The sequence below is a fragment of the Cajanus cajan genome, chromosome 10 (assembly GCF_000230855.2).
Source record: "Cajanus cajan strain Asha chromosome 10, NIPB_CcT2T_4, whole genome shotgun sequence".
Classification (NCBI taxonomy): domain Eukaryota; kingdom Viridiplantae; phylum Streptophyta; class Magnoliopsida; order Fabales; family Fabaceae; genus Cajanus; species Cajanus cajan.
In genome coordinates this window covers 29,989,500-30,055,186 of record NC_138526.1, presented here as the reverse complement: position 1 = coordinate 30,055,186, position 65,687 = coordinate 29,989,500, and the positions used below count along the sequence as shown (strand labels likewise).

The window sequence follows — 65,687 nt, the reverse complement described above, 5'->3', positions numbered from 1 at the left end:
GATCAGGAATTGGTAGAACAAAGTCTAGAATTAGTTAAACATTCAGCTGTTCATATCTCTATACATGCATTACAAGGTGTAGCGGGTGATAACACTTTACAATTGAAAAGACTTATAAAAAAATAAGAGGTTCCCTTCTTGATGGATACAGGAAGTACACACAATTTCATTGGTGAAAAATGGATGAAGCTGTTATGATTAAAAACCACATTCATGAGGGACTTTCCTGTAATAGTAGCATCAGATAAACAACTAATGATTACAATACAATGTCCTCAAGTGACTTGGAAATTCAACAACCATTTGTTCATGGATAATTTCTTGGTTTTGCCTAGCAGCCATTTTGGAGTAATTTTGGGCATGTAATGATTTAAGACACTAGGTGAAATTTCTTGGAATTGTGCTCAATTAACCATGAAGTTTCAGCATCAAGGAGAGGTAGTCACATTACAAGGCGAGCAACATAATAGTGACACCATACAAGTCTTGGGAAATCTGAAAACAACACAGGTTCATACCATGTTACTTGCTATATAGGCGGCAGTTTGTTTCCAAGCTATAAATAGTCCGAAAGCTCCAAACTTAACAGAAACAAAGTAGTCTGAATTGGACACTTTACTACAACAATTTCTGAAATTATTCCAAGAACTAACTAGATTGCCTCCAAAAAGAAGGTATGATCATAAAATCACACTAACAAGCAATATACCTGTTTGTTTACGATCATACAGGTACCCCCCTCATTACCAAAAGGTAGAAATTGAGAGGCAAGTCAAAACATTGCTGTCCATTGGCTTTATTAGAGAAAGTTCAAGTTGTTATGCATCACCTATAGTCTTGGTCAAGAAGAAAGATGGTTCCTGGAGATGCTGCACAAATTTTAGAAAACTTAATGCTCTCACGGTCAAAAATAAATTTCCAAATCTCTTAATTGAAGACCTTTTGGATGAATTACATGGTGCCAATTACTTTTCTAAGTTGGATTTAAGGAGTGGCTACAATCAAGTGAGGATGGCTGAGGAGGATATCTACAAAACAGCCTTCAGAACACATAATGGACTTTATGAATGGGTGGTTCTACCCTTTGGCCTCAACAATGCCCCTACAACTTTCCAAAACTTAATGAATGATATCTTTAGGAAGCATTTACGAAAATTCATTCTAGTGTTTTTTTGATGATATTCTAGTTTACACTAAGACATGGGAGGATCATCTCAAATTCTTGCAAATAACTCTACAAATACTACAATACAACTCTCTAGCCTTAAACTTGAAGAAATGCAGTTTTGGCAAGTCACAAGTGGGTTATTTGGGACATCAAATATCAGCAACTGGCGTGCAACCAGATCTTGCAAAAATTGCAGTTGTATAGCAATGGCCACAGCCTAAAAATCTAAAAGAAATCAGAGGCTTCTTAGGATTATCAAGATATTACAGAAGGTTCATAAAAGGATATGAAAAAATACTAGCACCTTTAACTAGTCTTTTATAGAAGAATGCAGGATACAAATGGAATGAAGTAGCTAATGAAGCATTCAACAAGTTAAAACAAGGATTAACTTCATCACCTGTTTTGGTTTTACCAGACTTCACACAACCTTTCACAATAGAGACGGATGCTTCGGGCATGGGGATAGGAGCAACACTCATGCAATCAAACCACCCAATTATGTACATAAGTAAAGCTATGGGTCCAAGGTATCAGCTCCTATCAGCATATGAAAAATAGTTTTTTGCTATTCTATTTGTAGTAAAAAAGTGGCAACATTACTTCTTAGGTCAACATTTTATTATCAAAACAGACCAAAAGGCTCTTAAGCATCTCCTTGAACAACCACCTATGACACTCATGCAAAATTGGGGACTAGAGAAATTAATGGGATTGGATTTCAGTATTGAGTACAAGAAGGGAAAAGAAAATATTGCAACAGATGCTTTATCCAGAAATGAAGGTAAAGGTACCTTAGCCACACTTTTGATTTTGACATCTCAATTGATAGAAGAGGCCAAAGACTCTTGGAAGGCAGATCATAAATTACAGCTACTCGACTTCTTATATTAAAAGTGATTGGTGTATCTACTTCAAAGATACTATTGTTCCATACTATTATGAAAGAATATTCTGGTAAAGTATGCACTTCCTCGAGAATGAAAAAAAGCGATCTACTTTGATTTGGTATTTTGGCTTAAATTCTTTAACTCCTTTATACTCAATTAAAAAATCCTTTTTTTAAAAGGTAGTGGATATAATCAGATTGACACAACAACCTTGTAAGCATTACACTTATGATGGAGAATTTCTTAGGAGGAAAGGTAGCTTGTGGTAGGAAATGATTTAAATTTGAAGACTAAAATCCTACAATAATTTCATAACCCAGCCACTGGTGGACATTTCGATTTTGAGCTAACTTACAGGAGAATCAAAGAAAAATTTCATTGGAAAGGAATGCAAAAGGAGGTAAAACAATGGGTACAAGAATGTGACACTTGTCAACAGAATAAACCTATATTGCAATTACCTGTTGACCTGTTAAAACCTTTGTCAATCCCTAATAGAGCATAGAAATCTATATCTATGAATTTCATAGTTGGTCTTCCTAAATCCAATTATATGACTTTTATTTTTGTGATAATAGACAGATTAACAAAGTATGCTCATTTTTTACCATTGGCTCATCCATTCGGAGTGGAAAAAGTGGCACAAGTCTTTATGGACAATGTGGTAAAATTACATGGATGGCCAACAGAGATCATCTCAGATAGGGACTCCATATTTATGAGTGAATTATGGTAAGAACTTATGCAAAAAACATGGGGTAAAGCTACTAAGGTCTACTACATTTCATCTGCAAAATGATGGCCAAACTGAGGCCTTGAATAAGTCTATAGAAGCTTATCTGCCATGTATTTTTGGGGAAATGTCGAAGAAATGGACTGACTATTTGTCTTTGGCAGAATTATGGTATAATACCAAGTTTCATACAACCACCAAGTTAACCCCATTTGAAGCTTTATATGGGTACCCACCTTTACATCCAACCATGGTCATGATTGTAGCTTCAATGGTGGAAGTATTGAACTATACAATACGTCCCCGGGAAGAAATATCTCAACTATTGCAAGCAAATTTAATTAGAGCTCAAACACGAATGAAGTGCTATACTGATCAAAAGAGAGTGGATAAAGAGTATCACTGTGGAAATATGGTGTATTTAAAAATACAACCTTACAAGGAACACACATTAGCCAATACTTCTTTCTACAAGTTAGCAACAAGGTATTATGGTCCTTATAAAGTGTTACAGAGAATTGGCAATGTTGCCTACAGATTAGAACTACTAGTAGGAACAAAGATCCACAATGTTTTCCACGTATCATTGTTGAAGAAATACCATGGCAATAAACCAGATCAATTACCCTTATTAAATGAAGATGGAGAATTTCTGCCACGACTTGTGGCAATATTAGACAAAAGAATTAAAAAGAAAAATAACAAAGCTGTGACTGAGGTTCTAATTCAATGGAGGGAGACCAATCCAGGGGGTGCTGTATGGAGAGAGCTATGTGACAGTAAGTTCAATTTCCAGATTTTGATTGGAATTGTTAAAAAAATGGCCTTGAGGTCAAGTCCAATTTAGAAGGGAGGGACACTTGTAATAGATAAAAATTAGGAAACTGTTATAATGGTAAATTTGTAATCTGGATTATATAAAAACCCCTTTGTATGTGTCAGAAGGACTACGCAAATAAAATTTGTAATTTTTCTTGTTCCTCTTAAACTTTCATTTTTGAGAGTGAGTGTTGTTAATGTTGAAATGTAATTCAGATTCTGTATAAATAAACCCATTCATATAATAAAGAGACACAGGCAAACGAAAATATTCTCTCTCTACACATTTATGTATTCTCTCTTTGCATGTTTACGTATTCTCTCTCTGCACGTTTACGTAATTCTCTCGCTCTCTTGTTTCTCTCACGTTCCAACATTTGGTATCTAGAGCGCAGGTTCGAAGGGTCAACCGCCATAGAAATTTATGGCTACATCACTCACTTCAATCCCCACCAATCTTCCAATTCTCACGACGAAGAATTATTATAATTGGAAAATTCATATAAGAGTGATCTTGAGGTTTCAAGGGGTATGGAACCTTGTTGAAGAAGGTTGCAAGTTGGCTGGTGCAGAAGGAACATAAGCCCAAAAATCCACAGATAAAGAGATCGAAAGGAAAGATTGCAAGGCCCTGTACATATTGCATCAAAGCGTTGATGTAACAAATTTTGAAAAAATCTCGAAAGAAGAGACATCCAAGGAGGCCTGGGAGATTCTTGAAAGGGTCCATGGTGGTGCAACGAAGACCAAGAAGGTGAGGCTTCAAACGCTGTGACGTTAATACGAGCTTTTATCAATGGAGAGCAACAAGATGGTGGCTGACTACATCACCGGTGTTCAAACGATGGTGAACACAATGAAGGGCCCTGGATAAATTAAAGATGGTTGAGCTATAAGTGATTGAGAAGGTGCTTCGTACACTACCCATGAAGTTTGATTACATAGTAGTGGCGATAGAAGATTCAAAGTGTTAGTTTATGAATTATCAAATAGTAAAAACTTATTTGATTGGTAGAAAGAATGAGGAGGCAAATTTATAATGATAGGCTTAGTTGAGAGGAAACTAGCTTAGAGGAATAGTTGGAATAGATTTGAGTAGTGAAAATGACTTACTAGTTGCTTGGGATACAAATGTTGGGTACATGGCCTATTTATAGGCCTCAACATCACCGTTCATGTTTTATGTAGAAGATTCTAGAGATATCTATTCTAGAGCTTTCTATCTATATGTAATTGTCTACATAATTCTAGAATTTGTATCATCTAGTAGTTACTAGCATACATCTATGTATTTTCTATAATGATCTAGCTTATTTGTATCACATTTTAACTCCTCCTTGATACAAATTTCTCTAACTCCTATCATAGTGCGAAACTATTCGAATCTACCTCTCGGTAGTGCCTTTGTGAATATGTCAGCAACTTGCTCTTCGGTCTTACAATACTCCATCTTGATTTCTTTAGTTGTTTCTACTTCTCTAATGAAGTGGTATTTAATTGCAATGTGTTTTGTCCTACTATGATGTACTAGATTTTTTGTGATTGCTATTGCTGATTTATTATCACAGTAGATTGTAGTAGGCCCATCTTGTTGTTCTCTCATTTTTGCAAGTATTCTGTGTAGCTAAATTGCTTGACTTGTAGCTTCAGCTACTGTAACATATTCTACCTCTGCAGTTGATTGTGCAACTGTTGCTTGCTTTTTTGATGCCCAAGAAAATATCCCTGATCTAAGTGAGAAGGCATAACCAGAGGTGCTCTTCATGTCATCTATCGATCCTGCCCAATCACTTTCAGTGTGTCCAAGCAAACTTGAGTTGGTCATTATTTTGTACCAAATACCAAACTCCTTCGTGCCTTGTAGATATCTAAGAATTCTTTTAGTTGCTTCAAAGTGAATTTGGCTTGGGTTTTGCATAAACCTTGATAAAAGACTTACAGCATACATTATGTCTGGTCGTGTGGCTGTTAAATATAGTAAGCATCCAATCAAACTCCTGTAGCGAGATGCATCAACATCTAGTGCTCCATCATCTTTTTGTAGCTTCTCATTTATCACAAGTGGAGTAGTGATAGTCTTGCAACCACTCATCTTGAACTTCTTCAAGAGAGCTTCAGTGTATTTCTTTTAACAAATGAATATCCCTTTCTTCTTTTGACTTACCTCAATACCAAGGAAGTAGTTCATCAAGCCAAGGTTTGTCATTTCAAATGTCTTCAGCATGTCTTCTTTGAATTCTATCATCATCTTCATATTGTTCCCTGTGTAGATAAGATCATCTACATACAAGGAAACAATGAGAGTGTCATATTGACCTTGGGTATTGATGTATAGTGTTGTCTCACTCTTACTCTTCCTAAATCCATGATCGGTGAAGTATTGATCTATTCTACTGTACCATGCTCGAGGAGCTTGCTTCAAACCATATAAAGCTTTTCTAAGCCTCAGTACTATGTCTTCATTTCCCTTGCTTATGAAACCTTGTGGTTTCTCTACATAGATCTCTTCTTGTAGTACTCCATTGAGAAAAGCAGACTTGACATCCAGTTGGTAGATATTCTAGCCTTTTTGTGCCGCAAGAGCTATTAGAGCTTTAATTGTATCTAGGCGTGCTATTGGGGCAAATGTCTCATTGTAGTCGACTCCAGGTTGTTGTGAATGACCCTTAGCTACCAACCTTGCCTTGTGCTTTTGTATGATGTCGTCCGGATTGAGCTTTGTCTTATAAACCCATTTTACCCCGATGATATCTTTGTCTTTTGGATAGTCTACTAGGTCCCATGTGTTATTTTTTCAACCATTTTTTACCTCTTCTTCCATAGCCTTGACCCATACTTGTTGCTTTGACGCTGCTTCAAAGCTTTCAGGTTCAAGTATGGCCAAGTTGCAGGTTTCATATATATCCACCAAAGATCTAACTCGTCTTGGAGTAGACTCTGGTGATGGAGTTTGTTGTTGTGGAGGAGAATGAGGCTAACCTGGGACTTCTGTAGTTACTTCTTCTGGTTGCTGAATTTAGATAGGAATGCTTTTCTTTACTTTCTCATCATTCCAATTCCAAGTCGCATTTTCATCAACTTCAATATCTCGACTAATAATCAACTTCTTGGTTTGCAAGTTGTAGACTCGGTAGCCTTTTGACTATGTGTTATATCCAAGGAAGATACCTCGTACTGTCTTGTCTTCTAACTTGTGCCATTTCTCTTCTGGAATGTGTATGTAGCAAATAGATCCAAATACCCTTAGGTGCTTTGCTGGTGGTTTTTTTCCGCTCTAAGCTTCAAGCGGAGTTTTATCTTGGACTACCTTAGCTGGGCATTTATTAAGTATGTAGACAGTAGTATAAATTGCTTCATCCCAAAATGTGTTTGGTAATCCTTTCTCCTTGAGCATCGGTCTGGCCATCTCCATTACTGTGCAATTTTTTCTTTCAGATACTCCATTTTGTTGTGGAGAATATGCAACTGTAAGTTGTTTCTCAATGCCTTCATCTTCGCAGAATTTATTAAACTCACGGGAAGTGTATTCTTTGCCACGATCACTTCTAAGTACTTTTATTTGTTTGCCACTTTGCTTTTCGACAAGGGTCTTAAACTTCTTGAAAATACCAAAGACTTCTGATTTTGCTTTTATGAAGTAGACCCAAATCATTCTAGAAAAATCATCTATGAAGAGAATGAAATACCTGTTGTTATGGAGTGACGACATCTGCATTGGTCCACATATATCTGTATGGATCAACTCCAACAAGTCCTTTGCTCTCCATGCTTTGCCTGTTGAAAACGGCAGTCGGTGTTGCTTGCCAAGGAGACATCCTTCACAAGCTTTAATATTCTCCTTTAGGCATAGGAGATCTCTCATCATATTTTTTTGATATAATAACTTTAAGGCATGCGTATTAAAGTGGCCAAATATTCGATGCCAAAGCCATGAGTTGTCTACTTCTGCTTTCATGGCAAATTTAGGGCCTTGTCTCAGGCTTATAGGGAAACTTATAGTCCTCTTCTCCATTTTTACTCGTCCAATCTCTAGCCTTTTATTGTCATATATTTTACATGTGTCTCCTTCGAAATGGAGAGTATAACCTTTCTCTATCATTTGGCCAATGCTCAAGAGATTTTCTTTGAGATTGGGAACTAGTAGAACATCAGCAATAAGTCTTGTACCTTTCTTCGTCTCCACCATAACTGTGCCTTTGCCTTCTGATTCAACGATAGTGTCATTCCCCATTCGGACTTTCACTTTGACGGATTCGTCAATATCCTTGAAGATGCATGCATCTTTGGCCATATGATTACTGCAACCGCTATCCAAGTACCAACTTCCACTTGTTTCACTATTGGAATCTTGGCTAGCATAGAAAAGATGTTGCTCACCATCTTTCTCTTCAGCAAAGTTTGCTTGATGCTTATTTTTTTTGCGGCAATACTTCTCAACATGTCCAATTTTTTTGCAATGGAAGCATTGTGACTTTCCACGATATCGATAGTCTTTCTCGGCATGATTTATCCTCTTGCAAATGCTGCATGGAGGATATTCATTCTGATAATTTCTAGAGAAATTTCTAGAATCCTCTTTATTTCTAGAAGTTTCTCCATTATTCATGTTTTCTTTATTTTGAGACCGTAATTTGAGCTTTGATTGAAAGGCATTTTCGGTTGAGTCCTCATCATGCCTATTCAACCTTTGCTCATAAGCTTCAAGTGACCCCATCAACTTTGCTACTGATAAGGTAGATAGATCTTTTGTTTGCGCAATCATTGTCATGATTGGATCATATTTATGGGAAACACTAATTAGAATTTTCTCCACTATTTTCTTGTCAAGAATATTTTTCCCGTACGCTCTCATTTGGTTAACTATTTCTTTTATCTTAGAATAGTAGTCCTTTACGGTCTCAGATTCCTTCATATTTAACAATTCAAAGTCACGCTGTAGAGTTTGTAATTTTATGGCACGTACCTTTTCACTTCCTTCGAACTCCTCTTGAAGAGTAGTCCATGCTTCTTTTGCTGTTGTTGCACCCATTATTCTCAGAAAAATTGTGTCGGTCACAACTTGTTGCAAAATGAATAACGCCTTTGAATTCTTTTGTTTGTTCTCTTTCAACTCCTTTTTTTGAGCCGTAGTAAGGGATGAGGTGTCTTCTAGAGTAGAAAATCCTTCTTCTATCATGTCCCATAAATCTTGGAAGGTGAAATATGTCTTTATTTTGTTACTCCAAAAATCATAATTTTCACCATTAAAAATGGGAATAGGGATAAATAATGGTTGAATGGTGTTGTCCATGGATTAGAGTTTTGTTTTGAAAATGGGTAGAATATTAGAATTTTTTTTGGAAGTAGTGAGGTAATACTTCTAAGCCCAGTAGATGACCGAGCGTAGCTCTGGTAACACTATTAGTTTATGAATTATCAAATAGTAAAACCTTATTTGATTGGTAGAAGGCAAATTTATAATGATAGGCTTAGTTGAGAGGAAACTAGCTTAAATGAATAGTTGGAAAAGATTTGAGTAGTGGAAATGACTTACTAGTTGCTTGAGATACAAATGTCGGGTACATGGCCTATTTATAGGCCTCAACATCACTATTCGTGTTTTATGTAGAAGATTCTAGAGATATCTATTCTAGAGATTTCTATTCTAGAGATTTCTATTTATATGTAATTGTCTACATAATTCTAGAATTTGTATCATCTAGTAGTTACTAGCATACATCTATGTATTTTCTATAATGATCTAGCTTATTCTAGAAGTGAAGTGAATAGTGAGGACGTGAACGAGATTCAAGACAACAAACATAAAGTTGTACCTCAGAAAGGGAAGGGACGCAATCCTAACATAAAAAAGGTAAAGTGTTACAATTGTAATAAGATGGGTCATATTGCCAAGTATTGCAGGCACTATAATCTAAGGAGAGATGAAGCCCAAATGGCTCAAGAGGAAGACAACGACTCAGAACAAGTTCTGTTAATGGCAACCACTATCCAAGCAGAAGGACTAGAAGATAATAATTGGTATCTTGACACAGGATGCTCAACACACATGACAGGAAGGAAGGACTAGTTCGCAAGCCTTGACAAATCAATTAAAAGCAAGGTGAAGTTTGCAGATGCTCGCGTTCTAATGGCAGAAGGGGTTGGAAAGATCACGGTAAAGAAGAAGAATGGCGGCCAAGTTCTCATTATAGATGTCTTATTCGTCCCTGGAATGAAGAGCAACCTATTAAGCCTAGGCCAGCTACTAGAGAAACGATACACCTCTAGATTGGAAAATAAGATGCTCAAGGTGTACGATAAGAAAAATCACTTAATACTGAAGTCACCCCTTACGAAGAACCAAACCTTCAAAGTAAAAATTGATGTAGTAGAACAAAAATGTCTTGCGGTTGCGTTAAAGAATGAGGAATGGCTTTGGCATTACCATCTTGAACACCTCAACTTCAAAGATTTGCAGAACCTGAAATCCAAAGACATAGTGCAGGGCTTACCCCAAATATCTCCACCTAATGAAGTGTGTAGTGACTGCATGGAATCTAAAAAGCCGAGGAACTCCTTTCAACAACATATTTCATCCAAAACTAAAGAAAGGCTACAGGTCGTCTACTCTAATGTTTGTGGTCCTATTCAAACTGAGTCCCTTGGAGGTAATAGATACTTTATCTTTTTCATAGACGACTTCTCCAGAAAGCTATGGGTATATTTGATCAAAAGAAAGAGTGAAGTGTTAAAAGTGTTTCAAAAATTCAAAGCCATGGTGGAACTAAGTAGTGGCCAGTTGATCAAAGTATTGAGGACCGACGGTGGAGGTGAATATACCTCCAGAGAATTTGAGAGGTTTTGTGAAAAGGAAGGAATTGAGCATCAAGTTACGCCTCCATACACACTGCAACATAATGAAACTACTAAAAGGAAGAACCGAACAATAATTAGTGGGAAAAACCCAAGTCCCACATCGACTAGAGATTAGGCAATTAAATAATATATAAGTGAAAAACAACCCTCACCTTACAAGCCGGTTTTGTAGGGTTGAGTTAGGCTTAAATCCACTATTCTAAGATGGTATCAGAGCTATCCTAAATTCTTAAAAATGGGTCACCCACCATTCATTGATACATGCATCATGGGCATGAGGGGGTGTATTCAAGTCCCGCCAATCCTAGATCATTAAAAAAGAGCCACCTACCATTTATCCACGTACCAAGCCCAAGAGTGCTGGACGTGAGGGGTGTGTGTTGGGAAAAACCCAAGTCCCACATCGAATAGAGATTAGGAAATTAAATAATATATAAGTGGAAAGCAACCTTCACTTTACAAGCCGGTTTTGTAGGTTGAGTTAGGCTTAAATCCACTATTTTAAGAATAATGAACATGGTACGTAGCATGTTAAAAGCAAAACAATTGCCTAAGTATCTGTGGGGGGAGGTTGCGTCAACCGCTGCTTACATCCTAAAAAAATGCCCTTCGAAGAGGCTGGAGGGAGTTGCTCCAGAAGAGGTTTGGTCAAACAACAAGCCAGACGTGAGCCACCTAAGAGTGTTTGGATCAATAGGTTTCAAAAACATACCTGAACAATTGAGAAGAAAGCTAGACGACAAAGGTGAGAAGATGATACTGCTGGGGTATCATCCAACAGGTGGATAAAAGTTGTCCAATCCTATCAGCAAACAAATTGTGGTGAGTAGGGACGTAATGTTTGATGAGTCGAAGGGATGGAACTCGGAGTCAAACAAGGATAAACGATACAGTCAAGTAATCATTGAGTCCGTGGACGCTAAAACTGACGAAGATCAAAATGAAGAACCAAGAGGAGCATGTACGTCCAATACTCTAAGAAGATCTCAAAGAGATACTCGTATTCTAGGAAGACTCAAAGGTTTTGAAATGATATTTGATACTGATGTAAATGAAGACGGAGATATTGTTCACTTCACTCTATTCTTTGAAACTAAACCATTCACCTTTGAAGAAGCCATTTTGAACAGCAAATGGGTTGGTGCAATGAAGGATGAGCTTAGATCCATAGAGAAGAACCAAATGTGGAAACTAGTGACTCTTCCAAAGGCCAAGAGACCAATCAGTCTAAGGTGGGTCTTTAAGACCAAAACCGATCCCACAGGAAAGGTAGTGAAGCATAAAGCAAGGTTAGTGGTACGTGGCTTTCTTCAAAAGCCTGACATCGACTATAAGGAAGTTTTTGCACCAATGGCTCAGATTGAAACGATAAGAACCGTGGTCGCCATTGCCAATTCAAAAGAAGTTTACGTATCACAGCCTCTTGGGTTCGAAATTAAAGAACAAGAAGCTAAGGTGTACAGACTCAAGAGAGCTCTCTATGGACTCAAGCAAGTGTCTAGAGCATGGAATCGAAGGATTGATGCATACATGTTACAACTTGGATTCATCAAATGCATCTCTGAGTTTGGAGTATACGTTTGCCAAAAAAAAACACTTGGTCATAGTGTGTTTGTACGTGGATGATCTTCTAATTACAGGCAATCATATTGGAGATGTTGAGGTCATTAAGAGGGAATTGATGCATGAGTTTGAAACGACAGACTTAGGAAAGTTGTTGTACATCCTAGGATTTGAATTCGTAAAGGTAAAAGAAGGGTTGATGATGCATTAGAAGTGGTATGCGATGGAAGTGTTGAAAAGTTTCAACATGCTAAACTGCAATTCAGCATCTACTCCATCTGAGACCGGTTTGATTTTGGAGAAGGAAGGGATCGAAGAACCTGTTGATGAAACTGTGTATAAGATAATTGTGGGATCTTTACGGTACCTTTGTCACACACGTTCAAACATACAATTCTCTGTCGGAGTTGTGTCAGGATTCATGCAGAATCCCAGGGCACCTCATCTTCTTGCTGCTAAATGGATCCTCGTCAAAGGAACCATGTCAAGTGGTATCTTGTTCTAACAGAACAACATCACGACTGATGAAATTGAGGTTGTTGGGTTCACGGATACGGACTGAGGGGCGGACAAGGATGATCGTAGGAGTACAGCTGATTTTGTATTCTTTGTTGAAGGAGCTCCTATCTCGTGGAGCTCGAAGAAGGAACTTATGGTGGCTTTGTCCACATGTGAAGCAGAGTATATAGCTGCTGCCATGTGTGCATGTCAGGCTGCATGGTTAGACAAACTGCTAGTTGAGTTGAAACAGAAACATGATGAAGGAGTGAAGTTGTTCATCGACAACAAGTCAGCAATAAGCTTGTCAAAGAACCCAGTAACTCACGGAAGAAGTAAGCATATTGAAACCAATTTCCATTACTTGAGAGACAAAGTGAATGAAGGGAAGTTGGAGCTTGTGTACTGCAAAACTCAGGATCAAGTGGCAGACGTGTTCACTAAAGCTACAAAGGGAGAGAGGTTTCGAGTCTTAAGAAATAAGTTAAAAGTTCGTGATGTTGAGAAAATTTGAATTAAGAGAGAATGTTGAAATGTATTTTAGATGTATAAATAAACCCATTCATATAACAAAGAGACACAGACAAACAAAAATATTCTCTCTCTGTACATTTAGATAATTCTCTTGCTCTCTTGTTTCTCTCACGTTCTAACAGTTACGGCATATCAACTCAACCTTAACAGTAATATACATTACTTCTTAGGAGTTGAAGTTTTTAGAGATGCTAATGGTACATGTATCATAAACAGATCAAGTAGATCTCTGACTTGAAGAAATTTAACATGGTGAATGCTTTCTCTTGTCTCACACTTTTAGTGAAAGGAAGAATTATATAAGCAGAAGAAAAATTGATGAAAAGTCTCACCGGAGTTTTAGGTGCATATAATATTAAACAAATACAAAGTCTGACATTTCTTTTTTTTCAATATACTTAGTCAGTCACTCCCCAACTACACTTAACTGTGTAAAAAAATTTATTTTAATATTCTTAAGAATATTTTTTAAAATAAAATTTTTAAAAAAATAAAAATGAAAGCTACAAATATTATATAAAAAAAAAATAACTTCTGTTTCCATAGAAAATAGACATATCAAATATCCACTCTTTCATTATAGTAATAAAACTCCCTTAATCTTATAAATATAATTTTTCAAAGAATAAAAGATATTTGAAAATCTTATTATATGACTTTCAGAAATAGAAATGACCAAATTGCAGACAAATCAAATTGTGTACTTGTCTTACAAAAGCATTTGCTGAGTAATCTATTTTGGATCAGTTAAAGAAAAATATTAGAGAAGGAATTTTTTGAGCAAATGAGCAAACTTAATAGTGAATGGACTTTTAAATGTCAATATATGTTTATAAATAAATCATATATATCAGAACTATTAGAGTTAACCAAATGGTTGGGTGGAGAGTGGTTGGAGTAGTTAGAAGTATGAGACCTAAATTCAATCTTCATTACAACCATAATGAAGTAACAAAATAAGAAATATTAAAATTATTAAAAGAAAAAATAAACAGAAATCATGTTCTATTGTTAGAACTAACTGTCCAATATCCTAGGTTTTAATACTTTATTATGAAATAGTTGTTCACGTTCCTCCCCACATGAGCAACAATTAGATGATACTATTGGTACAGTAAGCTCTCACACTTCTTGTTTAAAAGTATTTCCATTTTGGCTTTAGAAGAAAATTCTGTATTTTATTTTTGAAAGTTATTTTACGATTATAACTAAACAAAACACAAATTCATTTATTTTTATTAAAAACACTACACTAGATATAAGTTAACACTTGCAACCATTCATTTATATATAAATCAGAGAATTGATGGCAATTTTTTTTAGTTGAAAACTAGTTATTATTAATAATTCATATTTTTTTTTGAAAATATTTAAACAAATTATTCCTAATTTAAAAATAAAATACACAAATAAATAAATAATGACAAGACATAAATAAGATTAGTTAACTAATATGGTAAAAAAATGAAATAACATTAAAAGTTGTCAAGTTATATCAGAAGAAAAATACTTATCGAAGATTCTGTCGGTATAAACATATATGAATTAATAATTTATTATGGATATAATTATTTTGTTCTTTTTTTTTTTACTGGAATAAGTGTTCTACATGTTATATATAATTTTTTTTTAAAATGTTTCATCTTATAGGGATGTAGAAATTTATACCGATTAATCTGGATTTTATTGCTTAGAGTTGTATAACCGGTTATCCGTAAATTGCAACAGAAAACTAAATAAACAAGTCTTCTAAATAAGCAATTAAAATAAAACAGTAATATAGTTGATAGAAGGTATAGTATAACAATCAATAGTTATTCTATGCAATACACCCGGTTTGTCGATAAAATTATATTTGTATTTTTTTCTTCTCATTATTTTTCGACTTTATATAAAAAAGTAAAATATAATTATAGCTTGAATAAATTAAATGTTTTTAATATGTTAATAATTAAATCACAAGTATAGATAATTTTAATTTTTAAAGTTACAAAAAAACATTAATTTTTAAAATTATTGAATGTTGATTATTTTGAAAACTAAATGATTCCATTATGTTAAAAATTCAAATGTATTTATTCATTTATTTTGAGAAATAATAATAATTTTAATTTTAAAAATTAAATTGATTGACACCCTTAATTCTAGAGATTAAATGTGTTGCAAAAAAATTTTATCTGTAGTCAAACCTTAGTATGAATAAGACTCTACTTTATTACTATAACATATTCAATGAGACTCATAGTTATTGTAACTAAATGACTGTGCATGCTAATATTTTGATGCATTGGGCGAGACAAGGTTGAAGTGCTCTAAATTTTATAGACGGGACACATGCATTCTAAAACACATAGAAAAATGTTGATATATGGAAATGCTAAATTGCTGATTTATATAATATAATGAGCATGAGGTGTTGTCATACAATTTTAAAATGAGGGTCTCACAATCACAATATACACTTTTGTATTGGTTTTCATTTATAAATATTCTTTTTTATTTTTTAATATTATAAACTATAAAATTACAATGACTAAGGTATGTTACATAACAAAATTCATGAGTGACAATACAAAATCACGAATGTTGTCAAATAAAATGTAGAAACTAATTTTATAACTAGCTAAAATAAAATGAAAGGAAGTAAAAAAGAAAGAATATTGAAAGAAAAAAATGTAAATATAATTGCTTTGTTACTTAAAAGATTCTGTTAGATAAACAGATTAGTTGTTACTGTAGTTACTTAAAAATATTAACAGAAAACTAATGGTTGGATAGTGTTTCAAAGTAACTGAAGTTGTTGACTAGAGTTGGGAATTATGTCTATAAATTTCATTGACCAAGAACAAAAGCTACGTAAATTTGTGAAGTTTCTTTTTCACTGCTTTTCAGTGACAATGAATACGAAAGTGACCTTTTGTTGTGTTCTCTTTTCATTATTTTGCTTATCTTTAGCTGAACACGTGAACCTTAGAGTAGAAACAGTGACAACCATTGCTACCACAGATGAAGATTTTGTTTGTGCAACTTTAGATTGGTGGCCTTCTACTAAGTGTAACTACAATCAATGTCCCTGGGGGAACGCAGGTGTTCTCACTCTGGTATTTAGTTTTTTCATTTGAGATCTCAATATAATATTTGGTTTTTATCATTAAATAAGCATTGTGCATATTTTCATCTAACTTTTTTTTTTTTTTTTTTTTTTTTTACTTTTGCAGGATTTTGGTAACAAAATTATAACAAATGCCATTAAGGGTACGTTTCTTATAATGTTCCATTGAAAATTTTCATACACAGAAAAATGTTACTATTTATTAGTATTTGAGATGATTGGAGTTGGAATATAAGATTTTGCTTTTTCAAAAGCATTTGTATTTAGTTTAATTTGTTATGCGCATGTACTCATTTGTATACTATGATTTATATCATTTAAAGATCTAATTCCTGGCAAAAAAATTTGCAGCATTTAGTCCCTTGAGAATCAGATTAGGAGGTTCACTAGAAGATCAAATTATTTACCAATTTGGAAGACAAAAGGAATACCCAGTTATGAAAAAGAAACATGATGGTCTCTTTGGTTTCAGTGAAGGATGTCTTCCCAAAAAGAAATGGGATGAAATGAATCATTTTTTCAATAAAACTGGGTATTGCTTTACATCCTTTTCTCAATGTGATTATGCATGTCACTTGTCAGCATCTATAATCTCACTTTTTTTTTTTTTTTCTCTCTTTTGTAGAGTGAAATTCACTTTTGGGTTGAATGCTCTTATTGGAAAGAAAAATTCTAAGATCCACAAGGGTAACTGGGAGGGAGATTGGAATCCAACAAATGCCATAAGTCTCATGGAGTACACAATGTCAAAAGGATACAAAATAGATTCATATGAATTAGGTATTTAAAATCTTTGAAATTGAAGCTTTGAATTACATATCTATACATTTTTATTTTGTTTGATGATGCATTTTGACTTATGGAGTTTTTAAACTGCATATTAGGAAATGAATTATGCTCTGGTGGGGTATCTGCTAGAGTAGACGGTGTTCAATATGCTAAAGACATTACTTGACTGAAACGTATAATTAATCTACTATATCCAAATGAGAATACAAGGCCAAAGGTGCTAGGCCCCGGTGGTTTCTATGGTAAGGATTGGTTTGATAGCTTCTTACAGAATGTTGAACCTGGTGTGGTTGATGGAGTTACCCATCACATTTACAATCTTGGTGCTGGTATGTATATATAGATTCTCCATATAATAATATGCACTTCACTACATTGCTTGTGTATTTATCATAGTGATTGTTTTCTAAATAGATTATTGTTAATGAAGGTGATGATAAAAATCTTATTCACAAGGTTCAAGACCCATTTTATTTGAGCAAAATTGCTCAAACATTCAAAGATGTCTCCGTAGCAGTCAATGAATACTCACCATCAGCAGGAGCATGGGTTGGAGAATCTGGTGGATCCTATAATAGTGGTGGCAAAGATGTTTCAAATACTTTTGTTAATGGCTTTTGGTATCTCTAATCTTCAATTCAATTAAGTTCTTTTCTTACCCCGGCCCTTTTCTTTCCATTACAAAACCGCCACTAACATGTACCTAATTTTAATGAATTACTAGGTATCTTGACCAGTTGGGAATGACATCAACCTTCAACCATAAGGTTTATTGTAGACAAGCATTAGTTGGTGGAAACTATGCTTTGTTAAACACCACAACATTCATTCCTAAACCAGATTATTATGGGTAAGTCACATATTTCTAAGTGATTATAAATGTCTTTTTTTCTTCTTCTAATTTTATTATCTCCCTTTTGATTAGAGCGCTTTTATGGCATCGACTCATGGGAAATAAAGTCCTTTCAGTTTTTCATGAAGGCTCTTCGTATTTACGTGTATATGCTCATTGTTCCAAGAAAGAGGTAAGTTCATTTATTTTTAAATTTCTTTTTCTTTGCTCTTTGCTAAACTATTCCACATGTCATTCCAACAATTATTTTTTTTTGTTTTAACTTATTTTGATTCTCTTACTTTAAAACTACGCATAACCTTGTTTGTTTTAAGAATGCTGCTTTTATTGATCTTTGTGATTTGTTATCTAAGATGATGTAGTGAGAAAACTTTACCATGTATTATACCATACTATATATGAATTAGTTGAATGAAAATCATGTATCATTTGAGAATTATGAAGTATTTGCCAGGTAAAGAAACGGTCTTATTGACAAAGAATATTAAGAAATCTAACACATAATATATATAGAATTAATCACTAGATGTTTTAATAGTACCTTTTTTTATTTTAATTTAATTAAAAAAACAAATGACATGATAGTATTAGAAGATCTAATTAGTTGTCAGTGTAAAAAAAATTTATTTTAATTGTAAATCACATCTTATTTTTTATTTTTTTATTTTTTCTCAGCCTGGTATTACTGTGCTCCTCATAAACATGTCCAATTCCACTTCCTTCCAAGTATCTCTTGAGAATGACATGAACTTGTACCCTTCTTTGGAAGCTGTAAAAAGAAAGACATCAAAGCCTATGAGGGAAGAGTACCATTTGACTCCTAAAGATGGAAACCTTCAAAGTGATGTAGTGCTATTGAATGGAACTCCCCTAAAGCTGACCAAGTCAAAGGACATCCCAGCAATGAAGCCAAAGCTAGTTGATGAATTTTCTCCAATAAATGTGAAATCTGATTCAATTGTGTTTGTGCATAGCAATGAAGCCAAAGCAATGAAGCCAAAGTGATGATGGAATCATGCCTAGGAAGGCAAGAGGTGACATATTGAAGGAGCCAAGAGGAGTTGGCTAGACATGAAGGTTTGGGCCAGTCAGGGCTCAATGGGCCTGATGGGCCTAGGAAGGCCCAAGTTGAACTTTTCATGGGCCATATTTTGTTATAGCTATTTTCATATGTTTTGTATACATCATGTTAGTATAGGTATCATATATTTTGGTCTTGTATTTTGGACCACATAGAGTAGCATTTTAGGTTTTAGGCTTGTTGGGCCTAGTTTTGGGCTTCATGGGCTTTTGGTACCCAATATTGGGCTCATTTTCATTCTTGTAATTTTTCCTTTCCATTGTAATTGTTTGACCAATGTAATTAGGTCATTAGAATAGGAAAATACAAGGAATACTAAAGTATGCTAATTAGGTTAAACTAGGTTTAATTTGGAAGCCATTTAAGTTACATTTGAGTCACATGTTTTGCACCATTGGTGGCTGAACATGTGACACTCAAATTAACCCTAAATGACTCTCAAATCAGACCTAAATGCACCTTGGTACCTAAATTTTCGGACTTACACATGTGCACCAAAGTTTGAATTCAAATTTCAAATTTGAATTCAAACTTTAGGCGCCAATTTGTGTAGCTTTGGTTTAGGTGCCTATGTGCTTCATTTTCGTGCATACTTAAGTCCTCCCTTCACATTTTTGTATTCACTTTTGAGAATAATGAAATTTGAGAGCTTATTCAGCCAAATTTCTTCAAGAGTCACCGAATTTAGAGAGCTACACTTTTAGGAACCCTTTTAGGTTTCCTCCTCTTTGAAGTGAGCTTTCCCTTGAACCTTAAGCTTGGATGCTTCCATCCAAGGCTTAAGCCTTCTTCCAATCCGTGAATCATCCTCCATCTAGTGTTCATCATTGTGGTTTCCATCTCCTTGAAGAAGATCCGAGCAAAGGAGAAGCTAAGGAGAAATCATCTACCACTCCTCCTAACCTTTTCCATCATTTTTGGTATCAAGAGCAAGGTTCTTCAAGGAGATAAGTGCTTCATCTTTTTGTGTCCGAATTTGTGTTCAATATGTTCTTCTTGTCTTGTTTAAGTTTCGTTGTGGATCTATATGTTTTGAATCCTCTTGTGTTCCATAGATCCATTGGTTGATTGTTTTTGAGTTTCTTTCACAATCAACATGAATTAGGACCTTTTTGCTTGTGCTTATATTTTGTTTTCTTTGAGTCTCTCCATTCTTGTATGTGTCCGTGATTGGACCTCATGCATTGCATTTAGATTTTTGGTTTTTAATCTTGTTTTGTCTTAGAGTTTGTGTGTAGTCCTTATATGTCATAAAATTCCTTGAATAGCATGTTGATCTAATTTTTGTTTTGAGTTCATTGTTCATTAATTTTGCTCTCGGTCATTGTTCATATGTGCCTACCTATATGTGCTTTTTCTTTTACCTTATTGTGTTCATGATTTGCTATTAGTCCTAGCAAGTTTCCTTAGAGTTAGGTTTCCATTGTGTTCTTAAAGTTTTCAAATCACTTTCCATTGAAAAAAATCTTACAAAAACATTTATGATTCAAAATTTCAAGTGCTTCTAGTGCATTATCTTTGGATTCAAGTTTTTAAAAAAAATATATATACATTAAGTCTGGAAAAACAGAGTTAAAACAGAGCCTAAAGTGTTCAAAAGATCAAAAGAAAAGAGTTCATAAAGAAGCCAAATCAAAACCTAAAGATTAGTGCACTAGTTTCTCAAGTTTACTTGAATTTTGACCTAATTTTTGGCTAACTTGTAGTCTCGGTTTCTATAGCTTGGAATCATAGAAAAATTTGAAACAAAAGGCAAATATACTCTCTGGACTCTTAACTTGAAACTGGAAAAAGAAAGAATAAAAAAAAAATAGAGAAAGAAAATTAAAAGGAAAAAGCCGAGAGGTGTACATTGGTGAAAAACCTACTTGATTCCTTGTTATTGTTTTGACTACTATTTTTGCTATACTTATCCAATTGCTTTCAAATTTTTTTTGTTTTGTTCATCTACTCTAGTACCTATATAGGAACATTCCTAACTGAGTGCTAGCTTTATTTGGAGTCTTATTTTCCAGTTTTACTTGTTGAACCTCTTTGAGTCTTGTCATATATACATATTACTCTTAACTTTTGGTATAAGCTTTTCAAATTGTGCTTCTATTGCTTGTCTAGTTTTCTTTCAATAATTTCCCTGTGCTGGAAGTGGCCTCAAATCCTTGCTCAAGGATCAAGCATTGCTCAACAAAGAGTAGGAAAAGTTTGGACACTAAGACCTAAAAATTTGACCTAAATTAGTGACCAAAACTTCTCCTAAACTTCCTTCACTTGAGTGACCATTCCTTTCACCTTGTGAGGCAGCCACCATTAACCTCTTTTGTTGTGATTCTTTGCAGGTCCAGGAGCATCAAATTTGAAGGATTAGTGGCGGATTAAGACACTTAAACAAGTGTTAGAAAAGTTGAACACAAAAACCGTCACTAATTGGTCACCAAAACCGCCATTTATTGCTTTCTAGGCTAGTTTAAATTTTGCAATCTCACTTGTATTTTAAAATCAATTTGTAAAGCTTGGAGGGAGTATTAAGAAGCTGGTCAGGTATATCTAACTCCTTGTTAGCATTCTCACGTGTAGTACTAGTGGAAGTGGCTTGAAAATTTCATATGTTTCAAGCTTCCACCTAGGGCAAACCGACTAGTTGATTTATCCTTGCTTCCTTCAAGTGTTTGAACTTTAATTGTGTTTACTTAGTTGCTTAAATTCGTCTAGACTTGTGTAGATTTACTTGCTCACGTTTAGTTTAGTCTCAAAAAACAAACAAATTGTGAAAAAGCATTCAAAATTTTTGTGAAAAGTTTTGGGGAATTGGAGATACCACAAAGGAGTTTAGTGATTTCCACTTGAAAAGGCTTGGTTATTAAGTGGCTCTTTGTAGCTCACCTCCCTTGATAGTGCAACTTGTACACTTAGACTTCCAAGTGTTATTTTCATTCCTAGAAAATACCAAAAACATTTTATAACTTTTTTGCATAGCATATACAAAAAAATTCTTTTGTTTAATCATGAGAAAATATTTCTCAAGTGGTAATGAATTAAGCTCTCCAAAAGGTTTTTCACATTCTACTCAAAGGCTTAAATCACTAACACCTTGGACAAAGCAAGAAGCTTTAAAAAAAGAAAAAGAAAAACTTGAAAAAAAAGCACAAATTGCAATTTTAGAGGAAGAAATTCACATTATTAAACAAAAGAGAGAAAAACTTTTAGCAAAAGAAAAATTGAGAAAAACAAGAGAAAAAGAAAGAAAAAAGGCATTGCTCTTAGGGAAGAGTAAGGAGGAAAATAATTCCTCTAAAGGACTTGTGAGTGAAGAGAGTTGTTCTACCACTAAAAATCATTTACAAAATACTCTCTTCATAAATAAAGACCTTAACTCTTACCCTAATCTTACCACTAGTCATGAAGTAGAGATTCAAGAACAAATCATTCTAAAGAAAAATGAATCTCAACTTCAAGATGTAGTGAAGAAGGAGTGGACTACATTTAGTTCCACTTCTTGTGCTACTTCCTTGGAGGTGCCCAAGGAAGATAGCCTTCCTCTCTTTAGGAATCCTTCTACCATAGTTGTTCTAATAAAGCACCCAAATTTTGGAATCTATTGTTTGATAGATACATCTTGTCATATTTCATATTCTATTTTTGATCTTATGGGAAGTTCATCCTTATTTGAACTTAATTTGCACCCTTCCCTACAAGACAAAAATAGTTTATATGAGTTTTCAAGATTTTTCAAGACATTTTATCTACCAAACAATATGATTCAAAATTGTTTAGGACGTTTTCTAGTATTCTTTTCTTTATATTTTAGGAAAAGCCTAGGCTACCATTTAGGGTATTTTAGGCAAGATATTGTAGTGTTTAAAAATCATTCTTTTCATTGTCTTAGTCATAGTGTTATTACATTCTTAGGTTTTACTTCTAGGTTATGCTTAGGAGAGGAGCCTATTTCTACTTTTAGGGAGTCTAATTTTGATAGTTTATTTTTTCTTAGGCTAGATATAAGGACTCCTCTTAGGATCCATAATCCATTTTCTCATCATAAACATGTCACCTCTTATACATGGTTTGTTGTGTATGTAGGTGATGTTTCTTATTCCATGCATCCTCGTGATTTGAGGACAAATCCTTTTCAAGAGGGAGGGGATGATGGAATCATGCCTAGGAAGGCAAGAGGTGACATATTGAAGGAGCCAAGAGGAGTTGGCTAGACATGAAGGTTTGGGCCAGTCAGGGCCCAATGGGCCTGATGGGCCTAGGAAGGCCCAAGTTGAACTTTTCATGGGCCATATTTTGTTATAGCTATTTTCATATGTTTTGTATACATCATGTTAGTATAGGTATCATATATTTTGGTCTTGTATTTTGGACCACATAGAGTAGCATTTTAGGTTTTAGGCTTGTTGGGCCTAGTTTTGGGCTTCATGGGCTTTTGGGCTTTTGGTACCCAATATTGGGCTCATTTTCATTCTTGTAATTTTTCCTTTCCATTGTAATTGTTTGACCAATGTAATTAGGTCATTAGAATAGGAAAATACAAGGAATACTAAAGTATGCTAATTAGGTTAAACTAGGTTTAATTTGGAAGCCATTTAAGTTACATTTGAGTCACATGTTTTGCACCATTGGTGGCTGAACATGTGACACTCAAATTAACCCTAAATGACTCTCAAATCAGACCTAAATGCACCTTGGTACCTAAATTTTCGGACTTACACATGTGCACCAAAGTTTGAATTCAAATTTCAAATTTGAATTCAAACTTTAGGCGCCAATTTGTGTAGCTTTGGTTTAGGTGCCTATGTGCTTCATTTCCGTGCATACTTAAGTCCTCCCTTCACATTTTTTATTCACTTTTGAGAATAATGAAATTTGAGAGCTTATTCAGCCAAATTTCTTCAAGAGTCACCGAATTTAGAGAGCTACACTTTTAGGAACCCTTTTAGGTTTCCTCCTCTTTGAAGTGAGCTTTCCCTTGAACCTTAAGCTTGGATGCTTCCATCCAAGGCTTAAGCCTTCTTCCAATCCGTGAATCATCCTCCATCTAGTGTTCATCATTGTGGTTTCCATCTCCTTGAAGAAGATCCGAGCAAAGGAGAAGCTAAGGAGAAATCATCTACCACTCCTCCTAACCTTTTCCATCAGTTTTGATGCACCAGCGTGTGCTTAATCAGCCAACTGCAAAACATTTATTTCTTTGTGCTTTTCTAGGTCATTAGCCCTTCTAAATTTCTGTTATATAATTTCATTTCCTAGGTTTATAATAAATTTCTTTAGGTTTTGTTTAGGCCATTTGTTTATAATGAACTCTTTTTGCCTTATTTTGTCACATCCCACCTTATATTTTTTAAGCTTTCTACATTAATATTTATGCCATTCGTGAGAAGATAATTTTTTTTATTGCTAATAAATAGCAGTACTATTGGAGAAAAACAATTAAAAAAAACTTTTTTTGTGTGTTATTTAGCTGATGACCTAATAATTAATTCAGTTAGGAATTGAATAAATTAGATGTAACATCAGTGTTGTACTAATTTAATATGAAAAATATGATTTAAATATGTAAAATATATATGGAAATATTTTTTTATTCATTTATAATTTATTATATAAATGATTCATCACAAATAATATTTTTAAAATAATTTGTAATGTTTTTTTTTGTTAAGAATGATATGAATTGTTAACTTTTTTAATTGAAAATATAATAAAAAATCAAAGATATTAATTAAATATATCAAACAATTTATTATTGACTATATTCGTAACGTAATTTCTATATTTCTCATTTTATTGAAAAAAAACTACAACCATTTTAATGTGGGGTTTATTTTTATAGCAGAAAATTAATTCATTTTTATTGCAATAGAATCATCAATATAATGACATGTTTTTTTCAATAGCATTAAATATTTAGAGTTAAATTATTATATATGTTGAATTTAATGGGTATGCATTCAGTGCGGAAATCTTTTTTTGTTGTCAATCATAATATAGGCGTTTCTAACAGTATTATGCAATCATTTTATATATGATAAAACTATTACATATTGTGATAATCATTTTCAAATTATTACGATGATTTTCAATAGTTGACAGTTTAGAAATTAAAAATATTATTGATTATTTTAACTTAAATTATTGGTTAAGTTATAAACTTTTCTACTTTAGAAATGCACACTTTTGTGAAGAGAAAAAAAGTAGCTTATCAAATTTTAATGTAGAAATTTGTTGAAGAGATTTATCTCCATTTCATTGCTGCTTAGAGTTATATAGCGCATGTTTAAGTGTAAATTGTAATCGAAAACTAGTATAACTTTCAATATTTGTTCTATGCAATTTACTGAGTATGTCAAGAAAATTAGATTGTATTTTTTCTCTCATTATTTTGAGACTTTATGTTAAAAAAGTAAAATAAATTTTAGTTTGAATGAATTAAATATTTTTAATATGTTAGTAATTAAACTAAGTATAGATAACTTTAATTAAAATTACAAAAAATATTATTCAACTTTTAATATTATTAAATATTAATTATTTTGAAAACTAAATGCTTGTCGATCAATTATGTTAAGAATTCAAATAGTTATTTATTTTAGGAATAATAATAATTTTAATTTTAAAAATTAAACCGTAAATGCTAATCTTTGATGCATTAGGTGAGATAAGGTTTGAAGTGCTCTAAAATTTGTAATGGGGACTTGCATTCTAAAATACATGGGAAAATGTTGATATGTTGAAATGCTAAATTGCTGATTTATAATATGATGAGCATGAGGTGTTGTCATATAATAATTTTGTAACGAGGATCTCATAATTATAATATACACTTCTTTATTGATTTTCGTTTTTAAATATATATTTTTTAATTTTTATTTATTATGAACTATAAAATTACGATGACTAAGGTATATTAGATAACAAATTCACGAGTGACATGTATACAAAATCACAAATATTGTCCAATAAAATGTAGAAACTAATTTTATAACTAGCTAAAATAAAATGAAAGGAAGTGAAAACAAGGAATATTGAAAAAAAAAATTAATTTGAATATAATTGCTTTGTTACTTAAAAGATTCTGTTAGATAAACACTTTATTAAGTTTTTAATTAAAAAATTCCGGAAAGATTTGACATAAACAAAAGTTGTTACTGTAGTTACTTAAAAGGATTAACATAGATTCTTGGAAGATTTACAATATGTAATTTACCCTAAAAGTTGTTAATTTAGAAAAATATCAACAGAAAGCTAATGGTTGGATAGTTTTTTTTGAAAGTACTAAACATTAATTGAAGTTGATGAAAAAAGTTGGAAAGTACGGCTATAAATTTTATTGACTAAGAAAAAAAGGTACATAAATGGAACTTCTTTTTGACGGCTTTTAAGTGACAATGAACACGAAAGTAGCCTTTTGTTGCTTTCTCTTCATTATTTTGCTTATATTTAGCTACACATGTGAACCTTAAAGTAGAAAGGTGATAACCATTGTTACCACACATAGAGTTTGATTGTGCAACTTTAGATTGATGACTTTCTAGTAAGTGTGTAAACTGCAAAAGAAAACAAAATACACCCGTTTTCTAAATAAGTAATAATTGAAATAAAAAAAATAATATGGTTGATAGAAGGTATAGTATAACATTTAATAGTTATTTTATCAATGTAGAATTTGTCAATAAAATTAGATTTGTATTTTTTTCATTACTTTTCAAATTTATGTAAACAAAATAAAAATAATTATAGTTTGAATAAATTAAATGTTTTTAAAATGTTATTAATTAAATTACAAGTATAGATAACTTTACTTTTTAAAATTACAAAAAAAAAATTAATTTTTAAAATGATTGAATATTGATTCTTTTAAAAATTAAATGATTGTCGAACATTATGTTAAGAATACAAATATATTTATTCATTTATTCTATGAATAATAATAATTTTAATTTAAAAATTAAATTGATTGACACCCTTTATTTTAGAGATTAAATGTGTACAAATAAATTTTATTTGTAGTCAAATCTTAGTATGAATAGGGCTCTTTTTATTACTATAACATATTCAATGAGGCTGATATCTATTGTAACTAAATGACTATACATGCTAATATTTTGGTGCATTGGGTGAGATAGGGTGAAAGTGCTCTAAATTTCATAGACGGGTCACATACATACTAAAACACATGAAAAAAATGCTGATATGCTGAAATGCTAATTTGCTGACTTACAATATGATGAACATGAGGTGTTGTCATACAATTTTGTAAAGAGGGTTTCACAATCACAATATACACTTTTATATTGGTTTTTGTTTATAAATATTCTTTTTAACTTTTATTTATTATAAACTATAAAATTACGATGACTAAGGTATATTACATAACAAATTCACAAGTGACATATATACAAAATTACGAATGGTGTCTAATTAAATGTACAAACTATTTTTATAACTAACTAAAATAAAATAAAAGGAAGTAAAAACAAGGAACATTGAAAGATAAAAAAATGTTGATATAATTGCTTGTGTTAAAAAAAATAGCTTTTTAATGTATAATTCTTGTACCTAAAGTTTCTCTTATGTTGACCATATCCTCGTCTTAACTAGCTACTAACTGCTTCCTTAAATCTCTCTCACTATCATTTGCTATTTTTTTTAATAATCCATTTTCTAATATTTAATGATACTCGGGAAAAACAATATATGTAACATCTCAAATTCTCTACATAATTAATTATTATTATTTTTATAGAGCTTATTTTCTTATAATTATTTCAATTAATTAAATGGATTTTATAGAACATTTTAGATATTTTTTTAATAATTTAAATATTTATGAAAAATTAATTTTTTATATGAAATTTTGTTTTTTTAGGCCCAAAACGGGCTGTTCCCAAAAGCAGAACTGGCGTTCCAAAAAGTGGAACGAGCTGTTCCAAAATAATAAAATGACCTAAAATCTTAAGTTAGAAATGGGTTGTTCTAATTATGGTCAATGTATGTTAAAATCAACCCCAGAACGAGTCGTTCTGGTTTTAAGAACGGGTCGTTCTGATTTTGAGAACGGGTCGTTCCGGCCAACCCTGATGTCTATAAGTAGGAGGCTCAGGCTTGATTTCAAATCATACTATTCACTTCTGACTTCTTCTTCTTCTAAACCTTCTAAAGACCAAGGAGAATCCAGAGGAGGAGATTAGCAAAGTTCTGCTCTAGTTTCAGCTCCTGCTTATCGAGGTAAGAGGAGAGTGAGAAACCTCGCTCGAGGGTGTGGAAATAATGTTGGGTAGTCGGATTGACCCTCAATCCCTTGCCTGATGTATGTTTCTAGAAACATGAAAAGTATGAATGTGTTCTGTTTTACTTTCTGATTACTCTGCTGTGTTCCTTATTGAGATGATGAATGAATATGTGATTAATTTTGAAAATAGATAAATTTTAATATGAACTAAAGTGCTCTGTAAATTTCTGTGTAAACCTTATGAGGTAATAAATGAAATTCCATGATAAGTGAAATGTTGAGTTAATAAAATAGTGAATGTATGACATGCATCATATACATATATAACTCCAGGTGTGTCGCTTAGGCTGTATACCAGTGACGTAACAAGCTATGTGATGAAATAATTTATTCCAGGTGTGCCGCTTAGGCCGCATACCAGTGATGTAACAAGCTATGTGATGAAATAACTTATTCCAAGTGTGCCGCTTAGGTCGCATACCAGTGACGAAATGATGTATTCCATGTGTATCTTAGGTCACCAGTGATGAGAAATGTGAACTTCCGTATGGCCACATGCATGCATTTATGAGTCGAGTTCATGACATTATTGCATGATAAGTGAATGTATATGTATTCTAATGTATTTATAACTTAAGATTTATGATTGTGATGTGTAACTTATTGTGTGATATTTGTTATGACTGTGTGTGCGTTGCTTAACATTTATTTCTACATTTGAATTAGAGTGAGATGTTTCTCACTCCCTTGTTATTCTTGTACATGTTTAAATTATGTTGCAAGTGATCATCATCATGATTCATGAAGATGTTGGTAATGAGGCTTAAGGTTTCAGTTGGGCATGCTCTGATAGGCTATGTGATATCGATGCATAGCTAGACTTAGTTTAGGATGTTATTGTTTTAAAAACTTTAGTTTCTTTTCTTTTGTAATTTATAGCGAAGGTATAACGTAAATAAAGTCTATAGTTGCAGCGATTGAATCCAAGGAAAGTGTATGTTGAGAATTGTAATTTTGAATGTTCTTGATAAAAGATCAAAGTGTACATCTTTGTTATATTTTTTATTACATGATTTGAAAGTTACAAATTAATTCCTAACTAGGAGTCACTGTCACCTTCACTGAAATTAATCTATATTTCCTTTATTATTTATTGTTATATATATGATTTCTTGAGTTTTGATACTTACATGTTGACTTTTTATGGTTTATGAGTTACGAATGTGAACTTTCTACCGTATGATATTTGACACATTTGTTTTATCCATTAAAGATGTTATCAACTATGAAAGATTTTATTTACTCAAAAAGAAAAAAATTATTATTTACATTTATTGTGTATTAATGTTGGAGTAGAGAGTGTCACAATATATGTATACAAGGAAAGAAAAAAACACAAAAACCTAAAAAATAAAGACACAACTAATGTACCGGTAAGTCATATTACTTAGACTAACTATAAACTCGTTTACGAAAACTTTATATGAACTACTTATCTTATTAGTTTTGGATTTTTTATATACCCACTATTTTTTTTTTTTTTTTACTTCAAATAACTAAATATACTCTTTTATATTATTTTACTTTTATCAACTTTCTTATTAATTAATGTTAATCAAACACTTAATTCAATTTTAATAGGTTTAGAAGGTAGGTTTTAACGAGTATATATATTAATTTTACAAAAACACATCCAACATCTTATAATTAAGGAAACATGTTTTAGTGATGTCGTGAATAAAATTCAATATTCTTTGAAGAAAAAAAATCTAGCACTGGTGATTAATTTATGTGCCTATTCTTAAGACCTTCAACAATGGAAGAAATAGTGATATAATTTATTCTGATTATAATGTTTAGCCACGAATATATTCTGTTGTATACATCGCATATATTCAAGCCACGACTAATTAATTTCAATGGAGTTTACTTGACAAATAATTAAACTTGATATTTCTTAAATATAGAGTCAGTTTTTATCAAAAGATCAGGAAAAGAAAAACTATTATAGACTTTGGAGTACAAGTGTTTTGAATGCACATTATTAGTATGGGATATTCCTTGGACCAAATTGTTAAACAAATAATAATCCTTATCTAAGATTTGTTGTTTCAAAGCGAAGAGTGCAGATAAGATTAATTATCTTTTAGTGAAGAGTGCATAAAACATTATTTGGTACAATGAGTGATACTATTCCATTTCACAAAAAAATTGAAATAAAACACTTGGTTTTTCATACATGCAAAATGAATCTAATCTAATCTTATCTAAACTTGACTCCTTGCAACATGCAAAATGAACTATCAATTGGGGCAATATTTACAGAAAAACAACAAAATAGAAAAAAGAAATAATGCAAGAAAAAATGCAAACAACAACAGATCATGAACAGTTAATAAAGATTTATTATTCTTGCATAGCTTTTATCTCAATGTCTGTCCCAATCAGCTGTTTAAGATTCTCGACGATGGTAGGTCTTGATTGAACATCCCCATGATTTGTCAAACAGGTGACAATTTCTTTTGGAACAAAACACATTTCTTCTGTGTAAAACTTCTCTTGAACCAAGGGAGAAACAATCACATTGTGTAGAATTTCAAGAGGTGTTGCTTTATCTACTTGCCACAATTACCAAAATATAATAAGTGGGTTTGAGCTTAATTAAAAGCAATAGAATCTAAGATGAAAAATTCATAACATTGATTTGATCATTTTTTTTTATAAACTTTTGGAGTAAGTTAACTTCGTTTTAAGGGCGGTAAATCATGCGATGATCCGTCATTGATTCGTCCCAATGTTGTCCAATAAAATGCAGTTTATAACCAAAATAAAACATGGAAAAGGAAAAACAACTGGAAAATTCCATGCAAAGCGGTTACATGACAAAGTAAGGTTTTAATGTTTATTTCTTGCTCCTAAAGTCTATGTTTTTATCATATCCTCCTCTTAAAATGGTTTCCTCAAATCTCTCTAATAAAAAATGAAAAGAAATCTTTTGATATAACAGTTGGTCATAGATTAATATATTACACACAACTAACCAATGTCAATCAGTAACTTCAACTTTTGATTTTTACTAAACCTTAATTCTGTATCGTAATCACAGCACACTATCACAGCGTATCAAACTCTCACAGGATATAAAACGTCCTACATGCAGAATATATAATTAATAACATACTCTAATTCAAAAAAAGTCTTCACACCTACTAGATGACCAAATAGGTAACTGTTAAAAATCAGAACAGAAAAACTGGAACAGAGAAGTAAAGTTTCTGTTTTTGGTGTTTCAAAGAAAGGAAGAAAAGTGGTCACAACATTTCATTACTCTTTTCACACTATTAACGTAAAGTTACATTACACCAATATATGTCAATATATGTCAAGGAAGTTTCTGATATGAAGTACATAGGCTGCAGTAAATTTCCACAAAACAAGGACAAACACTCCCATTTACCTAAACATTTGACCAAGCAGCAAAAAATCCCTTGAAAAAAGGATTAACACTTATCTACACCTAACCACATCAGATAACAACTAAGATAGAAATGAAACAGACATAAATATTTAATATTTTTTTTAAGTATCTAGAAAAATCTCAACTTCTGACACTCTTCCTAGAGATTTTTCTTGGATACTCCAAGCTTAGATCTCAGCATTCCAAACTTGCTCTTGGAATAAGGATTAACACTTATCTACACCTAACCACAACAGTAGCAACTAAGATAGAAATGAAACAGACATAAATATTTAATATTTTCTTAAAGTATCTAGAAAAATCTCAACTTCTAACACTCCTCCTTGAGATTTTTCTTGGATACTCCAAGCTTAGATCTCAGCATTTCAAACTTGCTCTTGGAGAGAGCTTTGGTTATGATGTCTGCAATCTGATTCTCAGAGCTGCAATGCTTCAAGCTGACTTCCTTTGATTTCTCTGCTTCTCTGATGGCATGATATTTTACTTTGATGTGTTTGGTTCTACTATACTGGACAGGATTTTTTGCTGCTTGGTCAAATGTTTAGGTAAATAAAAGTGTTTGTCCTTGTTTTGTGGAGATTTACTGCAGTCTATGTACTTCATATCAGAAACCTCCTTGACATATATTGGTGTAATGTAACTTTACGTTAATAGTGTGAAAAGAGTAATGAAATGTTGTGACCACTTTTCTTCCTTTCTTTGAAACACCAAAAACAGAAACTTTACTTCTCTGCTCCAATTTTTCTGTTCTAGTTTTCTTTTTCTGGTTTTTAACATGGTATCAAGAGCTTCTTTGATCTTTTAGGGCCTGTGAGTGAGAGAAAACCAGCAAGAAGACTTGTACCAGAAAACCCACCAACACTAGAATGGATTCCAATAGCAGCTCTTTACCTCCACCTCCAGTTTTTGCAGGAAAAAATTATGATTTGTGGGCTGCAAAAATGAGAACTTACCTTAGAGCTCAAAATCTGTGGGAAGTGGTGGAAAATGGAAACAATCCAGCCCCTCTACCATACAACCCAACAGTGGCTCAAATAAGATTCCACAATGAAGAAGTGGCCAAGGATGGTAGAGCACTTGCCATCATACAAGCAGCAGTACATGATGATGTTTTTATCAAGATCTTGAATCTTGAGACAGCAAAAGAGGCCTGGGACAAACTCAAGGAGGAGTTCCAAGGTAGTGAAAGAACAAGGAGGATGAAGGTGCTCAATTTGAGAAGAGAATTTGAAGCAATCAAAATGAAGGAGTCTGAAACAGTAAAGGATTTTTCTGATAGGTGGTTACACAAATCAGATTGCTAGGTGAACTTAGTGATCAAAGAGTTGTAGAGAAAGTCTTGGTTTGTCTTCCTAAGAGTTTGAATAAAAAATCTCCTCTCTTGAAGAAAACAAGAATTTTTCTCAAATATCACTTGCAGAGCTTGTGAATGCTTTGCAAACTACTGAACAGAGAAGGTCTTTAAGAATGGAAGAAAATGTTGAAGTTGCTTTTGTGGCTAACACCAAAGGCAAAGCTCAAGACAGCAATTGCTTTGGTAAAAAACCATTTGACGGGAAGAAAGGTAAAGGGAAAAGGGAAGAAGGCGGAAACAAAGGAGGAGCTTGGAAGGAAAAGTATCCATCTTACTCTCACTGTAAGAAGAAAAATCATACAGAAAAAATTTGCTGGTTGAGACCTGGAGTCAAATGTGGGGCTTGTAACCACTTTTATTCCTTTCTTTGAAACACCAAAAACAGAAACTTTACTTTTCTATTCCAGTTTTTCTGTTCTAGTTTTTCTGTTCTAATTTTTAACAGTAACGAGAAAATACATGTAGTTGAATTGTGAAGGTAAATATTGAGGTAGCAAACACAGTTCCATAAACCCTATGCCCTAAAGATAATGTTACTCAAAAACTAGGCAACAAATTAATAGTTATCTCGAATGAGGTCTTGAGTTGAAGCATTCCAACTTGAGCTTGAAGGTAATTGACATACTTTGCAGCTGCATGAATCATCTCAGCCGAGTTCATCTTTGGTCCATTTGGAACCAAGCTATTGAGTCTTCTCAGTGATCTTTTTCTACTTTCTGTTGCTGCTATGCTCTGAGAAGATATGATTCTCTCATTAACTACTCTCTTCTCACATTTCTTCTGAGACCCAATATCTACAGAAGTACCAAGTTGTGGAATCTTATAGAAAATTTCTGGTTGCACTCTTTCTCCTTGCAAAGAGAAGGATTATAAGACACAATAAATCCCTCTATGAAATTGGATGGTACTGTTGATGTAGTAAGCTCTTGCTGCGCTGAATATTGCATAGTTGTTCATGATAACAGCACTTTTGACGTTTTGGACATCGGAGAAGATTGTGTCCTTCATGAGTTGGAAAAATGTCATGATAGGTGAACGGAACAAAAGGATCATAAGAAAGGTAAATCTCTGAAGGGTAAAGAAAGTCACCACTAGGGTCCATATAGTTCTCAAAAATTGGGTTTGAAAGCTAGAAGATGTTTTCATCCGATTAGGGAAAAAGGTTCTGCATGTTTTTGCTACTTCTTCATGAAAGGTGCTTGTTTCTGAGTTGAGAAATTGAAGAGTGTCCCAGTTGAAGTGCGTGTTTAGTGTCATGTCATCATGTCAAAACAACCTACAACATGAACAAGAAGTTTAATTTTAGTTGAAAATTGAACCTACTTGAAATAGAAGAAATACATGCATGCATGCTTAAATATTAATTGTTAAAACTAAAGCTCAAATGCATATGTAGAAGAAAGAAATAAGATACAAGGGATGAAATTTGAGTCATGCATGTGCATGCACAAGAGACAAAAGAATCTTTGCTTAAGATACTTAAGGCTTCTGGTAGAGTATCTTGGAGAGAATTTGTTTTGAAAATGTAACTAAATAAACGCTTTATAATGCAAATAATGTAGAATTTGTTTTGAAAAGATAACCCTCGTGTTTTATTTTTTCAATAGGATTGAGTTGACATTTGTGTTGAGTTGAAAATGATATATTTACACTATATAAACTTATTTTTGAGATAAATAATCTTAAAAATAAATAATTTTAATTAAATTTATTTTCTTGTAAAATTCTTTAAACTTTAGCTAAAAATGACATGTATTGTTTCATTAATTTTAAATTTATTTTTAATCAATAAAATAATATAAGTTTTTTTTTATAAAATGTTCTCCTTAATATGAAATATTCATATGTTAAAAAAAAAAGTACAATTTTAACCAAAATTTGAGGAGAAACTTGAGTCTTGATAAGTATATATATATATATATATATATATAAATAAATAAAAGTATATAACGAAAGTATATATTTATCAAAACTCAAAATAATATAATTATATTGAAATTATTTTTTTTATATACTTCAAAGTCAATGTAATACGTAATTCAGAGTATCGAGTGATCTTTCCTATGTGTATCTCTCTCCCACGTATCTCTCTCAAAGATATTTTAACTAATACTACTAGTATTTTTAACAAAGATTCTTGTGTCTTCTGCATTTACATGCATGACTAAAACTTTAATTTATTCTCTTCCTCTGTATTTGATTTCTAATTTTAAGTTTTAACCATTACATTACTCATAGGCATGCATGAACACATATATACAAGAGAATTAATTATTAATTAGTACATATATTTCTTCTATTCTAATTTAGTTGAAGTTTCAACTTAATTGAACTTCATTTTCAATGCTTTTCATGTTGTAGGTAGTTTTGATATGATAGCGCTAAACACGTACATATTTTATCACACACAAATACTTTATTGTGAAATCTCGTAAAATAATTAATGTTCACCTTCCTCTTTGTAAAAGGAACAACAATTGGATGATACTATTAATAGTTCTTGCTAAAAAATATTTTTATTTTGACTTTAGAAAAAAATTGCGAATTTTAATTTTGAAAATTATTTTACTATTATAATTAAATTAAAAATATATTTATTTATTTTTATTAAAAACACTACACTAGATATAAGATAACACCTGCAACCATTGATATATATATATATATATATATATATATATATATATATATATATATATATATATATATATATGACCTTTAATGTTTGAAAGATAATCTACATTACACTAGACATCTACATTAGAGAATTGGTGACAAAAAAATTTTAATTGAAAATTAGTTATCATTAATAATTCATATTTTTTTTTATTTTTGAAAATATTTAAAATATGAATTCTTTCTAATTTAAAAATAAAATACACAAATAAATAAATAATAATAAAATATAAATAAGATTAGTCAATTAATATGGTAAAAATCATGAAAATAACATATATAATAACTTATGGATATAATTATTTTGTTTTCTTATTTCTACGTAATTATGTAGTAAGTGTTCTACATGTTATATAAAAAAAAAGTTATGATGTTTCATCTTATTGGTGATGTAAAGAAAACTTAATACACTAGTTTTCTAAATAAGTAATTGAAATAAAAAAAAACAATATAGTTGATAGAAGGTATAGTATTACATTCAATAGTTATTTTATGCAATGTTGAATTTGTCAATAAAATTATATTTATATTTTTTTTCATTACTTTTCGACTTTATGTGAAAAAGAAAAAATAATTATAGTTTGAATAAATAAATGTTTTTAATATGTTATTGAATATTAATTCTTTTGAAAATTAAACGATTGTCGATCATTATATTAAGAATTCAAATATATTTATATTTATTTTATGAATAATAATAATTTTAATTTAAAAATTAAATTAATTAACACCCTTAATTTTAGAGATTAAATGTGTTACAAATAAATTTTATTTGTAATCAAACCTTGGAATGAATAAGGCTATTCTTTATTATTATAACATATTCAATGAGACTTATATCTACTGTAACTAAATGATTATACATGCTAATATTTTGGTGCATTGGGTGAGACAAGGTATAAGTGCTCTAAATTTTATAGACGGCCGGGTCACATACATTCTAAAACTCATGAGAAAATGCTGATATGCTGAAATGCTAATTTGCTGATTTACAATATGATGAGCATGAGGTGTTGTCGTACAATTTTGCAACGAGGGTCTCACAATCATAATATACACTTTTATATGGTTTTTGTTTATAAATATTCTTTTTAATTTTTTATTTATTATAAACTATAAAATTACAATGACTAATGTATCTTACATAACAAATTCACTAATGACATGCATACAAAATTAGGGTTTACGAATGTTGTCCAATAAAATGTGGAAACTAATTTTATAACTAGCTAAAATAAAATAAAAGGAAGTAAAAACAAGAAATATTGAAAAAAAATGTGGATATAATTACTTGCGAAGAAGTTAAAAAAAAAAAAAAAAAGAAGCAGTTTTTAATGTATATTTCTTGTCCCCAAAGTTTCTGTTATGTTGACCATGCCTCGCCTTAACTTCTAACCCTAACCGCTTCCTTAAATCTCTCTCATTTTCGTTTGCTATTTTTTCTTTTAGTAAGCCATTTTCCAATATTTAATAATAGGTGGGAAAAGCAATATATGTAAACCAGCAAAAAAAAAATACAAAACCCTAAAAATTGTAAACACAAATATTGACACAACTAATGAACCGGTAAGTCATATTTCTTAGACTAACTATAAACTCGATTACCAAAACTTTATATAAGCTTACTTTATTAGTTTTTAACTTTTAAGCTATTGGATTTTTTTTGTACCCACTATTTTTTTTAATTTCTTTTTTTACTTCAAATAACTAAATATACTCTTTTATATTATTTTACTTTTACCAACTTCTTATTAATTAATGTCATGAAAGACTTAATTCAATTGTAATAGGTTTAGAAGGTAGCTTTTAACGTGCATATATGTTAATTTTACGAAAACACATCCAACATCTTATAATTAAGGAACCAGGTTTTCGCGATGTCGTGAATAAAATTCAATATTTTTTGAAATAAAAATGTCTAGCACTAGTGTTTACTTTATGTGCATATTCGTAAGACCTTCAATAATGGAAGAAATAAAGAAATAAAGAGATACAATTTATTCTGATTATAATGTTTAGCACATATATATTCTGCTGTATACTTCGCATATATTCAAGCCACGACTAATTAATTTGAATGGAGTTTACCTGGCAAATAATTAAACTTGATATTTCTTAAGCATAAAGTCATTGTTTATCAAAAGATCGGGAAAAGAGAAAATATTAGACTGTGGAGTAAAGAGTCTTGGATGCACATTATCCCATGACTATGGTATATTCCTTGGACCAAATTGTTAAGCAAATAATAACCCTTTGCTATTATTCGTTATTTCAAAGGGAAGAGTGCAGATAACATTATTAATCTTAATTTTAGTGAAGAGTGCATAAAACTTTATCCATAAAAGACAATTCCATTTCACAAAAAAATTTAAATAAAACACTTGGTTCTTCATACATGCAAAATTAATCTAATCTGAATCTAATCTAATCTTGACTCCTCGTATATGCAACATGCAAAATAAACTTCCAATTGGGGCGATATTTATAGAATAACAACAAAGTAGAAAAAAAAATAATGCATGAAAAAATGCAAACAACAACAGATCATGAACTGTTAATAAAGATTTATTATTCTTGCTTTGCTTTCTCCTCAATGTCTGTCCCAATCAGCTGTTTAAGATCCAGATCCTCAGCGATGGTAGGTCTTGATTGAACATCCTCATGATTTGTCAAAGTGGTGACAATTTCTTTTAGAGCAAAACACATTTCCCCAGTGTACAACTTCTCTTCAACCAAGGGAGAAACAATCAGATTGTGTAGAATTTCATAAGGAGGTGTTGCTTTATCTTTCTGCCACAATGACCAAAATATAAGAATTGGGTTTGAGCTTAATTAAAAGCAAAAGACTCGAAGATGAAAAATTCAAAGCATTCAGTTGATCATTTTTCTAGATAAACTTTTGGAGTAAGTTATTAACTTCATTTTAAGAGTGGTAAATCATGCGATGATCGGTCTTTAATTCTTCCCAATGTTGTCCAATAAAATGCAGTTTATAACCAAAATAAAACATGGAAAAGGAAAAACGACTGGAAAATTCCATGCAAAACAGTTATATGACAAACTAAGGTTTTAATGTATATTTCTTGCTCCTAATGTCTATATATGTTTAATCATATTCTCCTCTTATAACTGTTTTCTCAAATCTCTCTCTAATAAAATGAGAGTATATTTTATTAAACCTTAATTCGTTATTAAACATGATTTGTAACTAAATCAAAAACTAGAGACAACAAATTAAAAGTTACCTCGAATGAGATCATGAGTTCAAGCATTCCAACTTGGGCTTGAAGGTACTTAACATACTTTGCAGCTGCATGAAGCATGTCTGCTGTGTTCATCTTTGGTCCACCAGGAACCAATTTCCCAAGCTCTTGAGTCTTCTCGCTGATCTTTTTTCTCCTTTCTCTTGCTGCTATGCTCTGAGAAGATATGATTCTCTCATTAACTTTGTTCTCACATTTCTTCTGACACCCGAGATCTATAGAAGTACCAAGTTGTGAAATCTCATAGAAAATTTCTTGTTGCACTTCCTCTCCTTGCAAGGAGCACGTATTATCATAGCAGCACTTTTGGCCTTTTGGACATGGGAGAAGACTGTGTGATCTTCATGAGTTGGAAAAATGTCATGATAGGTGAATGGAACGAAAGGATCATAAGGAGGGTAAACCTCCGAAGGGTAAAGAAAGTGACTGGGGTCAATATAGTTCTCAAAAATTGGATTTGAAAGGTAGAAGCTTTCATCCGAGTAGGGAAAAAGGTTCTGCAGGTTTGGTGCTGCTACTTCTTCATGAAAAGTGTTTGTTTCTGAACTGGGAAATTCAAGAGTGTGCCAGTTGAAGGGTGTGCTTAGTGTCGTCATGTCAAAACAACCTACAACATGAAAAAGAAATTTAATTTTAGTTGAAAATTAAACCTACTTAGAACAGAAGAAATACATCCTGGCTATAATTGAATTAATTGTTAAAACTAAAGCTCAAATGCACATGTAAAAGAAGAAAATAAAAAGAGACAAGGTATGAAGTTTTGAGTCATGCATGTGCATGCAAAAGAGACATGAGAATCTTTGTTTAAAGATACTTACTTATGGGCTTTGACATGAAAGAGAGATATACGATGTTGTAGATTTGACAGTGAGAGAAGGAAAAGACTGTGTGAAGACTTTTATGCACAGAAGCTATGAGAACTGACTCTATCGTCTTGCTCCTTTGTGGGTCGCGACAATTTAGGGGAGGTTATTACTGGCAGTTACCTTTTTTTAATTACCTTTTCTTTTTCTTTTCTACATTTCCCTGGTGTATTTATAATTAACATTAACATATATGATTTTTCTTCTCTTCTTAAGTGATCAAGAGAAAAGAAAAATATCACCAGTTATTTCAACCCTCCTTTTTATTTTGCTACGTTAATGCTAGTGCTTATTGGTCGTGACATTTCAGGGGTTTCTGAGTAGTTACTTAATTACTAGGGTTTTAAATCCTATACATGTATTTGAAAACGCTAAACTTTAAGTTATGAACTTTTTAAAAATATAACATGTTTAAGTAAAAGTAAAGAATGTTAATTATGTAAAAGAAAGTATTTAATTTTTAATATAATGGTAATTTGAATAAGTTCCACTATAAGTTGTAAGACGTGAATTAAATTAAATAAAAAATATGTTTCTGAGAAAAATAATAATAATCATCATAATAATAAAAAAAGACGTTTGTAGAAGATGAAAAATTCAAAGTGTTGATTTGATTATTTCTATTTCTATTACACTAATGGAATACCTACTAACTTCATTTGGTCAATAACAGGATGGTTTTTTTTAATTTATTTTCATATATTTTTTTAAAAAAAATATTGGTTGCACTATGCCAAATTGAATCAATATCCATTGCAAAGGTCACATCCCAATTCACGGACTGTACAATTTTGAGTGAGGTTTTTAAGCATTTATATTAACTAGAAAAAAAAAAAAAAACGTCATCAATACGCACCTCAAGCATTACCAAGTTGTCCAATAGAATGTAGAAATTAAATAAAACAATGTAAAAACAGGAAAATTCCATGCAAATCAATTACACAGCAACACTCATTTTTTAATGTATGATTCTTGTTCCCGAAGTTTCTCATGCATGTTAACCATAATCTCATCTTCTTAACCGTTTCTTTTATCAAATGTGTATGAGAAAAGTACGTAGTCAAACATAGATACATCTCGTAAGGTACTAGCCTACCAGGTTATAGTTAGTGTTTGTGTGGTGAATACAAATTTAATATTATATTTGTGGCAAATTTAATATTAATTAGTCTGCACTACTTTTTGTGCCTCTTTTCTGAAACCTTCACTAATATAACGGTATGACAGCATTACTTAAAGTTGGCTTGTCTATGTGAAAAAAATATAAAAATAACCTGTTAAATTATTTTCTTTCATTTTTCTTTTGTAGGTCCACTCTTCTTATTTAAAACCCGGCATTTGGTTTGAGTATGTAAAACACACTTGTAAATGTAACTAAATAAAGGCTATATATAACGCAAATAATATCAAATTTGTTTTGAAAAATAATACTAATGTTTGATTTTTTAATAGGGTTGAGTTGGCATTTGTGTTGAGTTGAAAATGATATATTAATACTATATAAACTTATTTTTAAGATAAATGATCTTAAACATAAATAATTTTAATTGCATTTATATTCTTGTAAAATTCGTTAAACTTTAGCCTAAAATGGCATGTATTGTTTCCTAAATTTTAAATTTATTTTAATCAATAAAAATATAAATTTGTTTATAAGCAATTTTACCTAAATTTTGAAGTTAAACTTGAATATTAATAAGTATATATATAAATATATGTGACGAAAGTATGAATATGTTTATCAAAACTCAAACTTTATAATATAATTATATTGGAAATATTTTTCTTATATACTCTGTAATGTTAAGTCACATATTCTTACTTATAATTCACATATTTATAATTTTAATTTGTGTAAAAATAACCGCTAATTCAAATTAAAGAATGCTTATAAAACTATACAATTTTGCAAGCACCACACCGTATTGGAGTTATTTTGTGACATTTTATAATAAAATACTTATAATAAAAGGAGTGGGGAAGAAAAGAAAAAGAAATATATTAAAATAAAAAAAATGCTTATAATTCATTCTAAGTAACTGCCTGCAACTTCTCCTGAATTATCTCAACCCACAAAGGAGTAAGAGCAGAGTGTGAGGATAGAGTCAGTTTTTGTAGCTTCCATATTTTCATTCATAAAAGTCTTCACACTGTCACTGTCTATTTCTTTTTCTCACCCTCAAATTTACAAAATTTTATCTTTATTCTCTTAGGTATCTCTCAAAGATACTCTAACTAGATACTATACGTATCTTTGCCAAAGATTCTTGTGTTTTATTTTCTTCTTCTACATTTGAGCTTTAGTTTTATGTTTTAACCATTACACTAGGCACTCATGCATGTACACATTTACAAAAGAGAATTATTAATTAGTACATGATATTTCTTGAATTCTAAGTTGGTTGAAGTTTTTACTTAATTGAACTTCATTTTCATGCTGTAGATAGTTTTCATATGATGGCACTAAGGACGTACTTCAACCGGGAAACTCTTCAATTTCCCATCTCAAAAACAAACACCTTTCATGAAAGCATGCCAGAAGAAGTATCAGCACCAAACCTCAACCACTTTTTTCCGTATTCAGATGAAAGCTTCTTCCTTTCAAACCCACTTTTTAATAACTATTTTGACCCAACAGGTGATTTTGTCTTCCCTCCAGAGATCTACCCTCCTTATGATCCCATCATTCCCCTCACTCGTCATGATATTTTCCCAACTCACGAAGATTACAATCTTCTCCCATGTCCCAAAAGCCAAAAGTATAACTATGAACCTGAACCTCAAGAGTTTATTACACCATCAGTACCGTCCACTTTCTTAGAAGGGTTTTTTATGCCTTATGATAATTGTTCCTCCTTGCAAGGAGAAGAACAGCAACATGAACTCTTCTATAATGTTCCACAACATGATACTTGTGTGGATCTTCCTTGGTGTGAGAAGAAAGATAAAGAGAGAAACATATCTCCACAGAGCATAGCAGCAAGAGAAAGGAGAAGAAAGATCACTGTGAAGACACAGCAACTCGGAAAATTGGTTCCTGGTGGACCAAAGATGAACACGGCTGAGATGCTTCATGCAGCTGCAAAGTATGTTACTACCTTCAAGCACAAGTTGGGATGCTTGAACTCATGAAGTCTCTCGAGGTAATTGTGATGATATGTCATGGAACCGCTTAGATTCTCTTAATTTTACCTATTAATAACTCTAACTAACTAATCGACAGTGGAACATCATTTAAGCATTTTTTTTCTTTTAATGTTTTTAATTGCTTCTTATGTGTTGTTATCTATATATTTACTTTTATCAATCCAAAATGTGTCTCCTTAGAATTAGGAACTTTTTATGTGATGTAATTAAGATGATTTGGATTCAATGTTTAGTTCACCGCATGTATTTCGTGTTGCTCCTTAGTCCTTACTAAATACCATAGTTGAAATTGCTGAATTGCCAGATTTGGTTAGTTATGTGTAATCTACTAATCTATGACTATGAATGGTCAACATAAGAGACTTCAAGAGCAAGAAATATATATCAAAATCTGAGTTTGTTATGTAACTTCAGTTGTTTTACTCTCTGGTAGGTGTGTAGACTTATTTTGAATTAGAATATGTTGTTATATATTGTGTAATTTTTGAAATTTCTGATTTACAGATTTGGTTAGTTATGTGTAAGTTTTTAATGTATGACTATGACCAAATGTTATATCCTTAACATTAGTTTGTTACGTAAGAGAGACTTTAAGAGCAAGAAGTATATATTAAAACTTTAGTTTGTTACGTAACTTCTTTGCATGAAAATTTCCAATTGTTTCACCTTTTTCATGTTTTATTTTGGTTATAAGCTTAATTTCTGCATTTTATTGGATAACAATAATTGGAAGAATTAAAGAAAGGGTCGTCGCTTCATGTATATACCACCCTTAAAATGAAGTTAGTGATTTACTCTAAGTGTATCTGATCGAAATGATCAAATCAATGCGTTGGAATTTTCATCTTCCATTATTTTTTTTCAATTAATCTCAAACTCATATCTTTTAATATATTCTGGTAATTGTGGCAGGAAGAAAAAACAGCACCTCCTTCTGAAATTCTACACGATCTTGTTGTTTCTCCCGTTGTTCAAGAGAAATTGTACACTGAGGAAATGTGTTTTGTTCCAAAAGAAATTGTCACCACTTTGACAAATCACGAGGATGTTAAATCAAGCCCTACCATCGTTGAGGATCTTAAACAGCTGATTGGGACAGACATTGAGACGAAAGCTAAGTAAGAATAACAAATCTTTATAAACTGGTCATGATATGTTGTTTGCATTTTTTTTTCACTACTTTATTTCCTTTTTTCTATTTTGTTGTCTTTCAGTAAATATTTTGTGCCTTAGATTAGATTCAATTTGTAGTTCTATTCATTTTGCATACGAAGAACCAAGTTTAGATTGGATTATGTTCATTTTGCATGTACGAACCAAGTGTTCTAGTAACTTGGATTTTTTTTTATATCATTCAATGGTTAACTCAATGGATCTTTCAATTTATACCAAATAATGTCATCCAGTGAAAAGACAAATGTTAGCAAAGGTTGTGCCATCCCAAATTTACTAATTAACTTGTGAGTTCATGTGAGAGTGAATTGATAAGAATAAAAACATTTGCAAATAATGAGGTAAGTTCCCTATATCTTTTTTTATTTTTTATTTTACTTTTATGAATCAAGAAGAATGTGTTGAAAGTTGAGTACAGGAGATACTCAACATATTAATTTTACACAAATAGAATAAGTATAAACAACCAGGGAATCAAAGAAAGTCATTTGAAAGAAAGAAAAAACATAAAATCGACAACCTAAAAGTTAAACTAATGTTTAAGCACATTTTCGACTAATTATCATTGATTTGAAAATTAGTCAATCTAATAGGTTCGATCGATCGGACTCAGCCAATCTAATAACCGATCAGGATGTTAATGAAAACCGGTGAGAAGTAATTAAAAATTGATCGAATTAATACGGTGTTGTCTGATTTAGTAGTTCTCTATTTTTATTTTCAAAGTACAAAAAATAGTGTTGAACATATTTCTATATATATCTTCTTCTTTTTTAATCAATTTAAGTTGAGTTTGCAAATGCTAAGAAATTCATTTAGGTTGTGTTTTTTAATGAGGATTGTCGAATTTTAAGAAATTTTAAATTTTGAAAAAATTTTAATTATGTTTTTAGTCATTTAACTTTGAGGTATATATTTTTATGTTTCCTAAATTTCAAATTTGTGTTATTGGTTCCTAAAATACAAAAATAACTTTTTTGCCTTCTCAAATTCAAAATTTATCTTTTTAATTCCTGTAATTTTTTTAAAAATAATATTTTATTTTGTGTATAAGAGAGATTAAAATAATAAATTTTAAATTTGAGAGATTAAAATAATATTTTTTATACTTTGAGGACTAAAAATGCAAGTTTTAATAAGTTTGAGGAACCAAAAAATTATATACAGGAACACAAATAATTTTTTTTTTTAAAATTATAGGACTAAAAACATAATTTTAAATTTAGAAAAAAATAATTACCTTAAATTTGAAGAGTTAAAAACATAATTAAGTCTTTCAAGAAATTTTAAAAAAAAAATTTAATCAGGAAAATTCATTTAATTTACATTTGCATTAATCTGAAAATTTTTAATATATTTGTAAATAATAATGGAAGAAAAATTAAATACAAATTTTTTATTATACAAATTATCCAAATTAAACTTTATTCGTAATTAAAAATAATAATACATAAGTATAAAAAAAATATTTAAAGAAATGGAAATATATTGTGCTTTTTTTACAGCTTCATATAAATTGTGTTGATATATATATATATATATATATATATATATATATATATATATATATATATATATATATATATATATATATATATATATATATATATATATATATATATAACCTTTTGATAAGAATAAGGCATATTTCTTATTTATAGTATTTTATTTTGGGGTATTTTTTTAGTCCTAATATAGTCATTTTGAAGGTAAAAATTCATTAAATTAGGTTTGAGGTGTACATAAATTCTATTTGTATGTTAATTGCATAAAATTATCTTTGATGTTTTTCATGACTTAAAGAAGTTAAAGAAGTAGAAGAATGCAATACTTTATATATAATTCCGGTGAACCACTTTATCCATCGGTTTAGAACTTGTTTTTAAAGTTATTGTTGAAATCTCGTACTTTATAAGATGCCCTATCAATATTTTTGTTTTTCTCTTTTCTCATACATACACATGTAGTATTGCGTTTTCTGCCTTTTATTAAATTAAATATTGCAATATTATGGCTCACAGTTGCGAGAAAAATAAAGATTATGATAATGAGAGATTTAAGGAAGCGGTTAATAATTTAAATGAGGAAATAGTCAAAATAAAAGAGACTTTCGGGACAAGAACAATACATTAAAAACTGTTTCCATTTGTGTTTTCTTTTCCTTTTAATATTAATTACATTCCCTATTTTTACTTGCTCATGCATGCCTAATTACAACATAATTTCTGAAACCTTTTACATAAACCTAGCTACTAAGGGAGTCCATGGTTATATCGAAATTGTACAGTAAGAATTTCCTTGAGATGAGACTCTCACCAAACTTGTTAATATCTTTCTTGGCATATTGACTCATATATACTAAATAGTTTATTTATAAAAAGTATTAGTCTCTTCAGTTAATTTTATTCACATATATTACTTGAACTAATTCCTTCTTATTATTGTTCGTGTTTTTCATTATTTGAATAATTTAAGTAAATGTAATGAATTTTTTAAGCATAAATTACAAAATCATTCTTACACTAATTTGATAAATAACTTTATGGCCTCAAACATGTCAACCGATAGCAGTTTGCCAAATTGTTCTCATGCTTAATCTCCCAACAATTTAAACGATATTAAACTTTTAGATCACTCCTTTTTCACGAAGATTTATGACATATTCCATCACTATATCTTATTTGTTTACGTGGATGATATCATATTAGTCAATGACATGCCTCCGATTAATGTATCATAGGTATGACAACGGGCGGGATGACTTTTGTGTATCTCATTTTTTATTCTATAGATTTAAATCTTCCTCGATCCTATATCTGCCAGGGATAAAATCTGGGAATTCATCTCTGTCCTTGACAGGTTTGGGTTTCTCTACTTCACTCCTGCACCCGTTCTTGGACTCTTTTTTTTTTTTTTTTTTAATAAATATGAAAAAGAAAATACAATTTTTATATATAAAAGGTTTCTAATTTTGGTTTATATATACAAGAATAATTTTTTAATTATATTATTAAGCGGGATGGGAACAGGGACGGGAGCAGAGGGGCGGGTATTAACATCCTCGTCCCTGCCCCATCCTCAATTTTAATAATCGGGGAAAACTCAAACCTAATCGACACGAGTTTTTCCCATCCAAATCGAGTTGGGTATCCATGAACCGAGATTAAAATGTCATACCTAATGTATACAAGGCTATGGTCAACACCAAATATATTTGGAGACCTTTTTGTCCCTTATACATATCACATGTATTTCCTGCCAATTAAGAAACCACATCGCATTTCACGAGCATACAAAACACATTAATATCAACTTTTACTTAATTTTCAAGAAGGTTCAAACTTAATATTTTCACTTGCCAGACAATTTATACTATGGTATCTAACTTCTTTAACAATATTTATTTACTTATATTTATTAAATATTATTATAGATTAAGTTAATAAATTATTGTAATATTTTTTATTTTAAAATTGATCTTTCTAATTATTTATCAAAATTAAAGTCTCACATTGAGTTTCATATTTAGGATAGAAAGGTGTCACGTGAAACTTTAAACACAATCTTATTTAAGATGTATTAGAAATATTTAATATGAACAAATTTTTCAATAATTCTTTTTCAAACTATTCAAGCAATCACATTATCCACCATTTTTAGGAAAATTGGTTCTTTATTGTGAACTGTAGCTTTGTGCTACACAAGAAAAATACACGTCACTATTATCTTTTATATCTCTTTTCACACAATTTGCAAGCATTAAAATTGTATTTTAATTCCATTTCATTTTTCAAAGAATTTAAAAACAAATATTGATCTAGTGTGAATACACATAAAATCTTTATATTATTGAAGAGAAGTTGATAAAGAAATATTTTTTATGATTCAACAACTCATCAACAAATATATTGCATAATTTTATATATTATAATATATATTTTAAATACAAAAGATCTGATTAATTTCAATATATATATATATATATATATATATATTTTTTTTTTGTTTTGAACACCGTCTATTATTGTTCAGGTTCCGATAAAATCGAAATAGTTCCTCCTTCTTCTGTTGTAATTGTTTACATGATTCTTTAGAGGATCCGAGAAATGCTCATGAAAGGATTTTGAGATTAGAAAAAGATTCTCTTATAAGAAAAAAATAAACAAGAAAATAACATTATCAAAATGTATTAATTAATAATTAATAATTATATATATATATTATTCTGCAATTTTATATAAATTTAAGAAATAGATGGCTCTAAAGGTGACGTGTCAAAAATAATCCATACGTCACAAAATAACTAGTGTGACTTGGCGCAGAACTTGAAACAAGAACATGTTAATTTGTTACACTTTTTCTTAAAATCCACTTTTATATATGTTTATTGCACATTTCCAAGGACCAAAATATTTTATTTTGTTTATATAATATTTGAGAAGTAGTGAGGTAAAGATTTATAAATATATACACATTCTGCATCAAGTAACTACAAACAAAGTTATGACATATCCCAACCTTTTATGTTGATGAATTCTCAATTTCACATGCGTATATGTAAAATATTTAGGTTTATCTAATATTGAAATATTTATTTGTGATTTCATTAAGAGTTTTAATTAGCAACTCGTATTAAATAAAAGTGAGCTTTTTTCTCCAAAATTAGTGTTACCTGTTAATTAAATTAAAGTATATCAAGATTACTACAATGATGACTTTAAAGAGAAGTTCACTTTTTTAAATAAGGTAAAATTTTATTTCATACGGATTGTATGGATAATTCCATTTTACAATTGTTAGCTGACCCTATAATTAGTTAATTATTTGTTTATCTTTTATATTATTTATTATCTTATCAGTTAGTTAAGATAAGATTAAAATCTTATCTATTTTATTCTCTTAATATAAATAGCTTGTAAATATAATTCCATCAATAACAAAATAGAGTTGTTTTTCTTTTCTTGGAAAGGCTCCTCTCTTAACATGGTACCAGAGCTCCTTTCCTAGGGGTCCTGATTACCCGCTGCCATATCTGATTTTTTTTCATTGAACTTCTTTTGGTCTTGACTATGACAGAAGCTACAGATCCTAAAAGCAACATGGTTGCAGATTTCACAGATCCTTTCTTTGTACATCCAAATGAAAATCCTGGTTCAGTGTTGATATCCTCTTTGTTGAATGGTGAAAATTACCACCAATGGTCAAGCTCAATGAAGATGTGTCTCAAATCGAAGAATAAACTTCAATTCATCGATGGATCATTACCAAAACCAGCGAATGATGATTCAAAATTCTTGGCCTGGGATCGGTGCAATACTTTGGTATTATCTTGGATCCTTCATTCTCTAGATTCTTCAATCGCACAAAGTGTACTATGGATGGACAATGCCGCTGAAGTATGGAACGATCTCCGCGACAGATACTATCAAGGTGATACCTTCCGTATTTGTGAGTTGCAGGAGGAAATCTATTTACACAAACAAGGCAACTCTTCCATAACTACATACTTTACTCATCTCAAAGGATTGTGGCAAGAACTTAATAAGTTTAGACCAATCCCTTCATGCACCTGCAAGGTACCTTGTTCTTGTCAATTAATTCCCACGGTGATAACATATTGAGAGAATGATTATGTCATCAGGTTCTTAAAAGGCCTTAATGATCAATACTCTACAGTAAGATCCCAAATTATGCTCATGGAACCCCTTCCCAAAATCAATAAAGTATTTTCTTTATTAATTCAACAAGAAAGACAAATGAGTGTACAACCTAATGAAACACAAATCCTGATGAATAATACTGAGAGTTACGTTGGAGGAAGAGGGGATTTTGGAAGAGGAAGAGGCCGAAATCACAATTTTAGTGGACAAGGATACAAGGGTCGTGGCAAATCCAATAAAATGTGCACATATTGTAATAAATTTGGCCATACTATTTATGTTTGTTACAAGAAACATGGATACCCGCCTAATTACTTTCAAAAGACTAGTGCAACCAACAATTACACTGTAGAGGATCAAATACAAGAGAATGATGATAATCATTCAATAGTTCGTGACCAAAAAGATGCTTTCAATTCTTCATTCACACCTGAACAGCATCAGGCCCTCTTAGCTATGCTCCAAAAGGCGTCAGTAAACCATACTGCAAACCATATTGGGACCTCGTAGTCTGCTGACAAATCAGGTACCATATGCAATATTATGCATATCATAGATTCCAAATCTTGGGTTCTTTATACTGGGGCTACCGACCATGTATGCAATTCCTTATCTCTTTTTCAATGCTATAAAAAGATAAGGCCTATAATTGTGAAATTGCCTAATGGATCACAAATAACTGCCAGTTTTGCTGGAATTGTGCGCCTTTCTGAATATTTGATTCTCACTGATGTTCTATATATTCCGAGCTTTACTTTCAACTTGTTATCTATTTCAAGGTTGACCAACACCACTGACTGCAAACTCATTTTTGATGGAAAACGATGTCTTATACAGGACACCAATACCTCGAGGACGACTGGTGTAGCTAGCCTAAAGAATGGACTTTACTGCATCTCATACCAACCACAATTAGAGCCCGACGATCATGTTTTAAATAATTTTCATTCTTACAAATGTAACACATGGCACCTGAGATTTGGCCATCCCTCTCATGAGAAGTTAGTTCAGATGAATAAAATGTATTCTAACATTGATTGCAATAAGATTATTGATCCATGTGAAGTTTGTCACTTTGCTAAACAGAAGAGATTGCCATTCCCAGATAGTTACTCTAAATCTGCACATCCTTTTGATTTACTACATTTAGACATATGGGGTCCTATTTCTATAGTTTCTTCATTTGGACACAAGTATTTTCTTACTGTTATTGATGATGCAACCAGATATACGTGGATATACTTGATGAAACTCAAATTAGAAACACCAAATCACATAAAATCCTTCATTCACCTTGTGGAAACTCAGTTCGGGGTTAAGGTCAAAACTCTTAGATCCGATAATGGGAAAGAATTCATGCTGAATGATTTTTATAATCACAAAGGCATCATCCACCAAACTTCTTGTGTTCAAACTCCACAACAAAACGGTATAGTAGAAAGGAAACATCAACATATATTGTCTATGGCTCTAGCTCTTATGTTTCAATCTAATATGTCGAAGTTATTTTGGAACCATGCAATGAACCATGCCACTTTCCTTATTAATAGGCTGCCAACCCGCTATTTGGATCACAAATCACCTTATCAAGATTTATTTCAATGCCTCCTTGATATTAATTCTTTAAAAGTATTTGGTTGTCTTAGCTTTGCAACAACACCAAATGCTCATAGAGGCAAACTTGACCCTCGAGCCAAGAAATGTGTGCACTTGGGTTATAAACCAGGCACAAAAGGATATTTACTATTTGACATTGAAACTAAACAATTTTTTGTGTCCAGGGATGTTTATTTTTATGAAAAGATTTTTCCATTCACTGACATTCAACCCCCTGATCCATCCAATCCTTTACCACTACCTTCTATCACCTTCTTTGATAACCATGATCCATGGTTTCAATCCACAAAAACCGCTATCAGTCCAACCAACCAAACAACCAGTCCAACAGTTTCGAAAAACTCGTCTTCATCCAACTCACCATGTAGAAAATCTACCAGAACATGAAAAACCCCAACCTACTTACAAGACTATCATCACTCTCTTCTTTCCTCAACTGCACCAAAAACCAAGTATCCTATTGACAACTACCTCTCTTATGATGCACTTTCCCTGAAACATAAATGTCTTACCTTATCTATCTTTACAAACATTGAACCACACACATATGAGGAAGCAATTAAGCATGATTGTTGGAAACAAGCAATTGGTAATGAGTTAACTACTCTTATGAACAACAAAACTTGGACAATTACTCCTCTTCCTCCTGGAAAAAGAGCTATTGGTTGCAAGTGGATTTTTAAAATCAAATACAATACAGATGGCTCTATTGCAAGGCACAAAGCTCGATTGGTTGCCAAGGGTTTTACTCAAACTGCTAGACTGGATTACTTGGAGACCTTCAGTCCTGTCATAAAAATGACAACTATTCAACTTATCTTATCATTAACTGCTTCCCTCAATTGGCATCTTTATCAATTAGATGTCAACACGACATTTTTACATGGTGATTTGTGTGAAGAAGTGTACATGAAAACTCCTCCTGGCCTCGAATCTCAAGCTCCTAACATGGTTTGCAAACTTGAAAAATCTTTATATGGCTTAAAACAAGCCAGCCGCCAATGGAATGCCAAACTTTCCCAAACTTTAATTGCTTTTGGATATGAACAATCCAAAGCTGATTACTCACTCTTCACGAAGAAAACTCCCTCTGGTTTTACAGTTATATTAGTTTATGTAGATGATCTCGTCCTTGCTGGAAGTGACATTTCTGAAATACAACAAATTAAAGCTCTTCTCCATAATAAATTCAGCATTAAAGATTTAGGCGAACTCAAGTATTTTCTAGGATTTGAGATAGCAAGATCTCAATCAGGAATCAATATGTGCCAGAGAAAATATGCTTTGGACTTGTTACAAGACTCTGGTCAACTAGCTTCTAAGCCTTGCAATACTCCTATGGATCCTAGTGTAACCATTAGTAAGGAATCAGGTACACAATTAGCTGACCCTTCATCTTATAGAAGATTAATTGGTTGGCTACTCTACCTCACGAATACTAGACCTGACATATGTTATGCAGTAACTAGACTTAGCCAATACATGGATACTCCTACAACTGTTCACCAACAAGCTGCCTATCGCATCCTTAGGTACATCAAAACAGCCCCTGGTCTTGGCCTTTTCTTCCCTAAAGAGTCTGACCTCAACTTAAAAGGATTCACTGATTCAGATTGGGGGGCATGCCATGACACACATAGGTCCACTTCTGGTTTTTGTTTCTTCCTTGGGAGCTCTCTTGTATCTTGGAAAAGTAAGAAACAAACAGTAGTGTCCCGATATCCGCAGAAGCAGAGTATCGAGCTCTTGCTCAAGGCACTTGTGAAGCACAATGGCTATTGTATCTTCTTCATGATCTTCGCATCGATCATCCTAAAGCTGTGGTTATATATTGTGACAATCAATCAGCAATTCACATTGCTAATAATCCTGCTTTTCATGAGCGTACAAAGCATATAGAAATGGATTGTCACCTAGTCCTAGACAAAGTCCAATCTGGAACCTTGCATCTCCTTCCTATATCCACACAGGACCAAATTGCAGATATTCTCACCAAACCCCTTCATCTTGGCCCTTTCCAGACACTACATCACAAGCATGGAATGCTCAACGTACATTCCAGCTTGAGGGGGGTGTTAGCTGACCCTATAATTAGTTAATTATTTGTTTATCTTTTATATTATTTATTATCTTATCAGTTAGTTAAGATAAGATCTATTGGGAAAAACCCAAGTCCCACATCGACTAGAGATTAGGCAATTGAATAGTATATAAGTGGAAAGCAACCCTCACCTTACAAGCCGGTTTTGTAGGGTTGAGTTAGGCTTAATCCACTATTCTAACATGGTATCAGAGCCATTTAGATCCACTTTAAATGGGCCACCCACCATTGATGCATGCCTCATAGGCATGAGGGGGTGTATTGGGAAAAAACCCAAGTCCCGCCTATCCTATATCATTAAAAAGGGCCACCCACCATTTATCCACGTACCAAGCCCAATAGTGCTGGACGTGAGGGGGTGTATTGGGAAAAACCCAAGTCCCACATCGACTAGAGATTAGGCAATTGAATAGTATATAAGTGGAAAGCAACATTGTTACGAAAAGGTTAACCCGTTCGTACAAGGCCCAAGAAATTCCTATATCAAACGCCCCTTCTTCAGAAGCTGACACCTGGCAGCTTGGTGAAGTCGGAACTCCCCCAATATCAGGAGTAACTTCCCTCTCCGGGTTCGAACTCGAGACACCGGGTTCGTAAACAAGACTCTGATACCATTGTTACGAAAAGGTTAACCCGTTCGTACAAGGCCCAAGAAATTCCTATATCTACGAAAAGGTTAACCCATTTGTACAAGGCCCAGGAAATTCCTATATCAAACGCCCCTTCTTCAGAAGCTGACACCTGGCAGCTTGGTGAAGTCGGAACTCCCCCAATATCAGGAGTAACTTCCCTCTCCGGGTTCGAACTCGAGACACCGGGTTCGTAAACAAGGCTCTGATACCATTGTTACGAAAAGGTTAACCCATTCGTACAAGGCCCAGGAAATTCCTATATCATTAGGCAATTGAATAGTATATAAGTGGAAAGCAACCCTCACCTTACAAGCCGGTTTTGTAGGGTTGAGTTAGGCTTAATCCACTATTCTAACAAGATCAAAATCTTATCTATTTTATTCTCTTAATATAAATAGCTTGTAAATATAATTCCATCAATAAGAAAACAGAGTTCTTTTTCTTTTCTTGGAAAGGCTCATCTCTTAACAACAATCTCATGGTTTTGACAAAAGTATTGTTAAAAGTTAAATTACATAGAAACATATGCCACTTATATGTTAAACTTGAGGTCTATATCATAAACTAATTTTAGACATAATTATTTTATAATATAATCAAATTTAGCTATTTTTCCTGCAACAGGAACATTTGAGATATTTTCATGAATACTTTTTTTTTTTTTTTTAGAGTTCATGAATACGTATCTTTAATAATATATTATATTTTTTACTTATCAATAATATTTTCAAAATTAAATTTAATATTATTTCAAATTGAACTTTCAATAACAATTCTCTTAAAATCATTTTTCATATATAAATCAGAATAATTCTCTTGAATAATATAAATTTGGAAGATTATTTTTAATTAAAAAAAAAAATATTTGAAGTATTTAGAGAAGAGGAAGAAAAAAAGCACATTTTCAATTTCACATTCATCATATATTATTAATATTATTGAATGTAACAACTTTGTGTTCAAGGTCCTTAGAAACATCAAAACAAGGACGTTTTCTATAGTGAAGAACTGCTGGTTCATGCGTGAAGCATAAAAATATATTTTTTTTATTTGTTTCTTTTAATTTTTTTAAAAAATAAAAAAATGATAGTCACTTTTACATATTTATCCTTTCTCCACATCTTTATATTCATTATTATTTTCAAATTATTTTCTCTTTTAGTCTTCCTTTACAGTAATCACCACCCAGACACCCATCCTCCTTGGCATGTATAATCTCTGCATGTCACTATCTTTATCAAAATCTTAATATCCATTGTACCACCTGTGTCCGCGTTCCCGAAGGCACCCCTCTATTTCAAGAGGATTTGCAGCATGTCAAGCACTGGTAAGGTCCTTCGCTTTGCATCGAATTAAACCACATGCTCCACCGCTTGTGTGGGTCCCCGTCAATTCCTTTGAGTTTCATTCTTGCGAACGTACTCCCCAGGCGGGATACTTAACGCATTAGCTACAGCATTGCACGGGTCGATACGCGCAGCGCCTAGTATCCATCGTTTACGGCTAGGACTACTGGGGTATCTAATCCCATTCGCTCTCCTAACATTCGTCTCTCAGTGTCAGTGTCGGCCCAGCAGAGTTCTTTCGCCAGTGTTCTTTCCGATCTCTACGCATTTCACCACTCCACCGGAAATTCCCTCTACCCCTACCGTACTCCAGCAGGCGGCGTTTTATCCCTTTCTCGAACCGTTGACTCATAGTACTACAATTATCCAGTCAAATCGGCATTTGCTACTCCATGGTATTTGTGTCAATGAAAGGGTTTCAAATCTTTTTAACTTTTACTATTTTTATTTTGAATATGAAACCTTATGTTTCTGAAACGTTTTTGTGATTTGGTTCCTGAAGGGATTCCTGTACCATCTCAGCTACATTTTAATTCACCTACTCCACCAAACTCTCAAGGGGGCACCTCCAATGCACAAGTTCATGATGGTCTGTGCGCATCTATCTATGTCTCTTGCGTTTCATATAGATCCTAGAAATACAAAACTTTACTTTTGTCTTCCTTCACTGTTTCAGAGAATAATTTCCCCCCTTTTGAGCTTGATAAAAGTCCACCAATACAGCAGCCGCAGCGGAGAGCAAGAAAAAGAAAACAATTCTCCGATGAATCCATAGTGTTAACAAATGGGTAATAATTTAAGATTTGTTTTTGTTGAATTGCTTCCTCATGCAACTTATATAGTTCATATATACCTGTTGTTTGTGGTGGAATTAGTTAGGATTCTTTTTATTCGAACTAGCACGAGAAACGTTTCAACTTAGGTATTTGGCGTTTTGGAACTCTATAAAGAACAAGAAGTGGAGTATAAAGATTTAATAATTACTTGTTTCCAAATATTCATCAATGATTAACAAGCAATAATATTCGTTCATATAAATCCTCAAATAAACAGAATGAACAATAAATATATTTGCAATACAAATCATGGTTCACTTCGCATAATTGACAAGAATTACAATATTAAAGTTAAACAGTCTATAACTATGTGATTAAAAGAAGGAAGCTACACTAATCCTAATCCTAAAAAGAGAAAAGAAATGTGGCCGAGAAATGTTCATACCCAGTAATTCCGTGCACGAAAGCCATATGTGCAGGCAGTGAGTGCTTGAGAGTTTCAAGTATGATGTTTTCCGACCCCTGTAAATCACTATGCTTCTCTTATTTATAGAGTCAGTCGAGGGCGGTTAATTTTATGTACGTGCGTTATTGGCAAATAACCGCTATCCACCATGTTTATCACGTGGCTTTAAGATGTAACTTCTAGTAACCGTTCACCCCACGTTTTACTTTTTCGATTCGATCTTTAATTACCACCATGGTATGTCTTAACTGTCCCAAACCTCCATTAACTTCCTTTCATATTTTCGAGTCAATCTCGAGTATGCATGTTCATAATTTATTATGTTCCTTCTCATGTAAGTGCTTAATCAATCGATTCTTTCGAGTGACACACTATTTTTCGATTGACCCTAACAAATGCCCCCTAGGAATTCAATCTTGATGAACGCACTGTGGTGAAAGATGAATTCCTATCGAGACTTTTTCTTACTTCTTTCTCGAATTTTACTTGTTCGTTTCCTTCGATGAAAACTTTACTTGTTCGTTTCCTTTGATGAAAACCTACTTCTGACCACCTATTTAATGCAATTTACTGTTTGATTTGACATTGATTGCTCTGACGGCGCATGCTTACGTTTTCCCACGAGCCTGTCCGAAAAAACGTTTTGGCGGCTGATTTGAATTGATTAATATTTGAATTAATATGGACCCGTTTTACCTAAGGCCTATTTACCTTGTTTAAAACTCTTTTTTACCCTAGGGTAAAATCACCTTTACCACTTCCTTTGCGCACAAGTTTCCCATTGCCTTCTTTCTACATTCTCTGGTTCATTGCTCACTGTTCTTGTCACTCTTTTCTTGCAATCTCCCAATCCTTTTTTGCTGCTTATTATCGCCATGGCCTCTTCTGCTGCGTCCATATCTGCCGTCGTAGCTTCAGTGGTTTCCCCCACCATGGCCTCTGCGTCGTCTCCTACAATGGCCTCTGTGTCGTCTCCTACGGCTTCTGTGTCATCAACGCAAACAGTCCCCTTGCTCATGACCAATGCCGCCGTCTGTGTTGTGAAGGATGGTGACGAGAAGTTCGTCCCAATTCAGAGCATGGAGGAGGCTAGCCTCAAGATTTTCAACTCACAGGTACTTCTTCCCTTCTCTCTTGAAGATGGTGCCACCCATGCTTTTCTGGGTCCTTTTATAGGTCAAAATAAGAAAAGGTTTGGTAACACATTGCTTCTTGAGGACTCTTCTACCATACCTTTCATCTATTCCCCTTCAATAGATTTGAATTTGTTTAGTGATACTGCAAAAATCTTTAGAGCATTCCGACCTACGAAAGATAGGCACTTGCAGTGGCTAGAGCGTGTAGAGAAAACAATGCATTCTGCTTGGGTAGGGGCTGGTATTTATGAGTTTGTTCAACTTTCCAAGTTTTATTTGCATGCTTTTGACCCTCAAATTCTTCTCTCCGCCATCTTCTTTTGGAATAGAGAAACTCGAGCTTCGAGTTTCCATGTGGTTTCCTGTCTCCCACTTTATTAGATATTACCGCCATTACTGGTTTGACACCTGTGGGGGATAGGTTCTATCCAGATGCTTTCGAGGAAGAAATCTCGATCAAAGAAACGTCTATTGCTTGGGATAGAAAGACCTACCTGGCCTTCATCAACGCTCATGTGGGACAACCGGGTACTCCTGTTTCGACTTCTGAGCATATTGTTTTTTTGATGTACTGGCTTTCTGCTTGTGTTTTCTGTACTCCATCTTTTCAAGTCCCTAAATATTATTATATTTTGGCTCAAGCTTTGCATTAACAAAAGAAAATTTTTCTAAGTAAATTACTATTGGCCTCTCTGTATTCTTCTCTCGATGAAGCATCGGAAAGTAAATTACAGTTGTGGCTCAATGCTATTTTGGAAAAGAAACTTTGACTGACTTTTTCTTTTTCCCCTTTATGTCCACTCGAAGGCTCTCATTTAACTGCACTTACGCCGCACAAACGTTCGATTGAGAATTTTGCCAAGTATGTTCGAGCATTCCTAAGTTTCACTGACTTCACCGAAGATTTAGCTCCATTCATTCGTTCGACTCTGACAGGGCCTTCTTGGCTTCGAGAAAATAATCAAGTTGGAAATATTTCTCCCGACTTTATTGAAATGTGGTTTGGCATCTTGTCGTGGGATGTGATCTTATCTGGGATGCGACAAAAAGATGTTAGGATTTACCCCTATTAACCCCAGATTTTTGCTCGACAATTTGGTCTTTGCCAGATGAAACCTCTTCCCCTTCGACGAAAAGAAAGTATAGATGTTGATATCTGTGTCGAGAAAGGGAATTATGAGGAAGTTTTGGATTTTATTTTACGTCCTGAGAAACAACTTAAGCTCACTCCTTGCACTTTTTCACCTTCTTTCTTAGTTTCGAAGTGTTTTCTTCGGTGGTAGTGTGAATATTATGTTGATAAACTTCTCGACTTTGATGATTTTTTAAAGAAGATGATAAATTCTCCTCTTTCTTTGCAGGGCCCAAAACAATCAGGTACTTACAAGAACCAAACTATTATTTATCAATTCGAGCAATTTTTTAAAGTTTGCTATCGACCTGTGTTAGTACCAGAAAATGAATTCGGAGATACTCAAAATACAGGGGCGCTCGAAATCTTAGTTGATTGGAAAATGGCAAAAGAAGTTTCTGAAGAGAGCATACAAAGCCTGAAGAGAATCAAGAGATACACGAGGACACTTTTCGTGAAACTCTCAAAATCATGGAACCAGGAAGGATGCTGCTCAGGAGAAAGGCTCATAGTCTCGCAACCTCTCAAAGTACAAGCAAAGTCAGGAAACATTCAAGTATAGTTTTTGTTGGTTACTCGAAATCCCAAGAATCCAGAAATACACAAATACACTTCGTAACCTCTCAGAATGAAAAACTTAAAGGAGACATGATTTAAGAGCGGTCGAAGTAACATGGGATGTGTCAAAGGCTGCAGAACGGTTTGGAGAAGTTAATGAGCAGTTCCAAGAGTCATCCAAAGACGTGCCCGGGAATAAGCCACGATGTGGAAGTTTGGAACGGTTATGCACTTCCGGGGCACGTCAAAAACAGTTATCTTTCCCAAATATTTGTCTATAAATCAAACGAGCCATGCTCGTCGCAAGGGGTCAGAAATCTAATTCCCACAATACCTCACACGCACTCTGCAGCCTGCACATAAGGCATACTGTGCATACGAGACAACTTTGGGTACGACTTCTCGACCACCTATCTTTTTTCCTTTTTTAGGAGTAGCTTAGCATAGCGTAGCATAGCATAGCATAGCATAATGTAGTCTAGTGTAGTGTAGTCATCTGAACATGTTTCGTCATCCTTACGAATTGTAATTTTGTTACCATTTAATGAAGGATATGATTTCTGCAGTCAATATACATGTCATTTGTTCGATTCACGTTAATTCTTACATGCATGAATTTGATTGTATAATTAGCATAGATCTTCTGTTGTGTTGAAACAAGCATAGATCTTCTGATGTGCTAAAACTAGCATAGATCTTCTGACGTGCTTGAACAAAGAGCATAGATCTTCTGATGTGCTGAAATAACACCCTAATTAATTAACTCTATTTGTTGTTTGTACGATTTATTTTTCACTAAAAGTCTTCGATTCTGTCATGTCACGAACACACATAAATTGAAACGTGAAATCGTGCTAGTTCGAATAAAAAGAACCTACGAACGAAATCCTCCACAAACAAATTGGCACGCCCGGTGGGACTCGTTTGGTGAGCTTAATTGAATTAATTGAACTAGTTTTGTGTGTGCTTCTATTTTTATGAGACTTAGAAGTGGGAGAACTATGTCTACATCCAGCAGAAGAGATGCACTTAATGAAGAACAGGGTAATGGAGAAAATCGGAATACAAATCAAGAAAATGTGCCAAATGAGACTAGGGGGGCAATGTCTCCACCTCCTGTAAATATTTCGAACTCCGCGGGATTTCTGAATGCGTCACAAGAAATGGTGAACGCTACCCGCGAATACCCATGGGGGATCCCTCTGAATTGGAGAAGTACCCAGCCCATGAGCGTAGAAGTGCCAATACCATATTCTAGGAACAATCCTTAAATGAAAATATCATCATATGGGTATAATGCATCCCCAAATGGGATGGGCTTTATCATGCACGATCCTCACCAGCATGTTGGCACAAGCCAAGAAGGGTCGTTGGTTCGAAAAAGTAATTATATACCCACGGGTATAAGCAATGAAGCCATGATAGACCTTCGACAACAAATGGATCATAGTAACCACGATATGGTAAATTTGTTTTCTACACAAATGCACAACATACTCACACCCCTATACGAGCTGATGAGCAAAATAGGAGATAAAATTAATGATAATCGGCTCTCGAGAGATACGAGTGTAAATCTGAATGGCCTCGAAAATCCAACCATCAATGAGACAAATATTCGAGAGATTAGAAATCGTATCCACCTCAACCAAGGGGGAACTTTGAGAAATGTCGAGGAGAATTTAGATCATATAGTCGAGAGGGTACTGAATAGGCACGGATTTGAAACGGGCGAAATGAGCACCCTTACTTTGTATCTGCCTTTCTTGACTATATTACCCAATCTGAGCTACCTAGGGGATGAAAGTCCTAAAATTCTCGAAATTCACAAGAGAGTTAGGTGAATCCACCGTAGAACACATAGCGAGATATCTAGTTGAGTGTGGAGACCTAGTGGGTAATGAATATCTGAAAATGAAATATTTTCCAAGTTCACTAACCAAACATGCTTTTACGTAGTTTACGACTTTGCCACCTAATTCGATTATTACTTGGGCACAATTGGAAAGGAGTTTCCACAAAAAAGTTTTTCAAGAGGAAACCAAGGTGAGCATAGTTGATTTGATGAATATAAAGAGGCAGCATCATGAGACTTTGGATGAATATTTGAACAGATTTAGGCAATTAAAGTCTCGATGTTACATGAATATTCCAGAGCATGAGTTGGTAAAAATTGCAGCCACTGGGTTGGATTTTTCGATTCGAAAGAAACTTGTGAATGAACAATTGAGAGATATGACTCAACTAGCAGAGAAAGTGAGACGAATTGAATAAATTCGAGCAGAGAAAGAAAGGTTGTGAAAATTTGACAAGTTTGTTCGAAAAGAAAAAGTGGCATATTTAGACAATATGGACGTTAACGATGATAATTTTGAATGTCTAAATGAAGAAATGGAAGTGAACTTGGCTGAATTGCAACCAGGGCCAACCTATCAATGCCAATTAATAAAACCTGGGGAAAATAATATAGAGGCTGGATCGAATAGAAAATATAGTTTTGATATAACGAAAGTTGATAGAATATTCGATATTTTACTGAAAGATAAGCAAATTACACTTCCAGAAAATCATAAAATTCCTCCTTTTGAACAAAGAAAAGGGAAAATTTTTTGTAAGTATCACAACATGTATGGTCATTGGACTAACAATTGTATACGTTTTAGGGACATGATCGAGAAAGCGATTACTGATGGTCGCTTGGCTTTCGAGGAGAAGGAAATGAAAATCGATACTGATCCATTCGCTGCACAAGCAGGATATGTGGAACCTCTCCCTGTGGGGATCAATGTGCTTGAAATCGATATGGTTGACCTGGTTGTGAATGAAGAGGAAGTCGTCGAACCTATTACGGAAGAAAAACTGGAAGAGCTCTTAGACGAGTTCGCGAAAGAGCAAGAACCTATTTATCCGAAAGAGGGGGACAATTTGCTTGATTTCCTTTTGAGGAAGAAAGATGATGATCGGGAAGTTATGCTTTGTCCGAGATGTAGCGCTGTGTTTGATAGATCAGCAGCTAAGTCTTTCGAGGAGTTTGAAATTATGAAAAGTCATAAAGCTGAGAAGGCTCGAGGAAAGTCGAAAGTGAACACTGGCATAGTAATGTGTCAAGTTCATATGCCACAAGGCAGTGCTCCTATGGCTCCCATCGGAAAGATGGAGATGTACAACTCTTCCCGAGTTGGTAATACATACCTGCCAAATTCGCATGTTCCCATTGGGAAGTGGACTACTCCGCAAAGGCCTAATGTGGGAGTGGGTCGAGGAAAGAAAATTGTGAACTACTCGAAAAACCCATTTTCTGGAGGACCCAGATTTATGTCGAACATGCAGGGAGGTTATGGAAGAGGAATCAAATATCCTTTTAATGGCCTTACCAAGACTTAGTGGAGGAGGCAACAGAGAATGAGAAAGGCAACTTTCAAGGGACACAAAGGTAATCAATTTTCGATTCCTATACCTTACGAAGGAGAGGCATCTAAGAAATTCGCAGAGGATGAGGAAGATTTGATTACAGATTGTTTCGAAAGTGGTTTCGAGGACTTCCTCAAAGATATTTGTGGAGTTGTATCGATCTTACCTTCTGAATATGCTGAAGCAATGGAATCTATGAATGAATAGGAAGACATACACCGTGAAGATTTTTTTAGTGACCCCAACTATGAGTTAAAAATAGTATGGGTGAATCAAGTCTCTCGAGTCATTCCAGAGTTTAATTCAGCAGTGTTCGATTCACCTACCCAAGAAATGAAGGACCATCTGAAACCTTTATTGTTGACCCTTATGATTGAAAGAGTTGAAATCAACAAAGTCCTAGTGGATGGAGGTGCTTCTATAAACATACTCCCACAGACGATGCTGAAACATTTTGGGAAGACTTTGGCAGATCTGAAACCTTACAATATCCTTATTTTTGATTATGCTGGAAAATCCTCCCAACCAGAAGGGATGATATTGCTAAATATGCAAATTGGTAGTGTGAAAAGGACCACCATGTTTATCGCCACTCCCTCGAAAGTTAATTTTAATGTGTTGTTAGGAAGAGAATGGATCCACGGAATGGGAGCAGTACCTTCGACAGTGCACCAGAAAGTCTATTTCTAGAATGATGACGAACACTTAGAAGTGTTGGATGTAGATCAGAAAGAGTATGAGACAGGAATGTATTTCGTAGATCAACAAATTACTACATTCGCGAAAACTAAGCCTTTTGATGCCATAGACCCATATGTCTTGGAGACAGAAGAGGGTGTGAAGAAGACTTTCTGTTGGGATGTTCGAAGAGGATTTGTTATCCACAAAGTCGAAATTGAATCGACTCAAGTGCGAGAATGATGAGACAAGATCCTTGTTCGAGCTTCTTAGCTCGAATTTCGGCCTGCATGGCCGAGAGAACGGCCAGGGAGGCCGAGGAAAGTAGTGAAGTCGAAATAGCCCATGGGGCACACATTCGATGAAGGTCGAATCTATAACGGCTACGAAGGCCGACAAAAAAGAGGAAAACCAGAAAGAGGTAATCCCAACAACTGAGAAAGAGTCTCTCAGAGTAAGACTCGAGGATGAGTTGAATAGGGATTCAAAAGGAATCGAAGAAAGACTTGATTGTGTCTTTGACGATGCTCCTCTAGGATTCGAGAAAATGGTAAATGATGGGCTTAAAGTGGAATCTCAGGATCCTCTGGAGGAAGTCAATCTGGGTACAATCAAAAAGAGGAGAATCACCTATGTTAGCAAACTAGCGGAGGAAAGCGTTAAAGAACAATTCGTGCAAGTCTTGCACGAATATAAAGATTGCTTCGCTTGGGATTATGAAAAAATGCCTGGTTTGGATCGAAATTTAGTAGAACATAGGTTGCCTATGATTTTGGGGGAAGAAACCAGTGAAATAAAACCCACGAAGGTTTGCTCCGCAAGTGATCGAAAAAATCAAAGAAGAAATCGAGAGGCTACTGAAGGCCAAATTCATTCGTACTTCGAGGTATGCCGATTGGGTATCAAACATTGTCCCTGTTATAAAAAAGAATGGAAAAATGTAACAACCCGCCATAGTCTCTGCACTTAGTGGAATCATACTACTACTAGTGAACTAAGAAAATATTAAGTTGGATAACTCATACATACAAATATAGATAAGAATAAAAATAACTAAATTTCTTAAATACAAAATAAAACGTCATATATGTACATCATCCCAAAAATAATATTTTCTAGTGCCGGTCAAGCACAGACAAAACCGTTACCTAAAATAGTAACCCTAACACGAGGATCAAACTCCCCGTCTCGTAGCGGTCACCTCAACTCCAAGCTAGCCCTGACCTGCTCCTATACCAAGTATGATCATTGCAGTTCCACCACATGGAAATAGAAGGGTAAGCTAGAATTCACAAATCAGTCATACAAGTATAGAACAATAATCTATTGATGGAACTAGGTGAGGAGATTGATGTTCCTTCACTTTGCTCCATGCTTAGGACCGTGAACTCTTGAGGTAGACCTTTGGAAGAAGCTTGAAGCTCCATGAAGAGGTCTTCAATGGAGGAGAAGCCTCAAGGTGGTTCGGTTACTCCTTGCTTAGCATAGAAGCTTGAGGAACCAATGGTTAAGGTTGAAGAACCTTGGTGAAACCTTAGAGAGAATTCTCCACGGTTTTAGAATGGACTCTTGATGAGAGAAATCTGAATATTATTTCTCAATTTGCTCAAAAGTGATTACAAATGTAGTAATTAGAAATATATAGGGAAAGGTAGCTTGTAGGAGAAGCTATCCTTAACCATGGTTCACTAGGAACCATGGTAGGGTAAGCTTTAACTCCCACGGTTTAGGTAGCTTGTAGGAGAAGCCAACCTTGACCATGGTTCACTTAAGAACCATGGTAAGGTTGTCTTAACCTTCCAAGGTTTAGAAGCTTGCAAGGCAAGCTTCAAACCTTGAAGAGGATGACTTGAAATTTCGGCCAAGGAGGGACTTAGGGAGCGACCAAGTGTTCATTTTGCTCCTTGAATTAATTTGAAAATCCTTGATTTGGTTTAGTTAGGTTCATTTTGAGACATTTTAAATCAAGAGATTTTCTCACACAAAAATAGTTTTTATGAAAATAAGATTTTTTTGAAGTGCTTAGACTTGGCACTTGGAGGTCTAAGAGTACAAATTGAACTTTGGAGGGAGGTGAGCTACTAAAGAGCCACTTA

The 65,687-nt window shown here is 33.1% G+C and overlaps 4 protein-coding genes and 1 non-coding gene across 5 annotated transcripts; 4 read left to right on the top strand and 1 right to left on the bottom strand.

Annotated features, from left to right (window-relative positions):
• The first annotated feature begins 14,913 nt into the window (after nt 1-14,913).
• On the top strand, nt 14,914-21,736 carry LOC109818803 (heparanase-like protein 2). Its single transcript, XM_083065826.1, has 9 exons — nt 14,914-16,161; nt 16,279-16,315; nt 16,524-16,704; nt 16,798-16,952; nt 17,057-17,290; nt 17,392-17,581; nt 17,686-17,811; nt 17,887-17,986; nt 18,490-21,736. The coding sequence occupies exons 1-5, from the start codon at nt 15,880-15,882 to the stop codon at nt 17,125-17,127; spliced, it is 726 nt and encodes a 241-aa protein (XP_082921952.1). The 5' UTR covers nt 14,914-15,879; the 3' UTR covers nt 17,128-17,290; nt 17,392-17,581; nt 17,686-17,811; nt 17,887-17,986; nt 18,490-21,736.
• LOC145949232 (heparanase-like protein 1) lies at nt 17,201-18,819 on the top strand. Its single transcript, XM_083064782.1, has 5 exons — nt 17,201-17,290; nt 17,376-17,581; nt 17,686-17,811; nt 17,887-17,986; nt 18,490-18,819. Exons 1-5 carry the CDS (start codon nt 17,201-17,203, stop codon nt 18,817-18,819), a joined length of 852 nt encoding a protein of 283 aa, XP_082920908.1.
• Nucleotides 21,737-41,820: 20,084 nt separating the features above from the next.
• On the top strand, nt 41,821-44,265 carry LOC109818812 (transcription factor bHLH53). Its single transcript, XM_020384339.2, has 3 exons — nt 41,821-41,971; nt 42,202-42,901; nt 43,818-44,265. Exon 2 carries the CDS (start codon nt 42,213-42,215, stop codon nt 42,888-42,890), a length of 678 nt encoding a protein of 225 aa, XP_020239928.2. The 5' UTR covers nt 41,821-41,971; nt 42,202-42,212; the 3' UTR covers nt 42,891-42,901; nt 43,818-44,265.
• A 7,699-nt stretch (nt 44,266-51,964) lies between these two features.
• Nucleotides 51,965-53,254, top strand: LOC109792812 (retrovirus-related Pol polyprotein from transposon RE1). The gene has a single exon (XM_020352252.2). The coding sequence runs from the start codon at nt 51,965-51,967 to the stop codon at nt 53,252-53,254; it is 1,290 nt and encodes a 429-aa protein (XP_020207841.2).
• A 1,980-nt stretch (nt 53,255-55,234) lies between these two features.
• Nucleotides 55,235-55,838, bottom strand: LOC145952943 (18S ribosomal RNA). Its single transcript, XR_014430448.1, has one exon. It is a non-coding gene; the product is annotated as an 18S ribosomal RNA (ribosomal RNA).
• Nucleotides 55,839-65,687: the final 9,849 nt, after the last annotated feature.

Bases quoted from the DNA above. Each gene is read 5' to 3' on its own strand.
- LOC109818803 (XM_083065826.1), top strand. From the start codon at position 15,880: ATGTCTATAAATTTCATTGACCAAGAACAAAAGCTACGTAAATTTGTG. The intron at 16,316-16,523 runs GTACGTTTCTTA...AAAAATTTGCAG, and splicing joins TATAACAAATGCCATTAAGG to CATTTAGTCCCTTGAGAATC. The intron at 16,953-17,056 runs GTATTTAAAATC...ACTGCATATTAG, and splicing joins AATAGATTCATATGAATTAG to GAAATGAATTATGCTCTGGT.
- LOC109818812 (XM_020384339.2), top strand. From the start codon at position 42,213: ATGATGGCACTAAGGACGTACTTCAACCGGGAAACTCTTCAATTTCCC.
- LOC109792812 (XM_020352252.2), top strand. From the start codon at position 51,965: ATGAACAACAAAACTTGGACAATTACTCCTCTTCCTCCTGGAAAAAGA.
- LOC145949232 (XM_083064782.1), top strand. From the start codon at position 17,201: ATGGTAAGGATTGGTTTGATAGCTTCTTACAGAATGTTGAACCTGGTG. The intron at 17,582-17,685 runs GTATCTCTAATC...ATGAATTACTAG, and splicing joins ACTTTTGTTAATGGCTTTTG to GTATCTTGACCAGTTGGGAA. The intron at 17,987-18,489 runs GTAAGTTCATTT...ATTTTTTCTCAG, and splicing joins CTCATTGTTCCAAGAAAGAG to CCTGGTATTACTGTGCTCCT.